Source organism: Calypte anna, chromosome 1, assembly GCF_003957555.1.
Source record: "Calypte anna isolate BGI_N300 chromosome 1, bCalAnn1_v1.p, whole genome shotgun sequence".
Classification (NCBI taxonomy): Eukaryota; Metazoa; Chordata; class Aves; order Apodiformes; family Trochilidae; genus Calypte; species Calypte anna.
The window spans coordinates 190,645,437-190,715,840 of NC_044244.1; the positions used below are offsets into that span (position 1 = coordinate 190,645,437).

The 70,404-nt window shown below is 43.2% G+C and overlaps 3 protein-coding genes across 5 annotated transcripts in view; 2 read left to right on the forward strand and 1 right to left on the reverse strand.

The window, feature by feature from the left end:
- The window catches only part of PCF11 (PCF11 cleavage and polyadenylation factor subunit), a 20,128-nt gene extending 12,602 nt beyond the window's left edge, over positions 1-7,526 (forward strand). The window contains exons 8-16 of the mRNA XM_030469595.1: positions 1-367; positions 1,613-1,700; positions 2,382-2,501; positions 3,037-3,145; positions 3,722-3,905; positions 4,407-4,562; positions 5,570-5,662; positions 6,167-6,202; positions 6,777-7,526. The exon at positions 1-367 is cut by the window's left edge and continues 1,117 nt beyond it. Of these exons, the coding sequence (XP_030325455.1) occupies positions 1-367; positions 1,613-1,700; positions 2,382-2,501; positions 3,037-3,145; positions 3,722-3,905; positions 4,407-4,562; positions 5,570-5,662; positions 6,167-6,202; positions 6,777-6,986 (1,363 nt within the window). The 3' untranslated portion in view covers positions 6,987-7,526. The remainder of the gene's footprint in view (positions 368-1,612; positions 1,701-2,381; positions 2,502-3,036; positions 3,146-3,721; positions 3,906-4,406; positions 4,563-5,569; positions 5,663-6,166; positions 6,203-6,776) is intronic.
- Positions 7,527-9,616: 2,090 nt separating this feature from the next.
- ANKRD42 (ankyrin repeat domain 42) lies at positions 9,617-28,778 on the forward strand. 2 transcript variants are annotated; one of them, XM_030455985.1, is made up of 13 exons: positions 9,617-9,772; positions 11,345-11,500; positions 12,519-12,682; positions 14,153-14,260; positions 14,732-14,851; positions 15,415-15,550; positions 18,683-18,883; positions 20,320-20,445; positions 21,926-22,031; positions 22,664-22,839; positions 23,242-23,368; positions 26,070-26,208; positions 28,073-28,778. In XM_030455985.1, exons 2-13 carry the CDS (start codon positions 11,482-11,484, stop codon positions 28,166-28,168), a joined length of 1,518 nt encoding a protein of 505 aa, XP_030311845.1. In that variant the 5' UTR covers positions 9,617-9,772; positions 11,345-11,481; the 3' UTR covers positions 28,169-28,778. The 2 variants fall into 2 exon arrangements, with proteins under 2 accessions (XP_030311845.1, XP_030311837.1); XM_030455977.1 differs by lacking the exons at positions 9,617-9,772; positions 11,345-11,500 and having other exon boundaries at positions 12,494-12,682.
- A 901-nt stretch (positions 28,779-29,679) lies between these two features.
- On the reverse strand, positions 29,680-42,224 carry CCDC90B (coiled-coil domain containing 90B). Of its 2 annotated transcripts, none has more exons than XR_003988970.1 (9): positions 38,940-39,053; positions 36,190-36,293; positions 34,008-34,109; positions 33,328-33,369; positions 33,177-33,248; positions 33,037-33,090; positions 32,174-32,288; positions 30,908-31,051; positions 29,680-30,667 (listed from the first exon to the last, which is right to left on the reverse strand). XR_003988970.1 is itself a non-coding variant. In XM_008500546.2 (9 exons), exons 1-9 carry the CDS (start codon positions 42,182-42,184, stop codon positions 30,996-30,998), a joined length of 792 nt encoding a protein of 263 aa, XP_008498768.2. In that variant the 5' UTR covers positions 42,185-42,224; the 3' UTR covers positions 29,680-30,995. The 2 variants fall into 2 exon arrangements, 1 of the variants encoding a protein (XP_008498768.2); XM_008500546.2 differs by adding an exon at positions 42,058-42,224 and having other exon boundaries at positions 29,680-31,051; positions 38,940-39,059.
- Positions 42,225-70,404: the final 28,180 nt, after the last annotated feature.

Consider the following 70,404-nt stretch of genomic DNA (forward strand, 5'->3'; position numbering starts at 1 on the left):
AGCCATACCTCAAAGATTTGATGGACCTCACCAGCCTGCTTCTAGGTTTGATTTGCCTCTTGGCCTTCAGAGTGCACGTTTTGAAAATGTAGCAAATCATCCTGCCTCAAGACTAGAAATGTCACCGTATGGACAGGGAGGTCCGTTTGTTGAACATCCTGGCCAGGGCTACAATGGACCATCTCATGGGTTGCAGTTCCAGAGGCCTGATTTATTTGATGGGTCACCCGGACCAAATTTCAATGGGCCAGCAGGCCCAGGAGCACAGAATTTCCCATTGAGAGCAGGTGGACATTACTTTGATGAGAAAAATCTTCAGGGTCCTCAATATGGGAACTTCAATAATATGCCAATGGGAAGTAATCAGGTAAGGATTGGATGTGTTGAAGGGTTTGCTCAAAGAAGTATTTTTTGTGTAGAGAATTGGCAGGCTTTCCTCATCTAAACAATAAAAGCTTTTTCTGAGTAACTGGCAGAGTAGAAGCCATTTTCAAGCTAAAAAAGTCATCCTTCTTCAGTAGTCTAGATAACTTAAGGACACATTATTTTTCTAAGAATGCATTTTTAGAAATTAAAACAGTCTTCGATCAAGCTGAGACCATGAGACTGAAATGAATGTTTTTAACCTCTAGACAAAACTAGGTAATTGGGAGCTTGTGGTCTTTTCACTGAAGTTACATATAAGTAGATTCTACATAAAGGAAATGTAAGTGAATATGGATGATGAATTTTTCTAAGAGGTGTAGAACTGGAATGTACCAAAGTAATTCTGGTGTCTTTCCAGCTGTTACAACTGGCAACAAGTCAGTTTTAAAGAGAGATCCCTTGCTTGGAGAAATTAGGAAAGGGATTTGCTGAACTGCAGCCTTTTAAGCTTATCTTGGCACGAGCATGCTTTATGAGTTCAGTTTTCTTTGCTGTTTTCCTTCTCTCCAAAAGGGGAAAGTGTTATTGTACATCAGAGAAAATTTTTTTTCAATAGGTTAGAGATTTTAAAGGGCATTTTTGGGGGGATAATAATTGACCATGAAAAGTTAACTGGTTGCATGAAAGCAGATAGTATGTTCTGCTAACTTCTCATGAGATAAAATCTTAACTGAAATTTTTTCTTGTAAATACAGAAAGTAATCAAAAGAGAAAAACCAAAACCAAACAAGCCCACCTTTTTTTTGTTTTTTACAAGTGTGTTACAAAAAAGATTTCTGACTGAAGCTGATCTGCTGAAAAATTTTTACTCTCAGGATGTCTTTATGAATGCTAATTTCAGTTCTAAGATAAGAGTTAATTGTGACATTTGTTCATGGACGTTCACTGGTTTCTCTACTTCCTGTCTTACGAGCTCTGTTTTGGTGAACAGGAGCAATTTAAAAGGAAGTGATTGAAGGCTGGATGGGTAGAAGAAAAGTTGTTTGTTTTTTAAATTTAAATGTTGTGCAAAATGATTATGTGCTTTGAAATTTTTCTAGGAGGAAGTAAAACTGAAAGAGGCTGTGTAGTCATTTGTGGACCTCAATGCCAAACTGACATGGTTCACTTCTGGAAAGAGCTTAATACATACAATTATTGAAAACTGTCTAGAAGTTAATGATAACTTAAGTATCTACTTTTACAGGTTTCTCTCATGTCTGCTCAACCAGGGCATTATGGCCAAGGCCAACAGTATTTGCCAAATCCTGGAAGTTTTGTTCAGAACCCTGCAGGTGTGTAATGAAATATTTTAACATCCTTTTATTTCTTTTAGGTTGTACTGTTTGTTAGTGGCCACAAAAAATATTTTGTGAGTGTACTAAATATAGGTGGGCTATTGCTAGCATCCTCAGTCAGGTGGCTATAGATGTGGTCTCCGTGGTGCCTTTTGGGGTTTCCCTCAAATAGTGAAGGCTTTCATTATTTTCATTGACCATGGGGTTTTGGTATGTATTTGTGCTGAAAAAAACCCTACAACTGTGGTCTGCATTTCTAGAACCTATAGGTGTGATTTGTGTTTGTCAGTGTGTGTAAATGTTCCCAGTATGCAAATGGTTAGTAATAAAAAGCTTCTAAAAAGTAAAAAATTACTTAAAGTAGGTGATTAAGTAGATTGGTCCTTGCAAAATACTCAAGCATAAAATGACAAGAATACTACATTTTCATAAACAGTATCCAGTAGAACTGTGTATGGGCAGCCAGCTTAGCACTTCAGAGGACCTTATGAAGGAAGCTGTTGCAATGCAGGAAATTACCCAAGGACTAGACCTAAAACAAGAGGGCTGATCAAGTGAAATAAAAAGTGGAGGAAACGTGAAGCAGAAGGAAAAGTGTGTTGTGAAATACACTGGTAAAAGTGGAGTTAATTTCTGGGGCTGACTTTTGTCTCTCTGAATGCTGGTGTTTTTCCCTAGGAGCCGTTCCACATCCATATCCTGATAATCACCTGGGGCAGCTTGATGTCAATGAATTGTTTGCTAAACTGCTGTCAACAGGGATCCTCAAACTGTCCAAAACGGATTCTGCTTCAGCACGTATGTGGATCCATTTTGTTCTAACTACTACTTATCCACAGCTGAAGTGCAAAGCTAAGGATAAGAACTGTTGTCAACTCCTGCATATTTTTTGTATTTTTTTTAAACTGACTTTTGTTTTTGAGGAGGAATTTAAGTGCATGTGATTGAGTAAATGCTTAGTGTCTTTTTTTTTAATGTGTACTTTTCAGCTATCCAGAGCAGTCATGTCTTTGGTGCTGTGCCTCTGCAAATTGTTTTGGTTATGGTCACATTCTTGTCATTTTCTGAAATACTTCTGTGTCTTTGAAGACTGAGTTTTAATGCCAAAGACTGAGACAAAATACTGTGTTCCTAAATGGAAATTCTTAGTAACTTACAGTATCCTGTATGATATTTTAAATACTAGATTACTGACTTAATGTGCACTTGTAGTTTAGTCAGTAGTTTAATCAGTTTCTATTTATCAACACTTGAATAATTAACTTTTAGGAGCATGTGGTTTCATTCTGATGGTGTACTGAAATTTTGATAAAGTAGTATTTTTGTTTTCTAGAAGCAAATGAAGCATCAGCCCAACCAGGTGCTGAAGAGGAAGATGATGACCAGAATGAAGATCAAAATGTTCCAGACCTCACAAACTTCGTGGTTGAAGAGCTTAGACAGTGAGTATAGAAGATTAAGTTTAAAGTGCAGTAAAAATAATGAGATGGCAGTATCTAGATAGTTAATCAAAGACAACTGGCAGCTTTGTGTGCTGCTGTGTGACTAAGAGGACCTTGATGCTAACCTTGAAGTTGAGAGAGGAAAAAGAAGGAAAAGTTAACATGAGAAAACAATCTTTACACAAGTTGCCTGTTGTTACTTGAGGAGCATAGTTGTGATATGTATTGCAGTCAGTGTTTCTTCATTTGTTACTGCTAATTTTACCACCTTTCTGGTAGTTTGGAAAGCTGAGTCAAATGAAAGTATCACTGTTTTATGCACTATTAGATGATGAAACTTGTAGGCATGAAACACAGCATGTTTCTTGTGAATGGTTAATACGGCCGTGTGGTTTGTTCTTTGAGTGTTTCAGTTGATTATGTTGTGAAAATCAAAGAATTTAGCTATGTTGCTTTAACTTTGCAGTAGATTAATGTGTTTTTATCTCTACTCTGTGGGCATATGGAGAATCTTACTGAGAAATTTCTTACCTGCTACTTTTAAAACAAATCTAAACTTTTTTTCCTCTTTTGTAGGCGCTATGACAGTGTTATTAATCGACTGTACACTGGAATTCAGTGTTACTCATGTGGAATGAGGTTTACTACTTCACAGACAGATGTTTATGCAGATCATTTAGACTGGCATTATCGTCAGAACCGGACAGAGAAAGATGTTAGCAGAAAAATCACACACAGAAGATGGTACTACAGTCTAACAGTAAGTAGTACAGTATGTGCCTTGATAAATAACAAGGTGGATTCTGTGTGTTATTTCTGTACCTCCTGCAGGATTGCAGTTGGTATTTACATCACTGCAGCAGGAGGTGGCCTTTGGTAAACAGTGATGTCTTAGAACCTTAAAGTAGTTTTCATCAATGTATGTCAAGACACAAAGAGCAGTTACATGATGAACAGTAAGGGGTTTGAAGCTTTTGGTACTGTTTTGATTGCACTGAGAATGGAAATTAAATGTACTGTGTTTTTTCCTGGAAAAAGCTTTTTAGAAGTGTAGCATTGTGTGTAAGCAGCATGCACTTTGCTAATGCTGCATGCAAGGAGTATTTAAGTTCTCACAAAGAAAGATTTATTATATATGATTCTTCTGGGATATCTTTGGGTATTTTTTTTCCTGTGATGTGTTTTTTGAAAACCTTTCTGGCTGTTTCATAGAATCATATTGATTGGTGTTTGTGAATGTGAATGAAAACTTTTTACTTAGGACTGGATTGAATTTGAGGAAATAGCTGATCTAGAGGAGCGTGCAAAAAGCCAGTTTTTTGAAAAAGCTCATGAAGAGGTGGTGTTGAAGACACAAGAAGCTGCAAAAGAAAAGGAGTTTCAGAGTGTTCCTGCTGGGCCAGCTGGAGCAGTTGAGGTCAGTTTCAGCTTTTCTTTATTAGTCTAAATCCTGAGAATGGTCTAATACTTTGAAGAGGTTCAGGGCACACAGTGGGCATATGTAGGCTGAAGTCTTGTTCTTGGACCTGTGTGGCCACTTCACTGGTGCTGTATTTGTGTGTATCAGTTTGTTTTCTAGAGGCATATAGTGTAAATCACCTGTAGTTAAAAAATCACCCATAGTGATCACACATTTGCATTCCATCATTTTAGCAAAATTGAAATAGGCAAAGTGTCAGTTTTCTGATTGCTCCCATATAAAGAATAATTAGAGCAAGTGCATTGGAAATAGTCTTTTGTCATTCAAATAGTGATTGCTTTTATTGGAGTTTTGGTACTTTGACACAGAAGTTTTTTTTCAGTAGAAGATAGGCATTAGGCCAAAGAAATATCTCAAAGTAACCATAGATCTGTATTTTAGTAGATGGTGCAGTAATCAGGGACAAATGTTGGTAGAATTACAATTTAGTTTAACATGGTTTATTTGTTTGTTTGTTTTGTACTCCAAAGCATAGAATAACTACCACAGAAGTACTAAAAATGTTGATATTTCATCTAAGTATTCTGCCTGTTTGAAACTCCAGATTAAATGAAAGAGTGATGATAGTACCATAAATAAAATCAATTAAATCCCTGTGCTGGATTGTTTTAAGTGACAGAAAAACAGCATTTGATTGTTACAAAGTGTTTCGCAGAGACTTTCTAACTGCTAAAAGGGCAAGGATAAATTTTCCCAAATGGCAACAATTTTCAAGGCCATTATCATCCTTCAGGGATGTTTATTGTTCAGTCTGCAAACTGTATTCCTGTAATTTTTAAGAAAAGTTTTCTGAAGCTCTTTTTAAAGTATGAAGGAACGATCATGTTGTGCTCTTATTTATCTTAAAGACCCTTGTTAGACTGTTACTAAGTTCTTGAAGTTCATGCATTCAGTAAATTGTTGCAATTACCTCATTTATCTGTGTTACTCCAATAACTTTTCAGAGCTGTGAAATTTGCCAAGAGCAATTTGAACAGTATTGGGATGAGGAAGAGGAAGAGTGGCACCTGAAGAATGCTATCAGAGTAGATGAAAAGGTAATCTGATCTTACATGTGATACTTACTCATAGTTAAAAACTCAAAGAATCAGAAAAAAAAAATGGGAGGACCTAGTGTTTCTCTTCTGCAGGGTTCCCATGGTCGTTACCCTGACTTCCAAGTACGTAAATAGCTTGACCTTTGGAAGTGCATGAAGTCCTGAAATCATCAGTGCAGGCTCACTAGCCTTCACCTTACACTGCAACACTAAAAGAAAATGAAGGTCTCTGTATGTGTGTGCAGTTCTGCACAGTCAATTTCTAACACTTAATGGGATCCTCTTATTCCCAGCATTTACCAAGCTTCTGTATGATAACTTTTCCTAAAAAAACATACACAAAATTATTTCACAGTTACCTTTGACACTATACTTCACCTGCTCCATACTGTTGTTTTTCTGGACAGATTATGTGGTACGTGTAATGACATAGTTGTGTTCATAACCTGTAATCCAGCTGTGATTTATTTTTATGTCTATAAATGTGTAACAATTCTTTTTCAGATTTACCATCCATCTTGCTACGAGGATTACCAAAATGTGAGTTTTTTTCTTGCAGTTTTTGAAACATTTTCAGTTTTTTTGCTTGATCTCTTGACTTTGCAGGGGGCAGATGTGTTCAGAACATGCTGCCCATTCTCTTGCCTATGACTAGACAAAGACTGGAAGGCCTTGGGTGTGGCAAGTTCATAATATGGAATTGGTTAAGATTTGTTTCTTGTTGTGATGTAATGTGACAGCTGGTGTGTCATATGCATCTAAAGCCAAAACCATGGTTTGAAAACACATCATCATGCATTTATTGTTGCAGAGTCTCAGCAATATGCAAAAATGGGTTTGGGAGGTAAGAGTTCCCATAGGGACAGCAGGGAATAGTTGATAACGATGTGTTAAGCTTTTCATCACTGCATATACGGTACCTTTTCAAAGTAAGTGTGAAAAAGTAATGCTGTTAACAAATACATTTGTTTCCTTAGGATCTTGATAAAGTAGAAGTTTGGATTTTGAATGCTTGGCTATCAATATGTTTACATTTTGAAAAAGAGTAAAAGGGATAAGAAGCTAAAAGTGGTTATTTTAATGTGTGTTAATGCCACACTGACTTGCTTTGCAGACATCATCATTTGATTGCACACCATCTCCCAGCAAGACTCCTGTAGAAAATCCACTAAATATAATGTTGAACATTGTTAAACAAGAAACACCAGAGTCCTGTGACTCACCTAAAGTCAAAGAAGAACCTGATGACACCCCTACTGCCTGTGCAGAAGAGAGCATACCTGCATCTGCAGACATTAAAACAGAACCTGATGATTCTGTTTAAATGAACTGAGGTATGAAATTTTTTTACAGAAGAGCTGCTGTGCTAACTCTGGAAGGCAAATACTTTTTATAGGAAATAAAAATGTTCGACTGAGGCAGGGCCTCAAGCTACTGTTTGTTTAATAAATACATTTTTGTATTTGAATTTCTTATTGCCTGCACAGTTTCAGGTGTCATTGTGTGAAAGTTCTGTAGATGCGTGAAAATTTAATGGAATGAAATAGTATATGTAAAAATGTACAATTTTCACTTGTGGAAATGTAAATTATAAATAAAAGATATTTTTGCTATATATGGAGTGTAATGTTTATGCACACCATCAAATGAAGACAGTGTTTCTGTACTTTTTTGAGTTTAAATGGAATTTAAAAGAACTTTTGCTCAGTAGGATTCAGAAAAATAAAAGCAGTTAACTTCCTTCAGCTAGCCCATAGGTGGGTTATCAGGGGAAGCAGTGCAGGCAGACAACCCTAGATTTTATTATTAAACTTATTTGAACAAACTTACATATCCAGATAGTAAAAAAAAAAACCAAACAAAAAAACCAACAAAACCACAAAAAAACCCACAAAAAGCCCAAACCAAACAAAAACCACACACAAAAAAAAAAATCCCCAATGAAGAAAAAAACCAACCCGAAGGACAGTTCTGGGTAGAAGCAGAAAATTAACAAACCAACTGGAGTGCTTGATTGTGAACACAAGTGCCAACAAACAATTAACAAGCCAGGATGCCTGGTAGTTAAGACATTTTTAATGATTTTTAATGATTTCTTTTTCCATTAGTCAGACACGTAAGAGTTTAATACAGCTGAACAAACTTTTCTTTACGTTACAGGGGGGGAATGAATGTAAGAATGCTCATTTGAAACATGGCTAACTTTTTTTTTTTTTTTGTTGCTTATGACTGGACTTAGATGGTAAACCAGATATCATGAGATGTTAATATTTCTTAAATGTAATAAAATAAAATTAAGCATATATGTTTCATTGTGAGTCTCTTCCTTTCAGTAATATGGGCCTGTGTGGTTGGCATGTTTGTGGGAGTGGAAATAAATAACACAGTTGTGTGTCTTAGGACAACATGCATTTAACATTTTATTCACTCTGATGTGTTATAGTGGGTATTTTTAAAGCTGCTGGGAGTGATGCAGGAGCACTGCATGTCCAAGAGAATGTCACAGTTGTGTATTGTGGGGAGGCTGCTTGGGAGAGAGTTGTAGAGAGTGATGAGGGGGTTGGTCTCTTTTCCCAGGCAGCTCAGCAAGACAAGAGGGCACGGTCTCAAGTTGTGCCGGGGGAGGTTTAGGTTGGAGATTAGAAAGAATTTCTTTACCAAGAGGGTGACCAGGCATTGGAATGGGCTGCCCAGGGAAGTAGTGGATTCTCCATCCCTGGAGATATTTCAAAAGAGACTGGATGTGGCACTCAGTGCCATGGGCTGGGAACTGCAACGGTAGTGGATCAAGGGTTGGACCTGATGATCTCTGAGGTCCCTTCCAACCCAGCCGATTCTATGATTCTATGATCAGAATTTACCCTTAAGTGAAGGTGATTCTGTGTTTGCTCCACCACTTATTCCCATTTTCACAAGGCTTCTGGTGTTTAAGATGCAAATAAATGCTAGACTCTTGTACTGAGGTAGTTACAGCTGTAGGTGTGCCCTGTTCCAGATGTCAACCTTAAAAATACTCTTTAATTAGAGAAAGTTTACAGGAACAAAGATAATTCTGAGGTGTATCCAGTTCTAAGCCAGCCCCTGTGTGCAGCTGCTGGCGGTGCTGCGGGGTGACTCCTGTGTTACTTGTTGAAATTTTTTTCCAGAACATGGGAGTAGGATTCCAGTGCACAGGAGTGTCCTGGAGCACCGTTAACTTCTAGATCAGACAAAATGAAATTCAAAGAAAGCTGAGCAGAGATGCGATGTCCTTAAGTATGCAGAAGGCTGTTATTAAAGGGAACAAATTACTCTGTGTACTAGGAATAGAACACACCTGTAAATTGCAGCAAGAGAATTTATGGCAACTTGCTAAGGACCTTACTTGATCCAGGTAATTATCAGTGCACAGCTGCAAATGCGATTGGGAAGGGTTCATCCTGCCTGGAAGATGGACTCTGGAAACACTGCCTTCTCTCCAGGGCATCAGCTGGATTTGGATAACGGGGCTGAGGAGCAGGGCTGAAACTGCCGGGTGAAAACCATCCCCCTTGTACCCTACGAACACGGGGTAGAGAGGAAGAGGGTTAAAGGATGCTGGAGTCAGGACTGGAATCGAAAGAGAAACAGATTAAAAACCTGCTCTGGTCAGTACATCATTGATGGTTTCAGAGGTGAGAATGAACAGTTCTCCAGGGGAATGCCATGCAGACAGACTCCAGCTCAGGGCTGCCAACTGGTGCCAAAACCCAATGAGAGTTCGCTCACGCCATCCTCCCCCCTCTTGCGCTACAGCCGTGCAGGCGCAGCCCACGATCAACCTCCCCTTCCCCGCCGGGACCAGACCCCGCCGCCCCTGCTTGCTCCTCTCCCCTCCCCCGCCAGGCGCCGTGCCCGCTTCTCCCCCTCGTCCCCGCCGGGTCCACGCCGCCTATTCCCGGCCCGCCCACTCTTCTCCGCCCGCCGCCACCTCCCCGTGGGGCCGGAGGGCCCGGGGGAAGGGCACACGGTGCCCATAGCAACCCCTCTGCGGCGTGGAGCGGAGTGCGGAGAGCCAGGCGGATCCCGGCCGCTCCTCTGAGAGCCTGCGGCCCTGACTACGGCTGCCACCGCCGCCTCCCCCTCTGGCCGGTGAGACGGGCTCGCCCCCGCTCTTTCTTACCCCCTGAGCTTCCCTGAGGGCTGCGGGCAGCCCCGGCAGCACCCCCGAGCCCCGCTGTGAGCTCTGCCCAGCGGTGCCTCCCTCGCCTGGGCCGAGAGGGGAAACCCTGCGGGGCGGCGAAGCCACGGAGCGGGGCCCGGCCGAGGCCGCGCTCTCTCAGCTCCATCTCCCCTGGATGATTTTGCCTGAAATCCTCAGTGTGTGCTCCAGGGCTCCTCCTCCGGAACCTCCATAAAATACTGAGATTGCTCAATATTCGCCAAACATACGGGGGGGAAAGGCGGAGCTCACCGCCAGCCTTGCCCGGCCGGGTCTGCGCTATACCAAGGGACTTGTTCGGGGCTGACGGCCCTGGGGCTGCTGCCGATCGTTGGGATGTTTTTGCGTTTCAGAAATATTGGAAACCTAAAACTGTCTATTTCTCCCATTCTGAGTTGTATTCCTCTTAATTTCTGTAGTGAATTTTGGGTAGGTACTCATCTCAGAATGCTCGGTTCCTTCTGCAGAGGAACTTTCCTCATACAATGTCCAATGTGCCCTTGATAACAGTTTTGATTAAAAAAAATACAGGAAAATTATGGAAACGGTCAGAGTCAGCGTATTTTGCACAAAATTCATGCAAACAGCTGTTTACTGAACTTTATTCCCTGGGAATCTGCCTTAGGCGTGTTCATGGGGTCCTGTGCCAAGAAGCCACGCAGCAGCATTTGGCATCCATCTCCTGTACAGCTGAAGGTCTGCAGAGAGAGAAGAGAGACAAAATTCAGTCTGCTGGTGCAACTCGTTATTCCCATTTCTGCTGGATAAAAAAGATATATGGCTTACCTTACTGCACTGGAACATTGTGTTAAATGCATGAGTACTCTGGCAAGTGGTATAATTGGCCAGATTTTCCTCTGATGTAACTCTGTAATTGTGCTGAGGTCTGTGACCCTCATCTGACACAGTGAGAAATGGCTCCCTTCTGGGAAAATTACGTGCTGGTGATAATGTTTCTTTAAAAAACCCAAACAACTCTAATCACAAAACACACTTAAATATTATTTGAAGCATGAACTGGATTATCTCCTGAGATCTAGTCCAGCCTGAATTATTCTGTGTTTCTATTCTGCTGCTGGTTGTTACCAACCAATACAGTATTTTACAGAGTGGAGTCCCAGTTCCTGACTGAGGCTGCTTTGCACAGGGCAGTGGTACAGCCTGCTGAGCTGGGGGAGCTGGGAGTGGGGTGAGACACAGACACAAGATCCATTGGTGTTACAGCACAGGGTGTGTTGCTCTTGGCCTGGATTATAGAAAGAGCTTCAGCCCTCTTTCCCTCTTTGTGGCAAACCTAAATCTGGTGAGCACTGCTGTCATGCTACAGATTGCATGAAAATAGGCACTGGTAAGCTGCAAAGGTTGTTTTTAATGGTGTGTGGTGCTTTTTTACATGTATCACAAGCATATTAACACAATATGTCATTTATGTTCTTTAATATTTTTTAATCTCAAATTGTATATCGATTTCAACAACTACTTCTACCATTTCTTCTCCACAGATAGAGGAGCTGAGGCACTAATACCTTAAGACCAACATTTTCATGCTTGCTTGACTTCCTAAACAACAGCCCAGTTCTTCAAGAATTCTAACAGTGTGAAATCTTATGAAACAGTGTGAGTTGACTTTGGTACTGGAATGATGACTACTCTAGAAGGTGATTACAAATTGTTCTACATTTCTTTTATGCTTGGCTATCTGAAGGTCGCCCCCTCAGCTGTTACATCTACTTACATATTTCTGTTTACAAGTTCTGGCAAGGTATCAAGATGTTGCAAGGAAGTTTGGATGTGTAACACCCATTGTTTCCAGTCACCATAGCTCCTTGGTGGGAAGGCCTGAGGGAGAACACAGCTTATTGGATTCTATGGCCTAGTGATGGATTTTTTTTTATTATTTTTTTTTTTTTTACCCCACTGCTTCTTCTGTTACTGACTATGGTGGGAGCAAAATATCAGGCTTCTAAGAGTGAGGTGTGACAGAGCACTGCCATTGTTCTAGGAAGAGAGAAGTGCAGGATTAATAATGTGATGTGCAAAGCACTGTTTTTCTACATCAGTTTTAATTTTGACATCATCTTTTCCTGGAGCTGATCCATGTAGCTCAGTCAAGAGCAATTGCGTGGTACAGTCTTGGGGAAGGCTCTGGTGCCCTCTGTTGTGCTCTGCAGTGCTGTGCCAAGTCCTTATGTGGCAGCAGCAGAAGCCTGGACTCATGGAGCACCTGGGGAGCAATGGCTGAGAGCTCGCTTGTGCAAGAGCAAAGACTCTTCGGTGTCCTACTTGAAAATGAGATTAATGAAAGAGTTTGTGATGCCTGCAGTTTCAGAAGAGAGCCAGTGTTGGGGTGGACCTGCTCCAGTGTTTGCATTAATAGATGGAGCAGGCGTCCTGCTGTGCTTCTTGACAATTTTCTTCTGGATCTTACTCTTTTGGGCCTCTTTCTGGGGCTGGAGGGGGCCTAGATTTTCAGGGTTTTGCACAGTGTTCCATTTCTGACCCATAGAAGTGATTCAGGATTCCTGCTGGTACTAGTCTTAATCTCACAGATTACTCCCCACGTTTTGGTTGGTTCCTTTTGAAGCTGTCACTCTGGTGTTTCTTTGATTCATCGCTTATTTCATATCTCTTAAATGCTGTGGAAATGACTTATGCCCTTTTGTTGTTCCTCACTAGCTGTCAAGAAGGATCAAAATTACACAAGTGTACATGAGGCAGTGAAAGCTGGTGACGTAGAGCAGCTTGCAGCCATGATAAGAAGTGGAGCTGGTATTAATGAGGTGGATTTAGTCCACAAATTCACACCATTGCACTGGGCTGCACACTCTGGAAGTCTGGAGGTAAATTTAACATTGTGTTAGTGTTCATACACAGAAAGGTTGTTACAGGTTAATGTTTTCTTTCTTTGGAAGAGGCTGGACTCAAAACTGTTAGCTTTGGTCAAGGTAAATCAGTAATCTCTGTTTGTTTTTTTCTCACCAAATATACTAAGAGCAGAAGTACAGGATTTTAGGTATTTATTTTGCCTTTCCGAAGCCTCTGGTAGTTTATGTAGTCAGTGTTGCCAGAGTTTACAAAATCAGTGGTTTTTTACTCTGAGAAAAGTGTCACACTTCCAGACTTAGGACATTCTTTTGACCCTATTGGGTTTTCCCCGTGTCTTGGGACAACTAGAAAATCCTTTAAAATGTGTAAAATATTCTGCAGGTGACTGAAACAGGTGAGAGGTGACACGAAAACATGTTAATTCTGTTTACCATACCCCAGTCTCCAGAGAAATAGTCCTAATACATTTTATCCTAATAAATAAAACCATTGAATATTGATGAAAAAATCAGCAGATCCTTGCATGAACATTTTGACCTTTCAGGAGGACTGAGCTGCTGCATTCAGCACAACATTCACCTCCTTGTTGCAGCCTCCACATACAATCTTCAGAGTGATGTAACCTTGAAGCAGCAAGGCCATGAATAACTGTATAAAAATTCATGTGCCAAAGGAGAGAACGTAAAGTTTTTGCTAAACTCAAGAGATAATAAGTGCAGTGCTGAGACTGGAATGTACGGAAACTATCAAGAAAATGCTGAATGTTGTCGGCCGTGGAAGCAGATTACTTACCCACCCTTTTCAGCCTCTATAAATTCTGTCATTTTTCATTTGACTCTCCTGCTTTGCTGTCCATGTATTAGACCTCACTAAATTATCTGTCACGTATTTGTTGCTAAGCTCCTTGGTGGAAACGGAGGAACCAAAACTGCAGACTGGCCTAAAATAAGATAGTAAAACATAATAATATATAATAAAAAGTTTTTAACTTGTCCCCTAGCTGGTTTTGGATAAGCAAAGCTAAGCTGTGGAAGGATGAGAAGAGAGATGAGGCTGTGTACAGCTAAGGAGCCTAATCAATTAAAGGAGGCTTTTAAATTTGGTTCATGGTGTTTTTCCTGCCAGTAGTTTTAGCTGGAGTTGAAATGACCATATTTGCTTTGTTTTTTTCCAGTGCTTTTACCTCATGCCTAATTCTCAAATTACATTTTAAACCTGGAAGAGTGAAATTAAGAAGCTATACCATAAAATCAATGCCAGGGTCTGAACCAGTAGGTTGTTTGCACACTTTTTGCCCTTGAGTGAAACCTGGAAAATGTAGCTTATCTGTAAATTGCTGATGGACAACTACCTAGCTAAGGCATGCTCTGGGGTGCCATATTTCCATGATGAAGTGTTACTGTTCCAAAATGCAACACTGACTGATAGATTATAGCTAAAATGTGCCTCAGGTATGGTATAAGACTTTGGTTTTGGTTGAGCAGTGCCTTCACTGGTTGCTCTGGCATGGAGCTGATACAACAGAGGTCACTGTCAGAGGCTGGACTGCAGCTCACCTTGCAGCCATCCGAGGTCAGGATGCTTGCCTGCAGGTAGGTATAAATATTCACTTCAAGTCCAAGTAAGTAGAACAGACCTTCCATTGAGAGAGGTTCATTATGAAGATCAGCTGACAGAGCTCCTAATGGGGCTATGTGTATCTCATCTTCATGTCCTTGTGTCTGGAATCAAGTCACTCCTTTGGAAAACAGCCCACTCGTTTGCCCTATCAGTGCACAGATTAATTTTGTGTACTGCTGATCCTGCTGTGATCCTGCTGATCACCCCAAGTCATTCTGCTTGTGGGTGACAGAGCACTGGCACAGGCTGCCCAGTGAGGCTGTGGAGTCTCCTCTGGGACATTCAAACCCCACCTGGATGCATTCCTTTGTTACCTACACTAGGTGATCCTGCTCTGGCAGTGAGGTTGGACTCAGCAATCTTTTGAGATCCCTTCCAACCCCCAGCATTCCGTGATTCTTTTTCAGATTGAAATCTGAACTTTTGCTTTGCATTTCTTCTAGGCCTTGTTAAGAAATGGAGCAAATGCAGAAGCTCAAGATGACCGTGGGTGCACAGCATCACACTTGGCTGCAGCACACGGGCAGTCCTACACCTTGCAAAACATACTGCGAAGTGGAGTGGTGAGAGGCTTTTACCCCTAGATTAAACTGAGATTTAGGGTAGTAGATTAGTTGCTCTTGGTATGTCTGAATGTCTTGGTATGTCTTGGTACTGCTGAATTTAATTTTATTTTTTTAATCATAAATCATTAGGGAAATGATCCAAAAATCTGTAAAGAATCAATAATGTGAGTAAACCACATTCTACTGAGGATATAATTAAATTATGATCTGGCACTTTGTTGGCTATGATTTTTTTGCAGTTGTATGAATCTTCTACAGTAAAATAGAGCTTTTATTAAAAATAAAATTAATCTGGGTGCGAATTTGAGGAATAATGCCCAATGCAGTGATAAAAGTATTTCTAAAGATGAACCTTCTATATGTGTATTATTTAAATAAAACCAAGAACTTTTGAAAAGTACCTTTCTTGGAGTGGGAACTGCCTACCTGGCATGAGCTTTGAAAAAAATTTGATTTGATTTCATTAATTTAATACAATGAACAACTGATTCCTCTTTATAAAATTTGTTTTGTGTCTACCATTCATAAGTGAATGAGTTAACCTACTGCTTTCATTTTAGAATGTAAATGTTTCAGACAGGAATGACTGGAAGCCTGTTCATTATGCTGCTTTCCATGGTCGCTTGGGGTGTTTGCAGCTCCTGGTTAGATGGGGAGCGTGTGTGGATGATGTGGATAACAATGGAAACCTTCCAGGTATACCAGGAGAAATAATACATTTTTAACTCTTTAGTTTACAGTTGTTGTGTGATATCATAACTGTAGCAAATTTTAAGTGCTGTGCACCCCAGCATTTGGTATTTAATTCCATGCAGTCAACATAGCCATTCCATTTTTGGAACAATGAGAGAATTTATAAAATCCAAAGTATTTATCTGTCAGCAATAGTACCCTCTTCACCTCCTGCTTCTGGCAAGGATCAGAATTTACAGATGCTGGAATAAGGAGCAGGCTGAGCCTTCCTGAGAGCACTGTGTAGGTGGGCAGCCTCTCCTCTGCATGGAGTGCAAGTGCCAGGTGAGGTCACCAGAGAGGAAGGGTAGGTGGAGCAGGAGGCAGTTTGGGCTGCTACATGCTCCTTTTTTGAGTTTGTGCCCAGCTTCAATGGCTGTGCCAGTAGGATAAGATTCTGGCATGCTCACATGCAGGTTTTTGAATCCCACTATTTCTCAACTGATCTGGTAAAATGCTTGTTTGCATTTATCTGTGATTTCCTCATCTTGATTTCTGGAATACTGGTATTCTTTATTATCTGTAATCTTTAGTCTTTCCATAATCATGAGTGTAGTCACTTTAGCCCAAAAAAAGGGCAGTGTTTATTCCCTGCTCTTCAGCTTCTCCAGTGTCCCTCTGCTTACCATACCACTGCCTCAGTATTCTCTGTGCATTGTTGTTCATACCTCATGTTTTCTTTGTACCCTTTCCCTTTTAGCATATATAGATTTATAAATTCATAGAATGGTTTGGGTTGGAAGGGACCTGGAAGATCATCAAGATCCAATCTTCCTGCATGGGCAGGGACACCTCCCACCAGCCCAGGTTTCTCCAAGCCCCATCCTTTCACATTACTCCAAATAGCATATTTCTTTCCTCTATAACTTGTACAGAGTTATCTTTTTAAATCCCTTCTTAATTTCTACCCTCTGTTAAAGTACCACTTACCTAGTAAACTGATGTCTATGTTCTGTTTTGCAACCCTGGGTCTTGTTAAAAGATGGAAGGTTCTTGCATCCCAGCAGGATATCTGCTGTATTAGCAATAAAGGGTCATGGTGTTAAGCACCCTGGTGGCAGCATAGAAAGAAGCTTTATTTTCATTTGGGAACATTTCCCCAGCAGAAGACATTTTTGAAGAGGTGGCAAATGGCAGCACAATTCTACATAAATGGTCTGTGTGTACTGGTTTGTAGAAAATTTGTTTTGTTGCTGTTTTGACATCTACAGAAGCTTGATCCTCCAGCCTTTGTTCTGTTTCATTTGATCACAGTAGCATTCAAAGGAAAGAAAATACTTGGAACATTACTAAGTAAGAGATTAATAGAAGTGCTGTGCTGTACAGAGCAGCTTTACCTCAGCTTGTGAAGCAGCAAAGTGAATTTAAATCATGTTCTCATGCTTTAGCTTCAAGATTAGCTAGACAGTACTATAATTTTTCATAAGAATATACTGATAGGAATTTACTGAGAGTACAGTGCTGTAGAGAAACAAGATAAACCAGGTGCCTCGAGTTGCCAAGGAGTGGGTGTGAGTCCACCTGTGCCTGGTTAGGGCGGGCCCCCTATTACCAGGGGGCCAATAAAGGTGGAACACACACCCACAGAGGAAGCTCACTCTGGTGCGAGGCATGGAGAGGTCAGCAGCTTGTCGAGCCTCTGGAGCAAGAAAGGCTCTTCCTGCTACACTTCTACCTTGGAAGCGCTGTGTGGTGGCTGGAGTCCTGGAAGAGACCAGCAGCTCGTCGAGCTTCAGGAGCAAGAATGGCTCCTCCCGCTACACAGTGCCATACCTAAAACTTAAGGATTTTGTGCACCTTTTATATGTGTGTGTTGTAGGAGAGACTTTATTTACTTATAACATGCTAACTTTTAGCTTCATTATGTGTTTTCCCCAGCATCCCACTGAAACTGTGCAAAAAGAGATGGACAGAATGCAACTCTTAAATGTATTTCCCCCTTGCCTCTTTGCAGAAAACTGTGAGCTTTTCTGACCGTTTTCTGCACAGGACAGGCATCTCATTAAAAAAAAGCAAACAGTTTCATCCCCAAAGATGAAGTTTTATTCCAGAGATTTTAGGTATCTGGAAGTGGAATCAAAGGGGTTTAGTCAGTTTTCCACCAGCTGGATGGTTTGCAATGGAAATCTTGCATTTGTCAAAAATTAACTTAAGTGACATGTGTGGGTTTTTTTGGTCCTGGGTACATTGTTTATTAACTTTGAAGAAAATGAGATTCTTACATGGAGACAAACTAATCCTTTTGCCTGTATAACTTCAGCCAACTTAGAGCATTTTCTTGGAGTGGTAACACATAACAAACATTCATTTTGCAACTTCTTCCCATTAATGATAGATACTAGAGAATGCTACTCATTTAAAAATAATGTATTTGGTACCTCTTATTTTGCTATAGGCCGAGCTGCTCTAGTGGCATTAAAAAACTAAACCTCAGCATAGTCTGGGACAGGGAAGGAAAGAAATACTTGATCCCCACAGGGCAGCAGTCACTGCCATGGTGAGATGGAGTAGCTCCTTCACACAGCAACAGCTGAAGGAAAAAGAATGTGTAATAGAATTACTGTGACTAGAAGCCTCTGGCATGGGATGTACCTTCAAATACTTCACCCAGTAAAGTGAATGTCACTGTCCTCATTTTATAGGTGGGGTAACTGAGGGTGTGATGCAACTTGTCCCTGGTGGCTCAAAAGCAGAAATGGCCCTACCTGCTAATCGAGGACACCCTGTGCTGGCCCTCTAGAATGAGTATTCCTGGGACAGCACAGTCGGACAGCTGCTGAGAAGTGAGATTCGTGTATTTGGGGAAGTGGTGCACACTCCTCGTCAGTGCTCAATGGTCCCTTGGCAGTGTTACCTGCCAGAGAATCTTCCTTGCAGATCCTATTCTGGACTCCTTTACCTCTTTTGCAAAAAGCTGGTCTCTGTCCTGGAGAGGAGCTGAGCATCCCCTATCCAAACAAGGCTGCTCCCACTTGTACTGTGTTGGATGGATCAAGTGCTGGTAGAGGAGGCAGATTTAACTAGTTTTAACTAACCACTTTCTTGGTGGGCAGCAGTGCTCTGCTCTAACATACTTTGTTTCCACTTGTTCTGTAGCTCATCTGGCAGCAATGGAAGGACACTTGCATTGCTTTAAATTCTTGGTCAGTAAAATGGCCAGTGTCATCCACACACTGAAAGCCAGGAATGATCAGGGAGAGACTCCAAGGGACTTGGCTGAACGGTTCTATAAAGATAATATTCTGCAGTATATTGATAGTCTGGAAAAAGAGAGGGAGCATCCAGAGTCACAGGAAGGTGAGTATGGATCAAGATACTGTTAAAATAAGCATTGTAATTGATAGAAATGCTTGATTCTGAAAACTTGTATGAGCATTTAAATTACCAATATAAGGAAGAGCTTCTCCTTCTCCTTTCTGTACTTGCTATACTTACTGATAGTTAAAGACTGGAATATTCAGTGTGAAATATCTTAGGTTGAACCATTATTTAAAAAAAACCTGTCACACTATATTGCACTATGAATAACAAGCTACCCATGTTCTTATTAGACTCCAGTAGACATCCAAAAGAGATATATATTTTTTTAAAGTTTTTAGATTTGCCTGCTCAATATCTCTCACTTGAGCTGAATAGGAGCTTAGGCTGGGAATGTCCCACTGAAATTCATATTACTTGCTAACCAGTAATACTACTGCAATCCAAACAGCTGAAGGATCCAAGTGGTAGGGTCTGTAAGGAGAACCTTCAGCAGAGCAAAGATGTGAGAGCTGCACTTTCACCTCTGTGCTTTTTCCAGGCACTCACTTTTCTTATCTGTTGGTCTTCTATCATTATATATCATAGAATCATAGAATTGGCTGGGTTGGAAGGGACCTCTGAGACCATCAAGTCCAACCCTTGATCCACTACCGCTACAGTTACCAGACCATGGCACTGAGTGCCACATCCAGTCTCTTTTTAAATATCTCCAGGGACGGAGAATCCACTACTTCCCTGGGCAGCCCATTCCAATGCCTGATCACTCTCTCTGTAAATAAATTCTTTCTAATATCTAACCTAAACTTCCCCTGACACAACTTAAGACCATGCCCTCTTGTCTTGTTGAAAGTCATCTGGGAAAAGAGCCCAACCCCCACCTGGCTACAACCTCCTTTCAGGGAGTTGTAGAGAGCAATGAGGTCTCCCCTGAGCCGCCTCTTCTTTAGGCTGAACACCCCCAGCTCCCTCAGCCTCTCCTCATAGGGTCTGTGCTCAAGAAATATATGTATATATATATGTATATATATATATGTAAATATATATGTCAGTATTCCTCAACTATAAAAAATAACTAGAAAAAATTTTGTCCGTATGGGTGGTTTTTAAGCAAGAAGTAAAACAGTCTATATGTTTGATTAGAGTATGAAATTCAAAATAGGCAGATGATTCCGGTTACCACCAGTAATATGACATCAACCATAAAACAAAGGTATACTTGTTACTTCAAGTTTATGAAAATCTAACTGTATAAGATGTCTGTAGCCATAACCAAGACATGTTTAGTCAAGTCTATGATGAACAGTGCTAGTTATGCAGCTGCATTTTAATTGATTAAGGGGGCATTAACCTTTCTAACTACAGGTATGAACTTACATCTCTGTGTAAGTTGTTACGAAAGAGGCAAGCAGTGAGAGATAATGTTTAGTGGAATTACTGGCATCTCTTTGGTGACTTGTGCATTTCTTTTTCAGTTTTAGCTTTCCCAGCCCATAGTGCTGCTTTCAAAGGGGACTTATTAGTGCTTAGAAGTTTAGTGCAAAGTGGAGTAATTAACATTAATGAGCGGGATGATAAGGGATCTACTCTCATGCACAAAGGTCAGTAATTATGATCTGTGTTTCAGCTTGTTGCTGTTTGTTGTTGACTTTTTAACTTAGTTTTCCAAGTGGCTGCTCATCAGATAAACTTGATGAAAAGCAGCATCTCATTTTCAGAGGGCAAAGGGCTACCCTGAAAAGCACATTTTAATGATGGATGTCTGCATAGGTGTCACTTTAAAAACAAAATAACCAAGCAGAAGTGAAGAAAGAAAAGTCTGTGTTAAAGAGAAAACAACATCTAAATTGAAAACTAAGTGGGGTTTTTTATCAGCTGAGATGTGGCTTTTAGAACCATTGGCCAGCTAGGAAATAACGTAGCTTGTGGGCTGGGCCTTTATTGAAATTACCAGTACTATGGAGATGTGTTGTGAAGCCACAACAAAGTCATTTGGTAGAATGCTGTTTAGGAGGGTAAACTTCTGGTAACACCTTGATAGGTAGTGGAGCACCAGTGCTTCAGAAAAATGGTCCTCTTGTCTTTGAGGGTTTCATAGTAGTGCCTGAAAGAAGAAAGAGGAGAGGAAAGAAAGAGGAAGGTGTTATTCTAATATGCTTTTAACACTATTTCCCAGATTTTTAAAAATAGAAATAAATGGTAGAATATTAAAAAACATAATTAAAGTTCTCAATGTAAAAATGTAAGTGTTGATTTAAAAAGTGTTTTCTGCATTCTTTCCCACCCACGTTTCTTGGAATGGTTCTAGCCTACAATTTTTTCAGCCCCAGTCTTTATGTGCAGTGTTAGGGGGAAATAGTGGTGCTGATTGTGATATCCTTGTCTCAGTAAGAAAACAGATATGACAAGTATCCAGAGGGGGTGCTGTAAAGAAGTGGATTTATTCTTTCTTGAGAAAAATGGCTTACAGGTTTCAGCTAGACATGCCAAGTACCTTTTTCCATATGTGAGGCATCATTCTTGGCACCACCTGATGTGAGGAGAAGCCATGCCAGATCATGACGAGGCAAAGCTGTTGTGTTAGGCTGGAGCTGAGAACCATTGCCTTGAGTGCCAAGCTCAAAAAATTATTTATCTATAGCTCCAGAACAAAGCCCTGGCTTCTTTCCTCCATGAGACAGCACCACAAAGCATGGACTGGGGCAACCAGCTGTGTCTGGTATCTGGGAGCTCTCAGCCAGAGGGAAATGACAGCACTTTGCTGCAAATCCATGACATAGAGGCCTTACTGCAAGAGAGTGTGAGGCAGAATTTGTGTGTCTCATACTTTGTACATGAGGCTGGGCAAGTTTAGTCTAACTCGTGTTCAGAAGAGTTGCCATTAAATTTCTAGAACTAGAGGGAGTCACAAAACCACATTGCATGATCTTCCCCAAAACTACAGATACTCATGGGACTTGAGGATCTTTGAAGAGAGGCTTATCTTGAAATGGTATCTCTGACAGTGACAAAATGATGACATTTTAGGTTTGAAACACTTCAGTGTGTATAAGTGACTTGGGTACACCTTCCTTCCCTTAGCTGCTGGACAGGGCCATATCGATTGCTTGCAGTGGCTGATTGAAATGGGAGCTGACTGTGACATTACAAATGATGCTGGAGAGACTCCAAAGGATGTAGCCAAGAGGTAGCAGTACATATCCTGTAACTCTGCCATTTATTTACTTAGTAGCTGTATATCAGTATCGTGTACACTTTGTTGGAATTATTCCTGATTTTCACTGATGGAGCAAAAGCAGACCACGCCCTTGAATTCTATTCTGAGTGATAAGCAAAGCTGTGTTGTAGCTGTAAAAGGTTTTAATTTTCACTTTCTTTTTTTTTTCTTTTTTTGAGCAAGATCAGACATAAAAGATGAAAGCTTAGCTGATCTGCAAAAAAAAAAAAAAAAAAAAAAAAAAGCTCTGAGCCTGGATGTTTCAGCTGTACAAAGCAAATGAGGATTAGTGAATGATTTTTGCTTTAATAAAAATAATGCAATTTCTGATGAGATTCAATTAAGCAAACCTTCAAAGGAAAAGATACGTCTGATGTGGGAGTCATTGTCTTGAGATTCCAGAGCTCATGCTAGCAGAATACTACAAAAGGCAGATTAGCTGTTCACAGGCTGTGTACTAGTGCTTGCTTTCATCCTGAAACCCTACCTGATAAATAGGAACATGAGGAGTTTCAGAGAGTTTCTGTCACATGCAGGGAGCACAGCTGCTTTTTTCCAGAAGATGGGGATATTTCAGTGTAAGTTACCTGTTCTCTGTGCAGATTTGCCCATCTAGAAGCTGTGGAACTTTTGAGACAAAGAACTGGAGACTGTAACTCTAGTGATGAAGAACTGGATGCAAACAACATAAAGTTTTTTGAAAGACATGGTGTGGAAGGGAGTACAGATAGCAAGGAAGATTTAAGCCTGGATAAAGCAGAGAAAAGGAATGCACGCAGTAAGCAATGTCTTCCCATTACTCCTCATCTGAAAAAGTTGTGCTCAGGACATTATTGTCCTAGTTGCAGTTTTTGCCAACTGCTGTGACTTTTTTGTTGTCAGATGAGATAGTTGATAGGTATCTGTTCCACTGAGCACTGAAACTAATTGTGGAAAATTAGAAAGCATAGCAGAATACAATCAGAACATAATTGTTATGCTGTTTTAATCCATGGTGGTGAAATCTTATTGGATTGCTGCTTGTTTTGAGATCTGTTTTCTGTGTGGGTGTCATGTGTAGCTCAGTATTTGCTGAGCAGTGTGATTCCTTCTCTGTGCTTGTGAGACTCTTTTCCAGACTATTAAATTCCAAACTGTCTTCTCCATGAATTCTACCTACCTGGAGAACTCTGTCTTACAGTAAGGGCCTATCACAAGATTCAAGAACTTCAGCAACTTCTAGAAATTGCCTACAGCAATTACAGACAGCTGGGTGGAATAACTGAAGAGGAGAAGAAGATGAAAAAAGAAAAAAAGGAAGCTGAGAAGTAAGACTGACTTGTTCTACTAATGTTTAATTCTGTGAGGTCTGTTTTAAAGCCTTCTTTAAGGCTTACTTACACTCAAGTTGCTTTGGCCAGTCTGTATTTTCCACCTACCAGCATTAGCCAGGGCAAAACAAAATGGACCTCAGCAATTTGTCTGAATTTTTAGACTTCTACCACCAGGATCAACCCCACAACACAAATGTTTGATGGCTCCACACTTCTTGTGCAAGATTATCTGTTCTGCCTTCAGATTTTCCTGCAGCATACGTGTGCAGTGGGTCTGATAAGCCCTGACTGTTTTCTTGGCATTGAGGATACCTAATACATATGTGCACTTCAACAGATCTGAAAAAAGACATTAGTCTTAACATGGCTTGGATGGAAATGCATGTACAGCAGAAATTTTTTGATGACCTGCTACATTTCTCTGTCAAGGGCAATATATTTCTATGCTCAAGAAAGCATTAGCTCATATCCAGACCACAGAAAAAAGAAATCTCATCAAACTTCACCTTGCATATGAAGCACTTTCCATAATGTCTAATTCTCAGGGTCCCCACTGAAAGAAAGAGTTGTGTTAGACTGGTCAGGTGATTTGATGGGCAGACTAAGCTTCCAAGAAAAGCCCTTCTGTCTAAAGCATAGACAACAATAGAGCATCCAAAAGACAGCCCTGTCTCCACCTCTACCTCTTAAAAGATTTGGGTACCCACTGTTCTCAGTCTTTCTAGATAGCCACATCCATTCTGTGTTTGGGCCACTCCAAACCAGAGTTGTCATTTAGTCACTGAGAGGAAACTGTATCTGGAGGGCCTGGATGCCATCAAGGAGACAGCAGACTCACCAGCCTATGTACACCTGCAGCAGGTAATAGATGTCTCAGTTTGGAATTTAGTGGTTAATTTTATAACTGTATATGAGCCAAGAAACTGAGCTCAGGACTTCTTTGGTTACAGATCACCCTTTGACTTGCTGAAAGTCCATCTTCCTAACTTGGTATGTCTGCAGTGTAGACCATCTGCATTCCAGGTAGTTACCTTGAGCTTCTTTTTAGACTCCTTGGAGAGATGTAGACTCCTACTTCAGGATGAGAGTCATCAGTTCTAGGAGTGTCTCTCCTGGCTTCAAAGTACTAGGGTGACCAGCTCAGATGTTGATGCCTGTGTTGGAAACATAGGAAATCTGTTCGCAATGTCACTGGTGACTCATAGCAGAAATTAAGAGTACAGATTGGATAGAGCAGCTACTTAAAAGCTAGCAGTGCCTACTAGAGGGCTCTGACAAGGCTCTTTAAGGGATGCTTTCTAAGCTATATGCAGCTGAATCAAAAAAATTGTGAGGATCTCCAAAAGGTCTGTCTTGTCTGTGGAGGCTACAGAGCATCCCTAACCACTCAGGCTTTTTGAAATGGAAGTACTGCTTCTCAGTGTACATACCTACCCCTGGATAAACTCCAAGATGCTTTTATCATATGCCAAAACACCTTATTATTTGAAAATATTTAATAAAAACACCATTTCACTTGATGAAAAGTAGGAGCCTCTTGGGAAGGTCACTGTAGCACACTTTGAAGATACCTGCTTTAGTCCAGGTTTTTCTAGCTGCAGTGATTAGGCTGCAGTGCACGGCAAAAAAATTGCCATGACATGTGTGCCACAGAGTTTTGGAGCTGTGTCTCATTAATCTGAAGAGTGCAAGAAGTCAGACTGTCCCCCTGAGCACTGATTTCCCTGCATAAGCACAGGGTGTTCTGACTGTCAGCAAGGCTGATGCAGCCTGGTGCTTTGGGCTGTGTGAGTCAGGAATGCTTCACGTCTGAGAAATGCGGTGGCTCTTGCCAAGAGCTTCCTCCTGTGCTGTGTGGATCCACAGGGCAGATGAAGGGCAGTCTCCCTTTCCCTTTTACCAATCTTCCAGCTTTGTAGCTGTGCTAATTCATCCTGGTACAGAGGAGAGACAGCTCAACTCCAGATGTCTCAGTCACTGAGGTCAGTTGCTGCTATAGTAAGAATACATGTGATTAATGTCTCATCTAATCAGCTCCAGAAATCTCAATTAATTTAGGAGGTGTTGTGTGACTGCGGAGGGCTTGTGCTCTCCTCAGTGCCATACAGGCTCTCCTTTGAGTATTCCTTATCTGTGGCCAAGCCAACAATAGGAAGATCCAGACATAAACAAAAAAGCCACCCCTTGCCCCTCCGGAATCCATTTAATGCTTTTTTTGTACTGACCTTTTTTACTCCTTGAGCATTTCTCCCTCTTCCACAGCTGGACACGGACCTGGGTGACAGCCTAGCCAGGGTTCTAGTCCTTGGCTCATCAGTGTGTGGGAAGACGTCTCCATCTCGTGGTCAGATTGCGCTGAGCACAGCTGGCAGCGAAGAGGGAAAACCAGGTGGAAGTGAAGGGGGAAAATCAGGTGGCAGTGAAGAGGGAAAATCAGGTGGAAGTGAAGGGGTAAAACCAGGTGGCAGTGAAGAGGGAAAATCAGGTGGCAGTGAAGGGGGAAAACCAGGTGGCTAGAGCTGTCACAGAAGGGTTTGGGCCAGGAGCGCACCATAGGTCACAGCAGCACAGTTGGTGTGAGGAGCATGGCACTGCTTTCTGACCTGTTCCTTGGCAAAGGCAGTGGGCCACGTGGAGTAGCTAGGGCAGGTTTGGATGCATTTAGTGCTCTGCTTGTCTCCTTTGCTTTTGGCAGGACTGTGAAGGAGCTGGAGGCCCAGCTGGAATATGAGCGAGTCAGGCGGGAGAAGCTGGAGCGCGAGCTGGATGAGCAGCGTGTGGAGCTGAGGCACCTCAGAGAGAGCCTGGGGAAACTCCCCCCTGCACTGCCCCTGGTGAGTGCCACACGAATGCATGGGACTGAAGCTACTGCCTGTGCCCTGCCTGAGAAGCACTGATACTCTTCATCATCATCATTTTAAGAAAAGGGAGTGGAGTGATCCCTGAGTGCTTCCATGCTGTGTATGCAGTGACTGACCCTTCATCTGCTGGGAGCTGGTATCTGAGCTGGGACTGGTGCTTCAGGAGAGGTGCTGTCACTGCCAGAAGAGTCACCCTGCCTGCAGGGGTACAGGGATTGCAGCTTTAGGATTCTGTAATGCACAAAGGACATGGAGGCTTTTAGCCTCTAAATGGGATGGGGCCTTGAGCACCCTGATCTAGTGGGAGGTGTCCTGTGCAGGGGGGCTGGAACTAGATGATCTTTGAGGTCTCTTCCAACACAAACCATTCTAGGATTCTATAAAATTTCTCTACTTAATTATAGATTACCACAAATACTGCAAGCAAACCTATGATGAATGAAGCCAATCTGAAGATCAGATCAGGCTATCATAAAATACCCCTAGCAGCTGATAATGTAGCGTCAGTCAACAGTATCATAGCAAACAACAGTGAAGCAGCCATCAGTTATATCCTAGCAATAACCAAGGAGGTGAATACTATTACAGGTTACAACAAACAGCCTTAGGGAAGCCAACTGATGAGCAATGTAGCAGCAGATGTACTTATGATTGGTTACCTATAGGGATGTATAATTAGATAAGAAGTGAATTAGACAGATTTCAAAAGGGGGCAAACCATCTCAGAGGGGAGGACAAGCTGATGCCAGAGGGGGACCCAACTTCCCCAATAGAGGGGAAGAGAAACTGAACCCCAAAAGTGGCCCCACGGAGGTATGAGGAAAACAACAAAAATCTCACTTCAAAATTATGTGTTAAGAGTTTGGAGTCAGCCAGACATCCCTAGTGAGAGACCAAGATCATGTAGAAAGTTTGTGCAGAGAATTCGGCCTCTTTGGGAAGGGAAAATTATGTGAAGCATGGGAAAATCTCAGAGCATCTTGGTTTTGGTGTAAAAATTAAGTCCTTTTTACATCATAGAGACATAAGAAGGTGGAGGACATCACAACTACAAGCAGCCAGTAGATGCTGATGAATTTTGAATTTTCTGCATTTCACATGCAACAGCAAATAGATGAGGAGGTTTCTATTATTTCACACCAATTTTTATTTTTCTGGACTATTGTCCACCTTTTCAGACAATAATTTGCCTTTATAGTCCCTTGTTTTGTGTGTCAGTGGTCTTTCACAGCCTTATTGCACAGTTCTTCCCATCCCCCTTCTACTCTCCTTCGCCTTTCCTTCTGCCCCCCCCCCTTACAGGATGATTTCTGCACCTTTCCTGCCCTCCTGAGCCTTTTTCTCCTTTCCTTTAACCTCTGCCAACTTTCCCTGCCACCATACACGTGCTGTGATGCTCCCTCAGGCCAGCCAGGTGCCACCACCTCTGAAAGAAAAGCTACTCTCTGCTTCCACAGCTCACTTTAAAACATTGCCCATTCTACTCCCCTGGCAGGGTTAAAAACCTAGGAACAGAGTGCCCCATTTCTAGGGTGGAAGAGTTGTGGCTGTTAAGTTTTTTTACCAGTAGCAATCTAAAGACTGCCTGGGACTGGAGACAACTTCTGTTGAGGTGGGTTTGTTTTCAAAAACTTCTCTGACTTATACAGCCAAAGGGCCCTTGACTCTTACCCTGCTGTGACAGTCACCCCCAGCCCTGGGACTATGCTCTGCCCCCAGCTGCAGTTTGAACAAAATATTCTGTGGTTACTCAAACCCATGTATTTTTAAAACTTGTCTTATGAAGTATCAGGCTTAAGTAATTGCTGTTTAATGACTGTGATGTCCTTTGTTTTAGGGAGCTGAAACCATCTCCAAGCCTTGCAAAGAGAAAAAGAAAGTAAAAAAGAAACCAGCCTGCAATCCTGGGGGAGTGTTTGTGAGACTGCGCTGAGGAAGGAGCCTCCCACCAGGGACAGGCAGGCTGAGGGGGCAGAATAGCAACATTCTGGACTCTGCAAAGCCCTGGCATACCCAGCTTCACAGGTGAACCGTGGCTCTGTTTCACTGAACTACTTCTTTTAGTTCTCTGGGACAGAAAATACTTTACAGAAGCAGCAGCATTTTTAATGAAAATATCTTCCCCAGATAATCAGACAGGACCTTCAGTGTGCAACCAGAATACAATCTCTGGGACTACTCTCAACTGCAGACAGATACCAGGCCCCTTGATTTTAATCTTCAAGTATTTCCTAAATAAGGCAGGACATGACTTCTTCATGGGGTGCCAGCCCAATGGCAGCAATGGGCATCTAACTCGGGGCTGAAGAGTTCACAAGCTTAGGGGCATGCTGTGGTTAGAGACAACAACCCTAACCTCTCCTCCACAGCCAAATAATATTCATGAAGTCACATACACTTATTTTTCTCATGTGTGAGCAGTTATGAAATTCTTTTCCATTTGGAACCCTCATTTTGTATCTTAAGACTTGATTCCAATGAGGTTAATTTGCTAGTGTTTGACTCCTGTCTGTCCTCTCCTTAGTTACCAAAGGAAATTTCATCTGAGCATTTCAAAGGGACTGAAAAAAAATCAGTTTGTTTTTGTATGAACAGGCCAAGGGAGAGGCATGCAGAGGAGCAGCACGAGCCTTGAATCAGAGCTCAAGAGGAGAAATTGTCTCTAGAGTCCACTTCAGTGCACAGGGGATGATGGTGGTGAGAAGCTGCAGTAGATGAGCTGTCATTTATTTCCTGTATCACCATAGATGCTGCATTCTCATGTAGGGACAGAGCCAAAGATAAGTCAAGATACTCCATGTCCAGAGGGGCAACAAAGCTGGTGAAGGGTCTGGAGAACAAGTCTTATGAGGAGCATCTGAGGGAACTGGGGTTATTTAGCCTGGAGGAAAGGATGCTGACAGGGACAACTTATCTCTGTACAGCTACCTGAAAGCAGGTTTTAAGGAGGTGAGGTTAATCTCTTCTTCCAAATGAGAAGTGATAGGACCAGAAGAAATGGCCTCAAATTGCACCAGTGGAGGCTTAGATTGGATATGAGAAAAACATTTCTTCACCAAAAGGGTTTTCAGCCTCTGGAACAGGCTGCCCAGGGCAGTGGTGGAGTCACCACTCCTGGAGGTCTTTGAAAGCTTTGTGGGGCTGAGGGACGTGTGGTTTACTGGAACTTGGTAGTGGTAGGTGAACAGTTGGACTTGATCTGAAAGGTCTTTTCCAACCAAAATAATTCTGTGGTTCTGTGAATCTCAGAAATGGTTGCAGCTTCTATGAAGCTGGTCTGTACACAACACAGGTACAAAAGGGAAGTGTCTGCTCAGCTCTGCTGCCAGCACCTATGCTAGTGACAAACACCCAGACAACAGAAAAAGCAGCCTCAGCTCCCACAGGCTCTGGGCCTGTCTGCAGTCTCGTAATTTGTAGTCAAGTGTCTCAGAGAGTCAGATAGCAAATATAAGAAATCAGTTTTATTTCCTTAAATGAAGATTATAAATAATTTAACGCACAGAATAAAAGAACTGGCAAATATGAGCAAGTTCAACTGTAAACACAATAAACTGCAATTCAAAAAAATTGCTGCTATCAGTACTATGTACTCTCTAGCCCCTAAAGAGTCTGCTCTTAAAAGTTCAATCCAAGAAGATTTTTTAAATATTTTTTTTTTTAATTTTGATTGAAAGAATCAGACCAAGCACATGCATTTGTACTCAGTAAGTTGTAACTGCATTGGTTTTGGAAGGCATCCCCTTGCTATGTCCCATCTCTGCAACAAGGGTTGTGAAGTCCTTGCATGGCAGGAGGGAGAGGGGTCCTCACCAGAAGTTAGGAGTCAGTGTGTCCCACAGGATTACAGAACAGTCCATAGAAGTGCGGAGATGGGAGGAGGATCACCACCACCACACTGGCACCACTGAGATGCAGAGTATTTCCATGTTACAGGTTGATTGGAAATACTCTGCACTACTTGAAGGGAGAGTTCAGAGCACTTATCTGCCCCAGGGCTGCACACAGTTGCTCAGAGTGGAAGCATTTCCCCTTGGAAAGACAAAGAGAAAAGTTCTCCCATTCTGTTGACCTCTAGGGTTACAGAAATCGCAAGAGCTATTAGAAAAAGAAATCTATGGAGACATTTTAGTTCTACATGAGATTTTCAGTTTATGTAAACCATATTTCAAGAAAAACAAGGGCTTTTTAGTACAGGCCTTGGAGTGTGTGTTTATAAATATAAAACAAAGGGCCAGGATTCAACCAGTCAGAAAAGAGAGTAACAGACTGAGGACAAAAATCCATATCCCATACTTCAGATGAACTTACTTGGATCAGAGCAGATCTGTTGGAATCTGGCATTAGTACTCCCATACTGGGAATACTGACTTGGGAACAGTATTCCCATTTCAAGGGCATATCATATTTAATATTTCCATTTCTAGAGGAGCTGAAAGTGAAAATGGTCCTTTAAGAATATTGAAATAAACCAACCCAAAATTAATTCAATAACACAGTAGGAAACATTTTCCCATTTAGCATAAGAAGTCCTTTGAATAAATACATTCTTCAATACGAGAACACGAACTATTACTATTTGACTACTTCCCCTCCATTATTTTGATCTTTAGTGTTACATATTCAGGAAACATCCTTAGTGCAGAGTAAGAATATCAAAACAAAAATATACCAAGGTTATCTACAGTGCAAACATGAACTGATGTTGTCTGGGTGGCCTTTTTCTTCATCTTTATTTGGTGCAGTCAGTCCATCTATATCTATTTCCAGAACCTGTAAAATCCCAGTGCTATTGCTAGGCAAGTGAATACTGAAGCTGTTAAAAAGAAAAAAAAGGAAATAATTAGCTGAATGCTAAATTTTATCACCTTCTGCATACAGGAAATTAAGTGCAAAAATGATAACAACTGTAGAACAGAATCTCCTCAACTTCCTGAATTGCTGCAGCTGTGATAGAGTAAATTTAGAAGCCAATAACTTGTTTTAGATGTAACATCCTGTACAACAGCACTGCCCAAGTGGTGAGATGGGAGGTCAAATTCAGCAGCCTGAGGAACTGTATTTTCAGGGACACATCTGAGTAACTTCAACAGGCTAAAGGAACTTCTACTGTTGTCACCAGTTACTATTGTGTGACAGGAGAGATGGCTGTACCAGGTCTTGCACTAGACATAAAAATAATTTCCTGCTGAACAACTACAATGAACTAAAAATGCACCTGTTTGACACAACACTATGATATCTGGGCAGCACCTCCAAAGCCTGATGGATTGTCTTTCAGATTTTTGTAAGCTGCTGTGTTAGAATAAAGCTTGTTATGTTTCCCTTTAACCTTGTTCTCACTTCCAAATGTAAAGCATTACTCTCTTTTTATCCAGCTCTAGTACAATAAAACTTCACTGGTTATGAATACATTGAGAAGACCATCTCAAATCAGACTGAAATTTGTTCTGCTTGGCAGGGGCAAGTACCAGTACTGCCATGCTGGGACTATGTGTCTGTGTTGGATCTGGTGGGAGGCAGAACTGGGCACTCACAGGAGCCCTGAATAGCAGCAAACTTTCAGGGTAACTTAAACTCAGGAGAAAGGCTGAAGCAACTCTACCACATAAATGGCTGCTCTGCAGAGAGCAGAGGCACTGTCAGATTAGACAAGGTATTTAGGCTGCTTTTTTACTCTTGAAAAAAAAAATTAAAAGATCATGTTTGTGTTCATCCTAATCTTTGTTCTGGAAACAATCCTAGTCCAACTGCAGAAGTGTTTGCATGTTACCAAGTTTTCTGTGTACACCTTTCTTTTAACTGGGGAGGGTCCCAGCTCTGCCCCCACCTACTGTTAACACAACTGCTTCTTGAATTTATTTTGAATGTATTATTAAACAAAATTCTATGCAACCAAAGTGTAATACTGGCACTCACCTCCTTGCCTATCACATACCTGCCAAGTAACGTATTGTATCGAGTTTATTCGACTCCATGAGAGTTTTTAAGGAAGCAATTTCAGTGTCAATTTTGTTACTGATTTCTGAGATAACACTGTTGGTACTTGAATCCTGAAACATTAAAAGACAACATTTACTTGACAATGATCTCGAGCCATTTCATTTTTGCAACACCAAACAAGAATACCATGCTATCAGTGACAAGAAAAAGAAGCAGATTTCCAGTGCATCACTGAAGTAAAATACATAATTGTTAGGAGACCTTAGAAGACTCAGAACAGCATTTAATACAATCCAGGAAGAATATTCAAGATGGAGATAAAAAAAGAAAACTTAGGAGTATGCACATTTTTGTCCCTGATATGCCAGTGCCTCCTAAAGGAGGGTTTCTGAAGTGCATAAATGCATCCCAAAATTTCTGCAAAACACAGATTTAAGCCTTCACAGGCAATAGCCAGAAAAGGGAGGAGATGCTGGACTGGACATGTCTTCAGAGCCTGCTTTGAGGACTTCCAGACCTTGAGATACTTTCTTGTCTGTAGGCACCTGAACCATCCCTTAGAGCACAGCTGATCAGGTTGCCTGTTAATGCTGGGAAGGGCAGCAGGACAGTGCACACCCCACCTGTAACAGCCTGCATTGAGTTACTGAGGAAGGCAGAGACAAAGCTTCTGTTCCTCCTTCTGCCTGAATGGTGCTTATTGCAAACCCCCACACCTCAGCAACAGACAGGGTGCAGCCTTTTGCTTTACTATATTAAGAAATCTATTCACTTTCAACAAAAGTTTGGGGGTTTATGTAACATGCAACACATACCTCTGCCCTGCTTGAGATACAACAAGATCTGCTCAAGACTTACCTTTTTATGGAACTCTGTAGTTGCTTCCATCAGTTTCCTCTCCTGATCTGTAAACTGTGGATAAAAGTGGACAGATTACAATTGCAGTAATGGAAAACAAGACACAGAACTGACAGGGGTGTCTCTACAGACCAACTCACCATGTCTGTCACTCTGCTCCTTTCCAGGTTTATGTCCAGCTTGCTGTCAGCTCGGATTTTACCAGTTTCATTCTTAAAAGCAAATAAAGATTATGAAAACAACTATTTACTTCCCCTAGTAGGAGTGTGTAGGTACTTGCTGTTTACTTACCATTAGCTGTTGTTTAACTTGATCTAATTCGATTTTCATTTTCTAAGTGCAGAGGAGAAAAGAAAAGGATCTTACACATTCAGAAAACTGCTGAGCAAGCTTATTAGTCATGTGTTACATGCATGCCATTATTCTTCCAGAATTTTTCTCCCAATGGGGTGATTTGTTAATGATTAAATACCCTAACTGTTGTATTCAATCTGTATAGCCATATATAATCTGCTGGCAAGTTTGCTCAAAATAAAGGGATTATTTTGTAATGATGATGACCTTGTTATTCTGAGACTAAAGACAGCAGAAAAGTACTAAAAGACTGTCAAGTAAAACCAAAGTGTGCCTCAATCATGAGTTTATTAAGCTGTTGAAAAGAAATGGCTGACTACTCTCCCTGCATTGTATGGTTAATGGTGATGAGACTCTACCAGAATCACCCTTAAATAAAACTACAAAACATGATTCTAAGATGTATAGATTTTTTTTCTTTACAGAAAAACTAAGCAAGTCTTACCATATGAAATATATTTTTATGTGATTAAAGTTGTAAACTACTAACACTTCAACTCTGATAAAAGTATCCATAAGTACTTCTACATTCACGTTTTATTCTACATGAATTTACAACAGGTATGGCCTGTTGTACATTATAATTCATCTGCTTAATTAAAAATATTTCTCAGTACCTCATTTTCTGCTCTCAAGTTTGCAAATTCACTTTTCTCCAGGATGACCATATCTTTTCGAATGGAGTCCAAATGGGCCATTATCTGCTGTAAAGTTATTTCCTCCAGAACAATAAAACGTCAATGATTAAGATGCACATCTCAAAAAGAAAGATTTTTATGTCTAAAATTATGAAATTAACTACTGAAAAGCATGAAAATGGGAGACTCTCCAACAAGAAAGTGACAGAAACACAGAATTTTACTGGTGCAATTTGAAAGACTCAGGAGGTTTGGGTCGTGGCCTTTTTTTATTGCTTTAATTAACATTGAATTTAAGCAAAAAAGCCAGAGATATTAGTCCAATATTACCTGTGAAATTAAATGGACCTTAAACTTAAGGTTAACCCTTCATTCTCTTTGATTTTTAACCAACACTCAGTAGCCAAGAAGCATTAAGTGCTGGTTCGAAACCAATTCCTAAGGAAGAACTTCCATTTCTTGCCCATCTCAAACCCAGAGTTAATATTATGAGCATCACACCGTCCTCTCAGCATTAAAGTCTGAGGAACACTAGCAAAACATTGCTGAAAAGCAAGGCAAAAAGCCTTCCTGGTGTTTGAACTAACAAATTCAGAATTTAGCATCTATTTATGAACTAGAGAATAAAAAAATATATAAGGAAATAAAGGAAGAAACGTTGTATTTTAGAAACACAAAAGCATTACTCAGCTTCTTCAGCTAGCTGAAGGAAGTTACCGTATTTAGGATGGAAAATTATGTATCTCTGTGGGATTTTGCTTTTAAAGTTGAGAGCCAGCAAAATGAAGAGCTCTCACTCAGCCCACAAGCAGACTGTATTTCTCAGAAATTTGTTAAAATACGCCCCAACTTCCACTGAAAGCCTGACTACTAAGGGTGGCTACCAAGGGGATGGAGACTCCCTTTTTACAAGGAGTCACATGGAACAGGTGAGAGTGCAAGTTACCATTGGGAAGATAACTGGGCACCAGAACAAAGTTTTTTGCTATGAGAACAGTTGGACTTTGGAATAATCTCCCCAGGGCAGTGGTGGAATCCCCAACACTGGACACTTCTAAGATTCAACTTGACAAGGTGCTGAGCCATTGCATCTGAACTGTGTTGCTACCCAGAAAAGCTGCACCAGATGATCCTTGAGGTCCTTCCCAACCTGGCATTCTGTGACCCGTACTTTATTGAAAACTTCAGTTGCATTTAAGCTAAGGAGCTGATTTGCCTCATCCTGTCCAAAACTACTCAGTCTCAACACTGACTACACTATCAATCCAGTGTTACTGCATAACAGAATTCCATATGAACTATATTTGGGATACTAACTTTCTTAACAAAAGAAATATTTCCATTTTGATGAAAAAAGATAGAGAGACAAAACAGCTTTTATTCCGAGATTTACAGAAAAAACCTTAAGATAACTTCTACACAGAATAAATGCCAGTAAGATAAAAATCTGTTTGAAGTAAGGTTCAGCAATTTAAGTAAAATAGCAATGAATGCACAACTGCATTAACTCCCTAATGACATGTAATTTCAGCTTGCACAGCCTTCCTGAGTAATTATTAAAGCCATTACTGTGCACCAGAGCTTCATTACCCAGGCCCAGATGTACTTTCACATAAATTGTGTCCAGGTCAGAGACACAGAGAGCTGACCCAGGGCAAAATCCAGCCAAGGTGCAGAACTCTGGGCTCCCATGTGGTGGGGGCTGTGCCCACCCCCTCACCATGCTTAGCCTTTACTGCAGATGTAGCTTTAGAGACTGAAATGCAGAGTAAAACAACTAAATTGTTTTAATAGTAGTCTTTAGTTTATATTTAGGGATACAGGAAAAACACAGTGTATCTCTGAACAGGGTTGACATCATTACTGAAGCTCAAATTTTATGTCTCAGAAGCTCTTCTTGAACCTCTCATCTGACCTCATCTGGTGTAAAGCACAGTCAAAAGTTCATTTTCACCTTAGCAGCAAATGATGCAATCTCTGCCACACTTGCAGAACACTCCTGTGAGATGAAAGGTCTGACATCTTATTATTCCTAATACCACCCTTAAAATTAGGAAAACCTAGCTTAGTGAAGAGTTTATAGCACTATAGACAGTTGCTCATTTGTCTTTTAAATAGGCAAATATGAACCACTGTAGTTACAGCAGAGATTACTGCTTACCTGCTGAGCCTGTGTAACCATATCCTTATAGACTGTGTCTAAGCTGACATTTGACAGGGTTATCAGTGCTGACACGATTGTCTCTGCTTGCTCCTTCCCAAAGCCTAGAAGACAGTTGAGGGATGACAAGTTGAGTTAATATCAGAAAGCTGGATGAAGAGCAAGAGGTGTGTAATAAACCAGGACATTCAGGTGCTGTACCTAACTGGCAAATGGGAAGTCACACACTTCCTGAAAAGTGACAGTGAGGAGCCAGTTGGTCTGGCTTTAAGCAGAAAAACCCCAAACTTAATGCTGCAAAGTACATTAATTTTAATGCACTGCAATAATCTACACATGCAGCTGACAGGATGACCCAGTTTCTGTACGATGTTTGACTGTCCATGCATTACAAAATTAATTCAACAAAACTTTGTAATGAACTTTCATGAATTCTGTTAAAACCAAACTTACCTGGAGCTACAGCACATGCATCCTATAGGATAATAAAATTCAAAGGTGAGTGTGCATGCATTGAAATTGTTCTGGGGACATGCAAACTATGATTTTAAAACTGTGGCATCCATTGCCTGCAGAATGAATGAAAACTGTCCATAGCTTGGTGCAAGTCTGCAATGTTAAAGATGATGTGAAGAGTGAAAAGTGAACAGTGGAAAAAACAACTCTCATTTTAGCCATATCTGATCTAGGGCCCAGAACTTTGCCCCTAAAGCTTTATTTCCAGCCATCTCACTCACATACTGCATTTAAACTGGACCATTTTATGAAGTAGGTTCAATCACATTTTATTGAAAAATGCATTCCAGCCAAACTCGTTAGAGAAACAGGCCACTGCTTCCTTCATAAATATTTCTGTCAAGCTGCACCATTGGACTGCATTACTAAAAAAGCTACACATGCTTTATGGAAGTTTCCAATCCCTAAAGAGGGATTGCTTCAGTTCCTCTAAATTTTCAGGGTTAACTTCTTTTTTTTGCCAACTCATAATTTTGTTCTTCCTCTACAGCAGGAATTGGTTCCTGTTAGATGGAAGGTTTAAAGCATCTGGAGAAATTAGTATAAGTAAGGGAATGGAGCCTGAAAACTGCTTGCAGTAAGTTTGAGAAAAACTAAATGTCTCTCTCACTTCTGTGGTATGTACAGATTTTACCTCTAGATCCTGTCACCAGTGCTGAAGTATTTGTAGAAGTTGGGTAACAAATTAAACTGAGTAACAACACAGTGCACCAGCACCTGAGTTCACACACACACACACACACACACACACACACACACACACACACACAAACACACGAGTTCTACAGGAACTTGAAGAGGAAACAGCTGCATTAGTGCTGGGGACAGGTCCCATTTCACAGCCCATCTGTTACAGGTGGACTGGAAAATGGTAAGAGCAATACCAGGATTTAAAAGCAGTTCCAGAGAGATGTTGGGAACTACAGGTTGACAAGTCTGACATATGAAAAACCAGAAACATTGTCAATGGACTACAAGGAGTCTTTTAACTCCTAATGCACATTATTATTAGACCCAAACTATGGATAAAATCCTGACCTCAGCTTAGATAAAGTTCTTACTGTTGCTTAGGAGAAAGACCTTGGGATTTCAGAAGATAGTTGCTAGTCCAATGAAGAGATCAGCTTAATGCTTAGTGGGATCAGTAACAAACCAAACCCTCTGGAAATACTAAAAGGAAAAGAGAACGAAACAGATGGAACACGATGTCACTGTTCAAGTCCACAGGACATTCAGTTGTCAGATAGTGCCAGCAGCTCTCTTCCCTCCCCTTTGAAGCACGATGTGATAGAAGAGGAAATGATTGCAAAAAGGAATCAGGACTGATCAAAAGAATGAAAAAGATACTGCTGAAGGAAAAATTCAACAAGCTATCAATGTCCTATTTGGAAAAGAATGTTGGAGGAATATGGCAGAAGTTTACATAATCATGAGTAACATGAGATCACATGTTCATTCCCTCTTCCCACTGGAACAGAGTGGGCATCAAATTAATTTTGTAGAAGCCAGGTTCTGCACAGACAAGAGGAGTGGACATCTGCAGTTCCATGAGAAAGGATGTTCTGGGTATGAATGAGGTTGTATGGGTTCAGGGACAGAATAAGCTTGTGAAAACAGTTCTGCTGCAGGTCACTAAAACTCACACCTGATCCAAAATACCTCCAGGGTGAAAACAGCTGGAGGCTTACAAAGCACAAGGGGATGTGTCACACTCTGCTGCAGGCACTGGAGTCAGAGCTGCTGAGAGCAGACAGAAGCCAGGGATAGGTGGACCTCTCATCTTACTTCAGACAGCCACACCCACCAAGTATCAATGCAGGTATTAAGAACCTATCGGTGCACAACACTGCTGCAAATATTTTTGGTTAGAAAAAACCCGAATTTAGTTACTTTTAGTAGGATAGTAGAAAAAATTTCCAGTAAAATTGCTTTTTTGCTAGTAGACAGTTCTTTAACTGTTGTTACTTTCAATTTGTCACATGCATTGTGTTCCTTGCCTGGAAAACACTATATTGCTTACAGATACAGATAAAGTGAATGTAATGTAATAGTTTTATTTCTCTGGTCACAGAGGCATCAAACAGTGTTAGATGCTTTTCCTTCATCTCCCTGGAGAGGCTACCAAAACATTTTACACCACCAAATACTGGCACCTTGGCAGAACTGATAGCACTCAAAGCTCCAGTATTTAAACTCAGTGTGTTCATTTAAATTATTTACAAGACACCACTTACCATGGGCTTCTAGATCCTGCACTAGAGCATGAGTATCAAAAGTCACCTTTCTCTGCTCCAGAGGAGTGATTTCAACTCTTCTGACATCATATGAGTTCCTAATGAGTGTGGCAGCAAAACCTGAAATCATAACATATGACTTAACTTGATTGGCTTATCATGCAATACAGTGATTTTAATTTCCTCATAGCAAAGCTGCATGGAAGTTGCAATAAAGCTGGGCCCTTTTGATCACTTGGTTACAGCACATGTCAAAAGCCATCAATCTCTCTTCCACAGGAAATCTGTATCGAGGACTCATACATCATTCTTAGGTACGTTTGTAAAAGCAGCTGTGTAGCCTGATACACTAAATATAAAACCACAGTTAACTGGTTTGTAATACTTGAGAAGCACCATTTCAGTCACGTTCCTACTTTTAAAAAAATCAGTTCTAATGCACAGCCACTTTCTGCTGGTTAGAGCTAACATAATTAATTTGGTTCTTCACAGAATCCCTCAACCACATCTCTTTTTTCTATCGCTGCCCTTCCTAGCAAGGAGGGTGCTGTGTGCAAGTTTTATTTTTGAAAGTTATGATTTTGAAAGATAGATTGGCATAACCACAGAATCATAGAATGGTTTGGGTTGGGTTTAAAGATCACCTGTTCCAACCCCACTGCATGGGTGGGGACACCTCCCACTACACCAGGTTGCTCAAGGCCCCATCCAGCCTGACCTTGGACACTTCCAGAGGGGGCAGCCACAACTTTCTTGGGCAATCTTCTCCAGTGTCTCACCACCCTTAAAGAATTCCATCCTAATGTCTAACCTATATCTCCCCTCTTTGAATTTTAAGCCACTTCCCCTTGTCCTCTCACTGCACACCCATGTAAAAAGCCCTACCCCAGCTTTCTTGCAGGCCCCCTTCAGATACTGGAAGGTTGCTATAAGGTCACCTCAGAGCCTCTTCTGCAGGCTGAACAACCCCAACTTCCTCAGCCTGTCTTCACAGGGGAGGTGCTCCAGCCCTCTGGTCATTTTAGTGTCTCATCTCTGGACATGCTCCAGGAGCTCCATGTCCTTCTTATGTTGGGGACTCCAGAACTGGACACAGTACTCCAGGTGTTGTCTCACAAAATCAGAGTAGAGGGCGAGAATCACCTCCTTGAATGCTGTCTGTGCTTCTTTTGATGCAGCCCAGGACACAGTTGTCTTACTGAGCTACTGCAAGTACACACTGATGGCTCATGCTAAGCTTCTAGTTGACCCCTCACCCCAAGTCCTCCTCAGGGCTGTCTACAATGTTTCCTCCTCCCAACCTGTATTCATGCATGGGATTGACTAAACCCAGGTGCAGAACCTTGCACTTGGCCATGTTGAATGTCATGCAGTTTGCACAAGTCCACTTCTCAAGCCTGTCAAGGTCCCTCTGGATGCCATCCCTTCCCTCCAGTGTGTTGACTTCACCACAGTTTGGTGTTGTCAGCAAACTTGCTGAGGGTTCACTCAATTCCACTGTCCATGTCTCTGACAAAGCTGTTAAACAGCACTGGGCTGAGTACTAACCCTTGAGGAACACCACTCCTCACACATCTCCATTTGGACACTGAGCCACTGATCACAACTCTTTGGGTGTGACCATCCAGCCAGTTCCTTATCCCATGAGTGCTCCTTCCATCAAATCTGAATCATTCCAGTTTAGAGATCAGAATATCCTGTAGGACAGTGTTGAGTGCTTTGCACAGGTCCAGGTAGATGACATCTGTTGTTCTGCTTTTGTCCATCGAGGCTGTGACCCCATCATAAAAGGCCACCAAATCAGTCAGGCAGAACTTGCCCTTAGTGCAGCTGTGTTGGCTGTCACCAATCACCTCTTTGTTATCTGCTTGCCTTAGCAGAGTCTTCAGGAGGATCTGCTCCATGATCTTGCCAGGCACAGAGGTGACACTGGCTGGCCTGGAGTTCCCTGGGTCTTCTTTTTTTTCCCATTTTTGAAGCTGGGGGCTATGTTTCCCCTTTTCCAGTCAGTGGGAACTTCACCAGACTGCCATGACTTTTCATATATGATGGACAGTGTCTTTGCAACTTCATCTGCAAGTTCTCACAGGAGCTGTGGGTGACTCCCATCAGATCCCATGGACTTGTTCACCTTCAGGTTCTTAGGTGGTCTTGAACCTGCACTTCAGGTCTTTGTTATCTAAAAAGCCCTGTTAATTCTAAGTCCAGCTTATCCAAACCCTCTCACTGCTGGCTCTCTACCTTAACCAAAACATTGTTTTTTATCTTATCTAGAACTTTACTTAAAAGCATTATATCCATTACGCAACAGGGAAGCCACACTGTGCCACTGTGAGTTAAAACAAGGGATGTGCTACCTTATAACAACTCTAAAAAGTGGCTAAAACAGAACCAGCTGTAGTAACCCGAGGTCTGTATAAGATTTAAGAGACAAAGGGAAGTTTGTATTTATATGGGTTAAGCAATGATGACTATGTCCAAACGATTAAAAATTATTCTAAAATTTACTATGGGCCAAAATGTTTTTTCCACAGAGCAGCAATGGCTTTTCATCACACAGCACAGCTGCTGGTCCTCTAAATGCACAGGTGGGTATTTTCAATGGCTCAAACACATGCCTCACAGAGCCCTTCTCTCAGAAAAGCTGACATTACAATGTGACAGCTTCATTTGCACGTCACGCTGCTTTGTTCTATCGCTTCACTCCCACGTTCCTGTCCAACTCCACGGCTCTCAGCACTCAGAACTCGATGTTTCCACAGATCGCACCTGAGATCCCATTTTGTGATGCCTTTCTGCACCTCTTGGATAACTCCCCTCGCTCCTCAGACCTTCTCTTCCAATCCCCTCAAACCACTCTTGCCCCAGAGCCGGGGTTTGGACCTCCCTCACACACGGCACCGGGGACAGGCCGCCACCATCTCCCTGAGGCAACGAGCCCAGCCCGCCAAACGCCCTGCGCACCCTCCAGTGCCACCCAACAGGCCCCAAGGCCGAGGTTACCGCCTCACACAGCGGGCGGCCCGGTGCCCCTCCTGTCGCTTCTCCTCCCGCACAGCCCTGCGGAGGGGCGGCGGGTGACTCGCAGGCTCCCAACGGGCCCTCCGGCGCCTCTCACCTCTCAGCGGAGGCAGCGAGGCGTGGATGGGGAGCGGTGTCCGGAGCGGGGCCCGGATGGGGAGCAGTCCCGCCTGGCTGTCGCCGCCCCGGCCCAGCAGGGCCGCTCGGCACCCGCTGCCCCTCATCGCAGCACGAGCCCGCCGCTTCCGGCCCGCCCCGCCGGACACCGCCCCGGTAGCGACGGCGATGAGCACGCTTCCGGTCAGGCCCCGCGGGGCATGCTGGGTACTGTAGTTCCGGGCGGCAAACCCGAGTAGCGGCTGCAGGGCCGGAGCGCAGCGCCACCAGGCGGAAGGGAGGAGCAAGAGGCACTTCTGCAAGTGCGCAGGCAGCGACCTCTGCCGGGGCTGCGGCCGCCATCTTGTCTGTCCTGTAGCGGGCTCTGCTCCCGCCTCGCTGTCTCCGCAGCCCCAGTCGCTGCCAGCCACCTGGCTGCGTTTCCTATTGTTGGGCGAAAGCTCGGTGATGCACAAGAGACTGATAGGTGACAGATCAGTCTGGGTTGGCAGGGATTTTGGGACACTGATGTCAGTGAACGGTCTGGTCTCCAGTGCCAGAACTGTTGCTGCCTTGTGACAGCCAGGATGATCAGGCAGAGTTCCACACAACATAGGAGCCCCTCACTCGACCCAATGGCTTTGCTCCTCCTGCATATATTTGTATAAATTTGCATTTTTCTTCTTTATCACATGTTACCTCCGAGCACGGTCTGAGGGTCTGCGTCACCATCCGGGCCTTCCCAAAACGATCACGTCTGCAGAGTCATTGGGTGTCCCTCCTCTCTGTCTGCCAAGGGAGAAGCTGGCAAGGGAGGAGACAGCAGATATCAGACCCTGGGTCAGGGCTGCCATGGGGTGCCGGCCAGTTGTGTGGTGTTCTCTGCAGGATCACTCACTCCTCTGCTGCTCTGGATGGGCTCTTCTCTTGCTCTTCTGTCTGACGTCTTCCATGATTTCTGCGGAATGCCATGTTGCTCGGTGAGATGGCAGCAATTCCTGGCCCTGTCCCACTGCCACTTCCCCTCCCATGCCACTGCACTGCAGCCCACCCTGCCCCAGCGCACCCAAGTCCGTGCCACGGGACAGCGCATTGCGGTGCAGCGTGGTCAGCTGCAGTGTCACCTACCCTGAGCTGTCACAGTTTGAGCAACAGGAACTGAAGCAGGAGGGCTTTCAGACTTTGTGAGAAGAGCGGAACACAGAGGGGTCTATTCCCCATGCTCGAGATTACGATCAGCCAGCCCGGCAGCCCTACCTCTTTTGCTTCCTCCTTGCTTCACTGCTGTTTCGCTGCCCTCCTTTACCCTCAGCTCCCCCTGTGCTTTACAGAATCCACATCCATCGGGTGCTGGGAGGAGCCGTGGGACCCTCTCCTGAGTCAGCCCTGCTCCAAGGGCCCTCAGGCACCTATCCCTGCCAGCATCAAGACCGGGTTGTGTATATAATAGTAGATATTTGTATTTTTGTTCTTTATCCCATGTGACTTTAGCTCTTTGCTGCAATTCAGAAGGCTCTTGCTGGCCCTTTTCTCCAGTCTGCCCAGCTACCCAGATGGCAGCAAATGCACTGGCGCACCAGGTACCCCAGGGATTTTTGTGGGTGCCAGCAGTGCCTGGTGACAGCCTGTACCCTCTGGGTTTGGAAACTGAGAATGGTGTACCCCCAGGTACTGGATGGATGGATGGATGGATGGATGGATGGACGGATGATCCAAGGGACCAGCGACAAAGCAAATATTTGATTTTTTACTTTAATTTTAAAATTTTTAATCACATGAGCCCAGGGGATGTCTTGGTGGGGATCCCAGTCCTGGAAATCATCTGCTGCCTTAAAGCTGGGTGAATGGTTGCTCCTATGGGATCACTGCTTCCAATCTGAGGACGGGCAGAAGCAGCAGTAATGTTTGCAGCAGGACTTAAGGCAGTCCCACAGGTGGGCACAGCCCTTTTGCAGGCACTGTCCTGCCCTGCAGAGCGTTGTGGCTCCATGGCCACATGCCGTGGCTGTGGGCACCTGTCTCTGGCTCCTGGTCTCCAGCGGGGTGCTCCTGTCCAGTCCTGTGGCTGTGCTGCTGCCTGGCTTGGTGGGGCTGCTTCTCTTCACTCCCTTGAGGTTTCTGCTGCCAGACTCTGCGGGGTTGCAGGGGAGGGAGGGCTGCCCAGGGAAGGTCCCATTACAGGCCGCGTCTGCCCCTTGCCCCTTGGCCGGGGGACTTCCACGGGATGCTGTCTCATCCATGGGGCCCTCCTTGGATGCCGTGGAGAATCTGTTAGTCTGCAGGGGGTGCTGGGAGGACAGGGATTCGAAATAGTCCTTGAAGTATGGCGTGGCTTGATGCTTGCTGTTTGATTCCCCTGCCAGGGAGCCCAGGGTGTCACAGGAGTTAAACCTCTCAATGCGGGGCAGGGAGAGAGGGAGCTCCTCCGAGATCTTTGGGGCCCCCGTTTCCCATTGTGAGTCCTCTGACTGGGAGCTGAGGCTTTCAGTGGAGGGAATTCTCTTAATGCAGGGCAGGATGGCAGGGAGCCCCTTGGTACCCTTTGGTGCCCATGGCTCCCAGTTTGACTCGCCTGAGTGGTAGCTTAGGCTGTCACCCAAGCTAACACTCTCAATGCGGGGCAGGGAGAGAAGGAGCTCTTCAGGGGTCTTCGGGGCCTGCAGCTCCCTATTTGACATCTGTTTTCTGGCCCTGTAGAGAAGGAGAGAGAAGTGACATCACTGGACCTTGCCCCCTCCTTTGGGACTCTCAGGCACCACCCCCTTCTTGTCTGCTGAGCAGGGCTGGCCAGCATGTGCTGGCTCAGGCCATGGTGTGATGATCTGGGTCAGCATCTGGGCCCTCCCCAAGCACTCACCAAGTCTCCAGTTTCAGCAGAGGCTCCTCCTCTCCTGCCTCTTCCTGGGCAGAAGCTGTCAAGGGGGCAGAAGCTGGCAATGAGGAGACAGATTGATTAGCTGGCAGAGCCCACATCATCCCTGGGTCAGGGCTGCCGTGGGGTGCTGTGCAGTTGTGAGGTGCTCAGTGTGGGGTCACTCACCGCTCTGCTGCTCTGGGTTGGCTTTTCTCATCTTCTTACTCTTTGACTTCTTCCATGATTTCTGCGGAATGACAAGTTGCTCGGTGAGGTGGGAGCACCTCCTGTCCCTGTCCCACTGCAACTGCCCCACCCGTGCCACTCCACTCCAGCCCACCCCACCGCAGCTCAACCCACCCAAGTCCATGCCACAAAATGGCGCATTGCGGTGCAGTGTGGTGTAGTTCAGTGTCACCTACCCTGAGCTGCTTCACATGCACAATGTCAGAGATCCTGCTGAGCTGCTTCACAAACATTGATGGTGAGAGCCCGTAATCTGGGCTGGAGGTCTTGGAGATCCCCATGGCACCAGGCCCAGTGCAGTCACAGCACTCGCAGCGACCAGCTCAGGTCCACAATGTGGATCTGCAGTTTACTTCTGGCTCCCCACTGATGGGAACCCCAACACTGTTAGTGTAGCGGAGGCTGAGCTTACAGGCTACGGAGACAGCACTAAACTGTCGTGCCCACTGCTTGCCACCTGCTACTGTGGGTGTCCAAGCCCCCTTTTATAGTCTGTCAGGAAGGCACACCCACCTTTGTGACATGGCGGGGCTATACATGCTCTTTGTGACATCAAGGGGCAGGTTGAGCAAGGGGCTGAGGAGGGGTTTGGTGTTCAATGGAAATCAGCGGTGACATCGGGGGGAAGCCCCCAGGCTGCAGCATGGGGATCCTTTTAGTGCTTTAGAGGTGAGAGAGAAAGGAGAAGGAGAAGGAGAAGGAGAAGGAGAAAGAGGAGGAGAAGGAGGAGAAGGTCCTCCATATTTGACCCTCCAGCTAGTTGCAGCACTGACCAGACCTTTTGAAACTATAGAGATTCCCTGCTGTGGTGGGCTCCAGTTTTGCCTAGACTCATCCCATGTCTCCTCAGTGCTGAGCCCAGGCTCTGGCTGCTTGAGCCCAGCCAGCAGCTGAGTCCTCCTGCCCAAGCAGGCTGGTTTCCTGCTCAGAGACAGGGGTGATCCTAACGACCCGCTTGCACCGTCCCCACTACAGCAGTTCTTGCCTCCCGTATCTGTTCACTGTCCCAGTGAGCCCAAGAACCCTCTCTGTACTGTAAGCTCCTGTCTCTGCTTCCCTAGTGCCTCTGGCTCTAACCCTCCAGCACTCTCAAAACCTCTTGTTTGTTCCCTCACAACTGGCCGTGCCACGCTTCCCACCATCTGATTGGCACCGTTGTCCACAGCCTCTGGTCCTGTCACTGGACACCCCTGGGAAGAGCCTGGCTCTGTCCTTTTGGCAGCCTCCCTGTAGTTATTGATGGATGTGGATGAGATCCTCCTGAGTCATCTCCTCTTCAAGCAGAGAAGCCCCAGCGCTCCTCCCTCCCCCCTCTTGACCTGCTGGCTTTGGTCCACCCGATGCAGACCTGGCCACCTTTTCTTGTGGCACACTTGCTGCCCACCAGGACCTTCTCTGCCCATTCAGCTTTCCAGCTGAACTTGCTTCTCCCCAGGAGCAGGAATTTGGCTCTTGATGAATTTCAGAAGGCTCTGGCTGACCCGTTTCTCCAGTCTACCCAGCTGGCCATCTGCCAGCTCAGCCACTGGTGCATCAGGCAGCCCACTGTGTTTTGTGAGTGCCAGCAGTGCCTGGTGACAGCCTCTGTCCACTGGGTTTGAGCACTGAGAATGGCGTAACCCCAGGGACCAGGTGGATAGATGGCTGGCTGGCTGGCTGGGACCTGGATTGTGAAAAAGTGTTGACCAATAATGCAGGTTATATTAGGGTATGTGAATGAAGGTCTGAGCACTCACTGCACATTCACAATCCCAAGACAAACTTTGGGTTAAGAGCCCTGAATTTCTTTCACATATGGTCTTATCATGATTTTATATTTAGACTTCGATTTTTGATGGGAGAGGAGTGTGTAGTCTATTTCTCTGAGCTGTATTTGGATGATGTTAACTGCTCCTGAATTAGCCCGATTTCCAATTTTTCTTTGCCCTGAATTTATTGTTGCATTAGTCAAGTGCCACAAGTGAAGCTCTTCATGCTTGGCTCTGCTTCTGTGCAGAAACTCTGACTTTAAATACAAAAAAGCAGTCCCCGGTCCTGTTCTTGAAAAAGAAACTCTTGAGTTTGGATCCTCGTGACCTTGGACTCTGAAGCTTTCAAATGGATTTCATTTTACTCCCTATAAGAGCAAAAGTGCAGATTTCACAGCCTCATAATATTTTTGTAGGACTGAATTATTCCTTTCCAGTCTGTATTAGTTACGGTAAAATACAGTAGACTCTCTCAGACACCTGTTTCACTGCAGAAGTTCTGAGATGCTGAAACCACATCTTTAAATAAAAGTGCAGACCAGAAGAGAAGATTGCTAGTGGTGCTTTTTACAAAAAGTTGTAACAGAAAAAGTAAAGTCTGAGAGCCATGGTATGAGATATCCATTAGTAAAAAGGTGCCATGGTAACAGATGCAGGATTCGGGAGGAACGCTTAAACAACCTCCCCTCATTTGAAGCACCAAGTTTCCAAGTCAACAACTCCTGTGTTGCCAAGATACAGACATTAGAAAAAAAAATGTTCAACAATAGCAACAAAAACCTGGCACTAAGGGAGAAGAGCCCCGGATCTGCTCCCAGTGTTCGGCACTTACAGTGTCACACAGGCTCGGGGTGGCAATTGCTCCTTGAGTAGCACACAGTCCTTTCCAGCCACAAAGGTTTCCCTCTCAGGATAGAAAGGCTGAGTGTCCCAGGGTGCTGATTTTCAACTTCAGATAGACAGTGAGCTGGAAAACTGGGTTTTTGGAAGCTGTAATTTCTGGCAGCTGGTACCAGCACCTGAACTAGGTTCGCCACAGTAATAGAGGGAGATGCTCTGGAGGAAAGCCTGGCTCTGTCCCAGCTTGCCATAGGAGGGCAGCAGCCTACAGCCAGACAGGCTCTGATAATGTGTTTGGATCAACTCACAGTTCTACATTTTTTTTATTCTTATTTGTACAAATAGGGTGGAGAGCAGCTATTCCTCTGATGTCAGCCCTGTATGCTACAGCTTTTGCATTCACACAAGTAAAACGTTTCTATGTTGTCTGTTCATCCATGTGCATGGGGCCTGCAGGAGGGGTTGCTTTGTGTTGCCATACTCCACAAAGACACTGGAGGGTTGAAGACACTCCTCTCAAACAGATGAAAATCAGGAAGGCAAGCAGATATGGATCCCTGCTGGAAAAATATTGAAACCAGTGAGGTGGTTGTAAAGAGGGAAAGCAATGAGGCTGATTTTTCAATCTTCCATCTTCTTCTTCATGTGTATGCTTTTGCATATATTTTTAAATCTTTGGCATGTATCACTGGAGCTCTCTGTTGGTGCTATCTAGTTGTTGGTACATGAGGTTGGAAAGGATCATCTAACCTTAGCAAACAATGAGCACTTTTTCTCACTTCTTTCTTGATGATCTTTCTCAGCTATGGTTGATTCTCCCATGGAATCATTAGCAAGGCCCTTTTGTCCATTTGCATAAACCAAAACTAGATATCCTCTGAACTGCATTTAGGACATAAATTGCCACTGGGTTTTCAGAGAAGATTACTACTGAATGCCCTTTGCCTGTGCTCTCTTGTCTATGAATATTTCTGAGTCTCCGACCCCTGGGCTATAGTAAACTCTGTATTGACAGTATTAGGTTCCTGGACTGAGCTCTTGCAAACCTCTTCTGGTGCCTGTGGTCAGTGTCAAACAGAGTACAAACAGCTATAGCAAAGCAATACTCTATTTAATCTCAAAAAATGGACCTAAGTATGAAGGAATGAGGAGTTTGAAATGGTGAAAGTGTCCAAGTGATTGTTTACAGGCCATAAACTGTATCTCCTTGCAAAGCCATGGGAGTAATGGTTGGGAGCCTCATGTAGATTTTATTTCCATGGATGTTCAGACATAATCTATCCCTTGTTAGTCCATTCTATTTTTGTTAGCCACTTGTTATCTTCTAGTGGTCAGATATTGGTCTCACAGCTTCTGTTTCTGTCTGGAAGCATTATGTTCTCTGCTAAAAGATAGTTCCCAAAACAGTGCCCAACCTGTTTCTCTGGAGCTGTTTCTGGTTATTTGGGTAGTTTTATAGCAGTCCTGCTGCTAAGTGAACTGGCATAGGAGGGAGTATTCAAGTAGAATATTTAAGGGCATGTAGTGATAGAACAAAGGGTAATGGCTCTAAACTAGAAGGGGGAAAATTTAGATTAGACATTAGGAAGACATTTAACCTACCAGACATCTGCTGGGAACTCCACAGCAGACGAAGCAGTCTAGAAGATTCCTGGAGTGTATAGAGGATAATTTCCTGCTCCAGCTAGTAAATGAGCCCACCAGGAATGGAGCCTCGCTTGACCTTCTTTTCACAGAGATGAGCTGGTGGGAGATGTGGTGGTCGGTGGTCGCCTGGGACTTAGTGACCATGAAATAATAAAGTTTTCAATATTCAGGGATACAAGGAGGGTCGTCAATAAGACCTCTACGCTGGACTTCCGAAGGGCAGATTTTGACCTCTTCAGAAGACTTGTTCGGAGTATACCCTGGGAAACAGACCTTGAAAACAGAGGGGTACAGGAGGGTTGGTCGTACTTCAAGGAACAAGTTCTGAAAGCACAGGAGCAGGCTGTCCCAGTATGCCGAAAAGCGAGCCGGCGGGGAAGACGACCGGCCTGGCTGAATTGGGAGACTCTGAAAGAAATTAGGGTTAAGAGGAGGGCCTACCAATTATGGAAAAAAGGGATAACTACTGAGGAGGAATTTAGGAATATTGTTAAGTCATGTCGAAAGAAAATCAGAGACACAAAAGCACAATGCGAACGGAATCTCGCCACCTCTGTGAAGGATAACAAAAAGTCCTTCTACAGATACATTAGCAGCAAAAGAAGGGGGAAGGAAAATATCCATTCTATACTAGACACGAGTGGGAATATAGTTGTTAAAGATGAAGAAAAGGCTGAGGTATTTAACACCTTCTTTACCTCAGTTTTCAGCGGAAAGACAGGTTACCCTGAAGACGGATGGCTTCTGGAGCTCATAGAAAGTGACATGAATCTAAACAGCCCCCCTGTAATCCTGAAGGACACAGTCTGTGACCTACTGCGATGCTTGGATCCCCACAAGTCTATGGGACCAGATGGGATCCACCCAAGGGTAATGAAGGAGCTGGCAGAAGAGCTCGCCAAGCCTCTCGCTATCATCTATCAACAGTCCTGGCTCACTGGGGACATCCCAGATGATTGGAAATTGGCGAATGTCACGCCAATCCACAAAAAGGGCCGGAAAGAGGACCCAGGAAACTACAGGCCCGTCAGCCTGACCTCAGTGCCTGGCAGGGTCATGGAACAGATCATCCTCAGTGCAATCACACAGCACCTGCAGGATGGGCAAGGGATCAGACCCAGCCAGCACGGTTTTAGGAAGGGCAGGTCATGCCTGACCAACCTGATCTCCTTTTATGATCAGGTGACCCGACTGGTGGATGAGGGGAGGGCTGTGGATGTGGTCTACCTAGACTTCAGCAAAGCCTTTGACACCGTCTCCCACAGCATCCTCCTGAAAAAACTGTCAGCCCGCAGCTTGGACAGGAGCACCCTGTGCTGGGTTAGGAACTGGCTGGAGGGCCGGGCCCAGAGAGTGGTGCTGAACGGGGCTGCATCCAGTTGGCGGCCGGTCACTAGTGGTGTCCCCCAGGGATCAGTGTTGGGCCCAGTTCTGTTCAACATCTTCATTGATGATTTAGATGAGGGGATTGAGTCCATCATCAGCAAATTCGCAGACGACACTAAGCTGGGGGGGAGTGTTGATCAACTAGAAGGCAGGAGGGCTCTGCAGAGGGACCTGGACAGACTGGAGAGTTGGGCTGATTCCAACGGGATGAGGTTTAACACGGCCAAGTGCCGGGTCCTGCACTTTGGCCACAACAACCCCATGCAGCGCTACAGGCTGGGCACAGAGTGGCTGGAGAGCAGCCAGGCAGAAAAGGACCTGGGAGTCTGGATCGACAAGAAGCTGAACATGAGCCAGCAGTGTGCCCAGGTGGCCAAGAAAGCCAATGGCATCCTGGCCTGTATCCGGAACAGCATTGCCAGCAGGTCCAAGGAAGTGATTCTGCCCCTGTACTCAGCCCTCGTGAGGCCACACCTTGAGTACTGTGTCCAGTTCTGGGCCCCCCAGTTCAGGAAGGATATCGAGGTCCTGGAGCAGGTCCAAAGGAGGGCAACCAGGCTGGTGAAGGGACTCGAGCATAGACCCTACGAGGAGAGGCTGAGAGAACTGGGGTTGTTCAGCCTAAAGAAGAGGCGGCTCAGGGGAGACCTCATCGCTCTCTACAACTACCTGAAAGGAGGGTGTAGCCAGGTGGGGGTTGGGCTCTTTTACCAAACGACTTTCAACAAGACAAGAGGGCATGGACTTAAGTTGTGCCAGGGGAAGTTTAGGTTAGATATTAGAAAGAATTTCTTTACGGAAAGAGTAATCCGTCATTGGAATGGGCTGCCCACTGAAGTGGTGGATTCTCCGTCCCTGGAGATATTTAAAAAAAGACTGGATGTGGCACTCAGTGCCATGGTCTAGCAACCGCAACGGTGGTTCAAGGGTTGGACTCGATGATCTCTGAGGTCCCTTCCAACCCAGCCAATTCTATGATTCTATGATTATTCACTGTGGAGGTGAGTGAGACACTGGCACATGTTACTCTGGGAAGTTGTGGCTGCCCCATCCCATTCAAGTCCATGTTGGATGGGACTTTGAGCACCCTGGTCTAGTGGGAAGTGTCCCTGCCCATACAGGGGTCTTGGAACTACATAATCTTTAAGGTCCCTTCCAGCCCAAATCAGTCTGTGATTCTATGAGACAGAGAACTTGGATGTCAGTACTAGATGAGGCTTGTATCCTTGAGCTCTTCAGGACTCCATCTTAGTCCTGAAAATTCAAAAAGTGAATCTCAAACCACCATCAAATGTTGTTACAACACCACTTAGCCTTGGGGGAAAGAGGCCCAATGTGGGCTTTCACATGCAAAAAAACCTCTGACTGGGACTCAACGTGTGAAAATTGCCATTGCACAAATTGCCCAAAAGTCTTGAGTGCAGCACAAGACTATCCATCATCCCGGCACAATGTACAGCTCCGTACCCACTCCCCCTGTCTGCCCTCTTCTACAGCTCATGGAGTAAGAGGGGGGTATTGCCAAGGGTTGTGCCACAGAAAGCAGAACTGGCTTGTATGCCTCCCTCACCGCCCTGCTGAGCCAGAACCTAAGTGCAAGCAACAGCTTGGGAGGCAAAGGTGAGTGTGATCCAAAAGCCTGGCATGGGGCAGGAGACAGCTGGTGCCTAGAAGAGACTTGCTATCAGTCATAGTATAGTCCTCTAATACAATTTCAGCACTGTTTGGGATTGTAGATATATTTAGGAACATGAGACCCCCACAGTGTGAGTCTCTTTGCCCATTAATGCTCAGGTCAAAATGTCACACTCTGCCTCTCTTTTGTGTTCCAAAGGCTGTTCCACTGCTGGCTTCTCAGTGGGCTATCGTGCTACAGCATTTTGCTAGCAAACATCTGACACAATTTCACTCTCATTTGCCAGAAGTACCTTGCTGGCTGGATGTTACCTGGCAGATCTCCAGAGTTGCTTAAACACTTTATGGAAAATGAGAAGGAAAGGGCTGGTGAATTCCACTGCATTTTGAACTGATTGGGTCTTAGGACTGTAACTTCAGAAATACATTGAGACAAAGATCAGGGACTGCGTGAATAATTTCAGTGCAGAATCATCACCACCACCACTAAAATAGATTCTATATTCCTCATATAAAGGAATTCACTGAGCTATGCTTTTTGGAATGCTTCCTTCCTTTTGCAGTACCTATGAAAGTCTGCTTTCCATCCATTTGCAGCAAATTTGATTACTTTTGAAATAAACATGCAGGGCTGGGGACAGAAGCCTGTGGTAGGAAAGGTTAATGCTCTGCATGATTAATTTAGTTATATCAGACTCAGATAAATCTTACCAAATTTAATTTAGACAGAGTATGGGCAGTAGACAGCAGACTTTGAAGCTGTGGTTGGTAATAATGATACTGTTGACTTTTGTCCTTGTCCATGTCTTGAATAACACTGTTTGAGACCCCAGTGGGGAAGGAAGAAATAGGATAGTGAAATGAAATGCCTGATCACAGATATATTCAATTAAGTCCTACCTGAGTCAAAGAGGTTGCTGTAGTCAGTAGAGCCATGCTGACTTGTATCAGCAGAAACTAGTGCTTAATACTGAGAAGCCCAAATTCTGTGTCAGATTCCAAAGGTCAATCTGTAGATTCTGCATTTGGGCAAAGACAATAAAATTCTAGTATGGAGATGAGTTAAAGAAGAATTGAGAGCTCGTTTACTTGATGATCCTCTTACCTATCTTCCTGAATTGTCTTCTCTCTGTTCTCCATAGTGCTACCATCTACCACTTGTGTGATAGCTTCAGTGCTCAGGTCCAACCCTTGATAACAAACCCATCTGTATGTTGCATCTCTAGGTGTCCTGATGTTTCATGGGCTCACCAAGCTATGAGTAGGTCACCCTTACATTCCCAGTCCAGAGATCCAGATGGGTTCTGCTCCCTTGTGCTTTGATGGCATTGGGGTACACTCTGCACCAAGTGTCCACCAAAGCCTCCCAGTCCTGTGGATCCCATGTACCAGGCCACCAAATCCACACTGGCCAGTAAATCTGGTTGTCCCTTTCCTTTGGACAGAGACAGGGACCCTCTGTTCTTGGTTGGACTATTCACTCAGTCCTGTATTTTCAGACCATAAGTGTCTTCATCAAGGCCAGAAGGAGCTCTCAAGCCCTTCTTCTGCATCTGGTGTATTTGTATCTTCCACTATCTTAGTGGTAGATGGAGTGTCAACCATCTGTGTGCCTCTTAGTGTCAGTCTTCCCTGCAGTCCAGTAGAGATGGATGCATTGTTCCACTTTTTCATATCCTTCTCCTGGTTATGCAGAAGGAAACACAGGGTGGCATGGTGTTCACCTTGCACCCTCTTGCCCTCTGTCAAGGGGAGGATGACTCTGTGGGGCACCCCTGACAGCCAAGACGTAGGCCCGTGGTGACAGGGAGGTGGGAAAGGTTCTGTTGGGATTTCTGGAACCCTTGAAACAGTCACTCCATAGTCAGCTCTTGTATCCTCACAGTCTGGCCAGTGCATTAGCACCAGGGTGTTGGCATATGACACTGATGAGTTATGCATCACCTTCTGCCACATGGACTGGGTGCATTGGATGGCAACCAGGTCCTTGGCAACATGATTGTTTCCAACATGCTCTAGACTGCCTCTGCTATTGCTGATTTCTGTAAGTGTTGGACACCTTCCTCAGTGGTGGTCCACTTGCCTGGGTAGCATACAAGATTGTTGGGGTATGATTGCCTTTCACAGTCAACAGGAACCATGTCCAAAGGCTGTGGGTTCCAGCTCCCTGTCCAATCATTTTGTCAGTCCCGGTGTCCCTAGTTAGGGATCCCAGCTGCCTGGTTTGCCTGCCATCTAACCACTGACATTGGACCCCAGTATCCCAATACTGGAGCAGGCATGCAGGAAGCTGCTCGCTGGACTTGTGCCTGTAATTTTCCCACAGATTTTGTTCTTTAAAACCTTGTAGTTTAGGGCCCAAGTGTTCTCCCTCTCCTCAGCAACTTTGTCCCTTCCTCATCCTTTGTGCTCTGATGCTGCTGGACAGACATTCAGTAGTCACAGGCCAAGCTTCCCAAAATTTGTGTCACTGGGTCTCAATGGATTAGGTAAAGACTTAGTGTGTGGTGTGCCAATTCATCAGAATTATGTGCCTGTTCAGGTATAAAATGCCAGGTTACTGGAGATCATACTGCCCTAGGCACCTGCCCAAAACCTGCCACATATCCTGCCACCACTGATTGACCACCTTGGGGTACATTCTTCGGTCACCTCACCAGCAGGCTGTTTGCTTACAGCAGGACCAAGCCAGGTTCCACACACCCAACAACCAGTGAAACAAGAAAATATGACCAAACAGCATGTAAAAGGATGTACAAGGAACTTGGTAACCCATACAGCAGAGCTGTACATGCCCAACACAGAGGAGCAGAGGAAAGTGTAATGCAGCATTCTCTCTGCATGGTAGCTCACACAGCACAGGATCACCATCAGTGATGGTGACATCTGCTAGGCCTGGCATGTGACCATTGCTGTTATCGAAATGTGTCCAGGCACAGTGTAGTGAAGTGATAAGCACTACAGCAAACAGCAAAAGCAGCCACTGATGAGCTCTGGACTCTAAAACAGTAGAGCAGGTGAGCTCTGTAACCAGTGCAGGACCCTGCCAGTCAACAACTGTGACTGCTTATAGTACACTCAAAAACCCTGTTGTAAGCCCTATGCTGTGCATGAAAAAGGACTGGTTTGGGTTGACCTTGGCTAGCAGCCAGATACCTGCCCAGTGGTTCACTCATGCCCCTCTCTCATGGGATGGGCAGAAAAAGGAAGGTGAGGAGACTTGTGTTTGAGGTAGTGACTTTTTAATAGGGAGAGCAAAAGCTGTGTGAACAAGCAAAGTGAAGAAAAAAAAGAATTTTTTCACTCCTTCCTAATGGCAGGCAGATGTTTAGACACTTCCTGCAGGGCAGGCATCAGCATTTGAAACACTTGCTTTGGAGGACAAGTGCCATAACCCAGAAGGTCTGACCTTCCTCCTCCTTGAGCTTTTACTGCTGAACATGGCCTGGTATAATTTAGGATATCCCTTTGGCCAGTTGGGGTCAGCTGTCCTGACTGGATCCTCTCCCAGCCCCTTGCCCACCCCCAGCCAGCTTGCTGGGTGAGATGGGCAGTGCAGGAAAGAGAAAAACCTTGGTGCTGTGCGAGCTCTGTTCAGCAACAGTCAAAACATTGGTGTGGTATCAATGTGGTTTCAGCCACAGATCCAAAGCATAGCTCCAAATGGGCTGTTAGGAAGAAAATTAACTCCATCACATCCTGACCCAGTGCACCTGTCTAGCAAAGAACCTGAAAGATGCTGGAGAAGCTGGCACAAGATCATAAACAAGTCCATAAAAGTCGCTGTGGTCTTATTTATAAGTTATTATGGAAAAGGGTGACAGCTCCCAGGGAGACAGTTTTTCATGGCTTCTGAAGTTGCTTGGAAATACTAGTGGAGTTCAAAATACTTATCCTTGTATTACACAGTGCACTTCTAGTGTTTTGAGACAGCATAAACATCAGTGCATTTCCAAATAGGCACAAAGAGCACCCACTTAACCACAGTGCTCTGTACCATGAGAACAGCTTGCAGACCATTGTTTACACAGATCTTCTTGCTTGAATAGATTATACCAGGACTAAGAGCTTTTCACAAAATGGTCAAGTATTTATGAGTCTGGAAAAAGAGCAAATATATTTCTTTTAATGTAAATTCGACCGGGATCTTAAAAAATTTAGCAGATAAACTTCAGAAAGATACATGGCTTTCTTCAAGACAAGTGGGGACTCAGAGACATCTCTGTTTAGAGCTCCCTCAACCTGCAGAGAGTACACAGTCACCCTTGACTGGAGAGGCTGTGTCAAGGGACACATGTCACTGTAGCAACTGCTTATTTCTAGATGCTCATTTCATCCATCTGCTGTGCAACCCATCGTGCTGTTAACTACATTTGCCTGTCAGGACATTTGTCTTCTCAGCAATGCCATAATGGTTAAATGTGCTACAGCCAACTGCAAAATGCCATAGACCTTCAGAAGTGACTGCAGCATATCATATGTGCCATTGCATAACAGAGTTGAACGAGGTCATTTTTCTTTCCTGTTTCAGGTATAGCAATTTACACAGAAGAGCTCTGTCATCTTACACAAATTAATTAAACATGAAACGTCTAAACTACCAAAATAAGAGAGCCCACGCTTGACCTGCAGTCCCCAGGAGTCAGTCTTAATCAGTAGAAAAAGGAATTATTGATCTGCTGACTTTATGATGTGAACACAAACATTAAAGGTGAATTTGGTTCTTTTATTATGGCTATAAATTAGGAGTGGATTTACTGCAGAATTATTAAACTCATTTAGTAGCAATCTCCAAAGTGCTTTATGCTGATTGAAATTCATTTGAAACCAAATCTCTGCTGAAATCATTCAAGTTCTGGTCATTTTTCCCAAAAGGAAATTTGTCTTTTTCTTGGTTACAGTGCATGAATAAAAAGTCTTTTGTTCCTGACCGAGAGCACACAAACTGTGAGCAAGGGCTTTCAGCATTGGTGACCTCCAGCTTGCTTTTCTGCAGTGAGTGTAAATGTGGGTGGATAAGCAAGTAGTATTGACTTGGTCTTTGTTCTACTAAAGGAGCAGAAGTTCCTTGCTGCAATGGTATGCTGATTTCCCAGTCCAGTTTAAGGTTATAATACGCTTATTTTGATAGTTTTACTGACTCCAGTAAATACAGAAAATGGAAGCCATCTCACTAAGCATGTTGTTCTGCAGTTTCTTACTTTAGGGGCAAAAGGTTTATGCCAACCATAGATAAGATTTATGGGAGCTAATGATAAATCTTTGTAATAACCTGGTTTGGGCTATTTCAGCTGGCTGGCCTTTCAGCTTCTCTCTCCAGGCTAAATTAGAGTGTTAGAGGCTTAAATGTACAATCATCTGCTCTTTCTGGTTCTTGGAGTTTTGTGATGTCTTTGCAATCTTGGCTCCTTCTAAAATGAAAAGGTTTTGGAGTTGCAAAGAAGAGCTTGAGGCAATGAAGCACATGGCTGCCTGAATTTGCAGAGTACATGAAGGAATTACTCTGGGAAAAGTGCACAACAAATTCCATATCAACACCACCTATGTATGTGCAGGGACACGAGGAACATATCCAGCCATGAAGAATTAGGCCTCCCAGCCACTATTACAAGACTGGAGCTGAATCAGAGTTTCAGAGCCACTTGTAATACATCCATTCCCTTTCTCAGAAATTACTGCTTCTCAGTATCAACAGGTAACATGCAAAACTCTCTCCCACCACAATAGACAATTTTAATGAAAACTTGCATAAGATGTTCAAGGCATTCATCACTGGAAGTATTAAAGGTGAGGCTGACTGGGGATTTGAGCAGCTGCATCTAGTGAAAGATGCTCCTGCCCATGGCAGGGGGGTGGGACTAGATGAGCTCTAAATGTTCCTTCCAACCAAAACCATGCTATGATTTGTTGATAATCCTCATAGGTTTGATGTGAGATAAGAATTACTTCTGAATAAAACTTAGATGGATTATAATTTCCAGACCAAGTTTTTGAGAGGGAAAATGATGCCTGAGCTGAAGAGCAAAATGATCAAATAAAGGGATGCCAGCTGACTTAGAGCTTGAGGTGGAACTCAGACAACTTTACAGAAAAAACAGGACATCATGAAGGAGAGAACAAGGCTCTGTACAACAGATGAGTTTTCTTACTAGGTGTAGATTGGAAGTGCTGCTTGCTTGTACTATTTATGGGGAAAACAACTGGGGAAGTGAAGGCTCAAGGGTCTGTAGTATCTCAGTGGCAAAGACAAGAGTAGCACTTTTGGTTCCAGGGCCAGGGTCTGATCACTTCCTGGTACAAAATCTTTGTCCTTATTAGTTAATCGTTTGGGTTGAAGTTTTCCAAACCGGAAATTCTGTCTGTGGCAGAGTTTGAAAACCTAAGGCAGAATGGTTGAGATCTTTCTGAGTAGGCATCTCTGGTACTGCCTCACCTTGTAGCAATGTGGGAATATTGACACGGCATTGTTTAGGGTCAAACCCTTTGCTTTCTTCATTAGCTCTATAATGTGTAGTGAAAAGTCTAGAAGAGGCTGCAGGTTCATCACAGTTCTACAAGTGAGGACCTAACCCACACTTTTGTGAACAACAGGTCTTAAGGAATCATAGAATGGTTTGGGATGAAAGGGATCTTAAAGGTGATCTAGTTACAACCCCCCTGCCATGGGCAGGGACACCTCTCACTAGACCAGGGTGCTCCAAGTCCCATCCAACATGGCCTTGATTGTCCAGGGATGGGGAATACACAGCTTCCCTGGGCAACCTGTGCCGGTGTCTTACCACCCTCACAGTGAATAATTTCTCATGTCGAATCTAAATGTCTCAGTTTCAAAATGTTGCCCCTTGTTTTATCATTCTATGCCCTTATAAAAATTACCTCTCCAGCTTTCCTGTATCTCCTGGAAGGCTGCTATAAGGTTATGTCAGAACCTTCTCTTCTCCAAAACAACCCCAGCTTTCTCAGCCTGTCTTCACAAGAGAGATGCTCCAACCCTCTGATCATCTCCATGGCCCTAATTGGGTGGCCTGAGCCACTCACTCTTGGCAATGTGTTTCAAGCACATTCTGTGGAGGAAAAAAAAAAAATATTAGCCTGGCCTACTTTCCAGTGAAGTCCCATTCCCATCCTTCTTAATTGTTTAGGTGCCCATAAGTGCCTTGCAGGCTGACAACCTATTGTACACAAAGCAGATTGCATGGTGCATGAGGATGTAGCCTGTAATTTACCTTGCTCTCCAGGTGTTTCTAAGGACAAAAGGAATTGTTCAACTTCTCCATCAACATCTGCTCTCTGTAGACCTAGTCTTTAACTCCTCTAGGGAGAAAGCAGAGAGAGGGGAGGGAAATAGCCCATGCACTGTCAGCTAGGTACAATTCTGATTTAGAATTCATAGTCCAAGACCTAGATTAACCTTTTCTTGAGCAGGTGTCTTGTCTAGCTACAGAGAGAGATAATTTCTGTAATTCAGCTAAATAGAAAAATGTGGTTTCGGCTGACTCATGCACACACATATCTGTTCTGTTTTTTAAAGAAGCAGTGTGCAAATAACTAAAGGTATTTCAAAGGCATTTGAAATAAATAAAAGGGATTTGCCTTGCTTAAAAGCAGATTTATAGACTGGCAGCTTGAAATCCTTGGAAGTGTAGGGCTTCTTCTCAGCTTTGTAAATGTGAGTGACTCCCATGAGCATTCAGACTATGCTTTGCTCCAACCCCTCTTTTAAATCACAATCTCTTTGTTCAGAGACAATGAGAGAAGAAGGCCATCTTCTTAACTGAGGGGTGATCTATAAAAGTAAACTTGCAACAGTTTTTTGTTCTTTTCAACTTTTTTTCATGCAAAATTACATGACTCTGCAAAGAAGATAGGAGTCATTAAACCATTGAGATGGAGAAGATGCATTAGATTTAATCCTTTCCCACATTGTATTTCTGTGCTGTATATTTCCTAAGTAATTCAATGTCAGGAGATGACCTTTACTTGTCAGGTTATTTGAGTCTCATCATCAGGAAATTTGTAATAGAATTTTCATTCTGCATTCCTTAGCTTAATCCTATTACTCCTTAATTTAATCCGACTACAGCTGTAGTTGTTACTGATAGTCACGTCCACATATCATCACCAAGATGAAGAGTTACTTTAAAATGTGGAAACTAATTATTTCACTACAACTCCCAGAGCAGCACAGTTTCTATGTGCGGTCTGTTCCAGGGAGTGGTGCATCTGATGCACAAAGGGGATGGCACAATACTGCCAACTGCTAGTTTACCTATGGCAGCTAATTGGTGTTCATCAATTAGGTTTGTGTAATTAATTTTCTTGGGTATACAGAAGAGACTAGACCTGCCACAGATATCTATAATCATAGATAGAAAAATAAAGCAAAATTTCTTCTTTGCACTCCTGGATATTTCAGAAAATCCCTGTGGAATTGTCTTAGCTCTGAGGTATGATCTCTGGCTTATAGTTTTGATTAAAGCAAAGGAGGAAAAGAAAAGCAATCAGTACAGAAATAATATAACAAAACAATCCTTTGTTCAGCTTTGTTTTAGTGTTCTGTATAATTTGTTTGCAATTGCTCTTGAAACAGAGGTTGTCTGATTTTCAACAGCAAAGCTTGAAAAGATATATATATATTGTGTATATAGACACGTGTATAAATAAATATACAGTACACATAGGCTATTAAAACTGCACAAGCAAGCACACACAAGTATCATAATGCCAGATTTAAGGTTACTCATGCTCATGTTGTTCACTTTCCAAAGTGTTTCCTAGCCTAGGAGGTGTTGGTACCTTCTGGCCTCTGAGACTGGCACATCAGCAGGGCCCTGTCTGCTTGACAAACAGACTTAATGTTATTTCAGTTTCTATCAACTGAAGACCAAATACACGTATAGGAAAGCTAGGTGGATACCTAGCCTGAATCAACCCTAGACACAGAACTGTGAGAGTTGCATGATATAATATTTTCCTACCTAAAAGGAAGTTCTAGGGAGATGGGTGCTGTCCTCTTCTCTCTGGTGAATAATGATAGGACCAGAGGAAATGGCCTGAAGTAGCACCAGGGGAGGTTTAGGCTTCCTATTAGGAAGATTTTCTTTACTTAAGAGAGTTAGGCATTGGAATGGACTGCCCAGGGAGGTGGTGGAATCACCAGATCTGGAGGTATCTACAAACTGTAGATAAGGCACTTTAGGACATGCTTTAGTGGGCATGATGATATAGATATAGATATAGATATAGATATAGATATAGATATAGATATAGATACAGATATAGATACCAGCAGAAAACCAACAAAACCAATAAACCCAAACATTTTACACGTCAATTGAAACAGTTAATTGTCTTTTTTAACCATTGAAAAACTACACTTATGCCTAGAATATGTCACAAAACTTTGGGTATGCACTAGAAAATTCCAAGTGTTCCATTAAAAATGATGAGTGGAAACAGGACTTGACACCTTTAGTAGCTGAGACTATCTGCATTTATAATTTATAACAATGAAACAAACTGACCAAAACATTTCATGCCAGCCTGCTCAGGGCAGTTTGGTAGCAGAGCTGCAGGCTGGACAGGGCCATGTTTCTGTACTCCAGAGCAGACATAGTTAAATAGTTCTTCCAACCTACAGGAGAAAAAAGGAAAATGCTCATGGAAATGGAAGCTGAAGTACAAGGGAGACAGAGGCCTATAAAAGATGAATGAGCTCTGGCAGTGCAGTGATTTCCTTGTGACGCAGCTGGTCCATGCCAGAGCAGGTCTGTCCCAGGGGTGTCAGGCTTTGTCTTCATGTTTAAAAGAATCTGACATGGAAGGAGGGGCTCTTCTGGGTGTGGAGGGCTGCACGTACAGCATGTGTGGTGCTGCATGAATCCCCAGCACAGCCAGGTCATCCTCACGCAGGGACCTGCAGGCATGTGATAGCTTTTCCCTTCTAATCATCTCATTTTGGAATGTCTGAACTCAGGTGGTGGCTGTTTCAGACAGACTCTGAGGTGGGTGCTGTGCAGAGGGAACTCACACTTGATCAGATAAATGATGGAATAACAGTGTTCAGCTTTTGAAATGGGAAAGACTGGCATTTGTAGTAGGAAATATGTGCTGCACTTTTTTCCTCCCAATTCTATCAACTTGTGATAAGCACACTTTGAATGCTTAATTGGTAAGAATCAGTAATATCCATTCATAAGCAGTTCTGGTACAGGTGTTGCTATGTATGAGAAGAGAAAATATCGTACTCTTTGAACAGAGGATCTGTTTCTTTCTAATGGGACAGAAATTTTTACCAAATGAGAGCTTTACTCCACTTCAAGGAGGCTAGTACCTTAATATTTGCCCATATTGGTCTTATTTCCTGCATAGATCTGAACTGAGTAAGCTGTGCCTTTTCACATGAAAGAGTAATTTTGCACTGTTAGTATTTTGCACTAACCTTCCAGTATCTGAAGGGGGCCTGCGAGAAAGCTGGGGTAGGGCTTTTTACATGGGTAGTAGTACCATGTACTCATGGTGTAGTGAGAGGACAAGGGGAAATGGTTTAAAACCATTTATCTAGGTTAGACATTAGGAAAAAAATTCTTTCCTGTGAGGGTAGTGAGACACTGGGAGAAGTTGCCCAAGGAAGTTGTGGCTGCCCACACCCTGGAAGTGTTCAAGGTCAGGTAGGATGGAGCCTTGAGCAATCTGGTGTAGTGGAAAGTGTTTGCACATGTAGGGGGGTTGGAATTAGATGATCTTTAAGGCCCCATCTAGCCATAGCCATTCTGTGATATGATTATTCTCAGATGACTTGACCAAAGGTCAGGGTGCACGTCTCTGAGGTGCCAATGTAGGGTATGCATCAAAAAACATAGCAAGGCATCCTCGGACACCCCAAGCCCATCAGCCTATCTTCTGCAGACGACTTCCCTGTGTCCCACCATTTCCTCTTCTTTTAGCATCTTTGGAGCTCCTGGAAGCTATAGTTGATAAGAATTCTTTGTAAATTACCTGAGTGCACACCTGTTCTATAATTGTAGGATAACAAAAATGACATTTGTACATTTTCCTTGTGTGCTCTTGGAATACAGCTGAAGACTGGGCTTGCAGGCTCTCTCAGCCCCTTTGGAGCCTGTGGAGACAGTGTGGTAACATAACCCATATTTTCTGCCTGTTTCATATAGATGCAGCTTGTAGCCATCACCACTGCTAGCTGATGTGGTGTAAAACACAGCTTAAGTCTATGTATTGATTACATCAATGGCTTTCAAGGAGTAGCTCCAACATCAGCCAATATCCTCTGTTCACCCATCAATTTTCAGCAGGAGCATCTCAGCAGCCTTTGTAACCACAGGCTGGAAAGACTCTCCCTGCTTGCTGGAAGAATATAAAATAGTGTGTTATTTTCCAGTGTAAAAAGCTAGATTTTTTTTTCACATTATGAAGCTGTAAGCGAGACATGATTTAAATCAGCCTCAGAAATGTTGATTAAATGAAAATAAAGGAGAGAAGGATATAGTCTGTGCATGCCCTACATGTATATAATATGCTAATATGGTTTGTGTTGAAAATTTTAATGCCAGAGTAGCTATGGTTCATTTATCAGCCATAACTTTAACTGTGCCTGTGACTGAAGCCTTGCAAATGTGTATACTGCTTGTGAGCTGGAAGGATCTGTGCTAAAGACCATTAAAGTGAGCTACTAATCTACATACACAAAAGGCTGGAATTCCAGTTGCTGCATAATTGAAATACAGAGTTAGACATAATGAAAAGTGTGTGTTTACTGATGCACAACTTATGCCTTGGCTCTACAGAAATCCCATGGACTTGCTTGGCTAAATGGTTGATGTTGTAAAGATCAATTTGAAATTGAGGTGGAGGGAGTGGAAAAAAATATTAAAAAAGTCCAGCAGCAACCCAAAACCACAGAATACACGCTCATGTTCCCTGCATGTGTCTGAGCTGCTCCTTAACACAGAAGACTCCCATCATGGCTGGTCCTTCTCATCCTTGCTGAAGAATTTGTATCCATCCATGGCAAAAGCCCAAATGTGTGAGCATTCTCACCAAGTCTCCATTGCATAGCTCAGTGATCACATGTAGAGCTTTAGGTGCTTTGTTTGAAAGTCATTGTGATGCTTTGTGCACACAGATATCGTTATGATTTCCCGTTTTCTTTAAAAAGTATAACTACTTTTTCTCCAGGTGACTTATTCTGATATATTTGGGTCATCTTCATATTAGTTTGGGAGCCTGAGCTGAGGCTTTGGGATGTGCTGGGAACTAAAGGGTTTCATATCAGAGAGTCTTCTCAATATAAAAGGGTACAAGGAGGTTTTTATTGATTCCCTCAGACCACAAACTTTAGTAGTGGGTTTGAAAAGAAGTTATTTCAAAATGGTCATTGTTTCCATTTTTCTTTGTTGGCATCCAAAGCAAGCAAGAGAAGCTTATACATTTATCTGTTGGCTGTAGCTCAGGAGTTACTGGGGAGGCAGAATGAGACATTGATGATATAAATGACTTTCAGTGCAAGAGTTATTGCAAGGATGATCCTCAAGTAGTGATAAACATATTAGCTTACCTTGTGTATTATAGAAGCAAGACACAGAATATGAACGATTAATGGGACAAGATATTTTAGAATATTTCTTCTCATAATGAACAAAGTCTGGGCAGTATTGCAGAAGCATTGCAGTTTTCCTTCTTGACCACTTCATTAGAAACTAGTAGCTGTAGATAGATAAGCTGTAGGATAATAACTTTTTTTTTAAGAAATGGGTTTGTTCTCAGCTGTCCTATGGCAATATTGAAAAAATAGGCCCACGCACAGGAAAAAACTAGATACAGGTTTAGCATTAGCATCAAGAACTTAAGCACATTTATTGAGGAAAATCCTCTCCTTTGTTATACTCGCATTCCCAAATGACAAATATTAGAGCTCTCATCTTGGGCAATTAGTTCTCTCTTTCTAATATTTTAAGAATATTGTTTTTACTCCTAAAACATACATTTTTCTCATTTAAATTTATAGAATACAGTCAGCAGTTATATACTCCACTGGGCAGTGCAGTCTGTTCTCTGATTATCGCCTTGCAGTTGCTATTTGTACAGTTACATTCATCCTTTGTTATGAGCCCTACCACCCGTCACAAGTGCAAGTAGTTGTAAGATTTATTGTCTGGTGAGCACATCTTAATCTAAAAGACTCTTGTGATTTAGTATGGAGACATTTTAAGCCCCAGCATATTAATGTCTAGAGTAATGCTGCTCTTAACACTAATGGTCCTATTACCCAATTAAGAAAAATATATGCTTTCTCATTACACCCTTATGCTGAAGGCTTTACATTTATTTCTATTCTGCTGAAGCTTTGTAGATGTGATGCATGCCTCCACAATCTGCCATGGGAAAATAACTGATCTTGCTAAAGAAGAGCTATTGATGACCTTTCTTAGCACAGCTGAAAGGTTAATGATGTTGCCCAGGGTGTAGATCTGTGTTCAGGTTAGCCAAAGGGACTCAAGAAAGACACATGGTGAGACAGTGGTTTTCCCACCCAGACTTTTTGGGGTCTCTTACCCCCTGGGTGAATGCAATAACACAAAGCTGCTATATAAAATGTAAGTGATGGGCTGACTTTGGCCCTCTTCCCTCCTGTGTCTGAAGCATCTGCACTTGCACTTTGTGAATGGGCTGTTGGGGCAGCAGCCATGCTCAGAGAGCAAGTGCTGATCCTCTCAGGCCTCTCAGGGGTTTGTGTTCTTCTTCACCTAATTTTTGGTTCTGGCTTAAGTAGAAATCGGTGCCAAACTACTGAGAGATGGCAGAGCTATGTGCACCTGGGGAACTTCACAATCCAAACAGAGCAGATGAGCTGTGTCTCTCCTTTTCAGGTACTATAAAGTGATTTTGGGAAAGATGGCATTAATGCTGGTTGTAAACTCCTTCCCACCTTTGCAGTGGGGATAATCACTGTGCAATATTGCTCACTACTGGAAAAGGGACATTTGCAGTTGTGAAATTAGACTGGAGTAACTCTTAGCCCTTGTGTTCAGGAGCTCAGTCCTTAAGAGTGACCAGGGAACAATAGCAGGTTTATTGTCCAGTAGTTGGTGGGAAAAGGAATGTGTTGGCCCATTCTGAATATTTCTGGAGATGTGAGGAGCAATTCTGAAAAGGTAAAATGTCCTTGCAGTTGTGCTGTGTTCTAGGTGCCTGTTGACTATGTGTTACACAAAGGGTCCTACTCAGGGTGACTGATGGCAGGGAGCTCCTGAATCCAGCTCCTGAGGGTTGCCTGGTAGCACAATATACAGGGAAAAAGTATGAGTGTTGTCTTTATACATGGAACAAGTCCAGGACCCAGGGCATTGTGGTCTTTAGTGTTACCTATAGATTAGGGGAGTCTGGTATGATGGAAGAGGAGAACACTCCAAAGACATTCTTGAAACTAAAGTATCTCCTCACTGCTGTACAAAGACAATAAATCATCACAGCTTTCACCAGCTATTCATGTCCTGACAAGGTCTACTATCTTTTTAGGGAAAATGCTGTTATCTCCACAACAGCAGCACTATGGCCAGGCCTTAGCTGGGGACCAGGGGCTTCTAGCTATAATGTGTGCACCTCCTAGGTTAAAATCCAAAATGATTTAGCTTATATGAGCTGATCAAGAACTCACATAAGAACATCTTTTTGATGTCAAGGTGTAGCTGGCCATGGTCAAAAGCAAGCCAACATGTGCAGATGGTGCTATTGCATTGCCCTACGTGGTCTTCACCTATACAGAATACCTGAAGATAAGAGATTCTGTGATTCTGAGACCAAACCAGAGCCCACACAGCATACCTAATCCTGCCAGAGTAGCGAGGCTGTCAGCAGATCACAGAGGTGCTTTCATCATACCGTTTGCCTCAGCTGCAAGTTAAAATAACTCCCACTTTTGGGGTAAGGGCACCTTCTCCTTTTTGCAGCATGTGCAATGAAAGATCTTGTTGCTTCCATTGAAGGTTCTTGCTGAATCAAGCACTTCTTTGTACCCAAGAAGGTTAAAAGAGTAATACTGGTTTCCAGGTCTAATAGGAAAAGCTAGATGAAATGTTTTACAGAATTATGGGACAAGTCAGTGCAGCTACCCCATTTTCACTGAGAACAAGAACTGTGTTTACAACTTCCCATGAAAATTTTCTCCTTAAATTATAGCTGAATGTATTTTTCAGGCACTCATAGTATTTTTTAAGTAAAATGCAGGACTGTTACTTGGACAAGAGTTTACTCAATAATTAAATTTGCAATTGTTCATTTTAGTACAGTTACAGATAAGGTAACACATACCTTTGCTGACTCAACAGATCTGTCCACCTATACTGACATATTCCAAATTGGTAAATCAAGTCATGGAGCTTAATTCTGTTATTTTCCATTAGAAATTCATATATACTACAGAGAATGCATTGCAAGCTTGCAATAGTTGCCAGCAATGTTAGGTTTTATATCACAGAATCATTACTGCTTGGTGATTTACAAGTCAATAAAACCCAACCAACCTGACTTCCCAATCCTCTGCTGAATATGCTGTCAATTAGGAGTAAGATCCAAGCAATTTTTCTTGCAAATTGGACAAATTTGATGTGGAGTCATTGATCAAATACAGAGGCTCCAATTTTTATTTTTGATTTTTACTTTTTTCGTAAGAGAGGAATTATATTTGGAAGTTGATTATGGCAGTTAAGCAACTGTAACACTACCTGGATGTTTCTTGTGGAAGACAAGGTGGAAGACGTGATTTTAAGAAATGCTCAGCACATATTCTGTGCTACCCCTGGACAGCATGCAAACCACAGCTGCTTATTTTCTGTGAATAAAGCGTTTTTGTACAGACTGGACTGTGGCTTTGCTGCAAGAGCATCATCTAGAAATCTGTCTTCCAAGCTGCTGCTGGTAGCAAGCTTCAGTTTTATTCTGTGAGCTGGTAGCTTGAGAGGCTGAGCTTAGTGCAGAACAGTGACACTTAGCTGGGCTGCGGACTCCAGGGGACTCTTAACATTAAGGCTTTCATGTCTGGCAGCACAAAAGGAGTTGCATTAATGAGCTTTAAAATCACATTAAAGTGCAATAAAAATCAAGCTTCTCACAAAACATTCGGGTTTAAAAATCTTTAACCTTAAAGTTCCTCACTAATTATTTCCAATTTCCACCTACTCATCCTTGGTTCTTTAGTAGTGTTGAGCAAGAAATTAATCAGGAATGATTTCTTCAGTGTACTTTACTGGGTTTAGGAGCTGGTTGCTTAGAATTTTCTCAGTGATCATCTTCTATTTCAAATTGGTAGATGAGTAATTCCAGAATGATATTTTGTCTGTAATTAGTTGGCAAAGAGCTGATTATGTCTCATGGATGTGACGAGAGTTTAAACAAATGTGCATGGCATGTGGTTGGTTTACCCTTTTGTTGGATGTATTTAATAGGGTAATTGTGTTCTCATATATATATATATTTATATAAAAATAATTTAATTTAAAGATCATAGCAGAGTCCTCTGAATCTTAGCCACAGTGGGAAACACCCGTCAGTGAGGCTGTGTTCTACATGATTAAATTTGGCCATTCTACAAATAAATAGCTCCCTGGTTTCATTTTTTCTGTCACCTTCACTTCATGTGGGTCAAGACTTCACCATCAGTCTTAAAATCAGCTTTTTGAAGTGTTCAGCTCTAGTCTGGTAGAAGGGAAGAGGCCAATGAAAGATGAAGCCCCCAGAGAGGGTGTCAGAGCTCTGCTGTCCTTGCCTCCTGCTCAGGAGGAAAAAATCAAGAGTGGAGGTTGCTGGAAGAAGGACCTGACCTTGCCTGCATGCCTTGTAGGCACTAAGGTGTGCTGGGGGTAGCTGCAGGATAAAACTTCATTTCAGAAAGCTTTCAGAAGTTGTACTTTGAGGCTCCTGAGTTGACCTGCTCTGCTGCAGTGTGTGGTGTAAGGATGAATGGTGTAGGGGCAGAAATGGCTCCCGTGGGAATAGACAGCTTGCAGCTGCTATTTTTAGAAGTGTTGAAAATCATCAAGGAAGCAGCTCCTCCCAGCTGGTCTCTGAGTTGTTATTTTACATCCCGTAGTGCACCAAGAAGCCAGCTGTGGATTCCTCCAGTTTGGAAGTAATGAAGAATTTTTGCTTTTTAAATAATAAAGTAGGAAAGATAACACAACATTTCAGGTTTTTTGTGAGAGGCCATGATATGTACTCCCTCTTGAAGCCATTATTGGTCTTGGCAACACATCTGATGCCAGGTTGCTGACATTGCACAGAGAGTAGAGGTACTTGTCTTCCCTTGGACCTTATGTAGTTTCCCTGCGTCTCCTTCTCCCACCCGTACCCCCATCCCTCACAGAATTACAGAATGGTTTGGGTTGGGAGGCATACCTAGTTCCAGTGCTCCTGCCATGGGCACAGACATGTCCAGTCAGACGAGGTTGCTCAAAGTTCCATCCAATCTCTCAAACATTTCCAGGTAGGGAGCCTCCACAATTTCCTGGGCAACTGTTCCAGTCTCTCACTGCCCTTACACTGAAGAATATCTTACTAATGTCTGACCTAAATCTTTTCTCTTCCAGTTTATAGCCATTATACATTGTCCTATTACTGCATGCCTGTATAAGAAGTCCCTCCCCAGCTTTCCTGTAGGCCTCCTTCACCTACTGAAAGGCTGCTATAAGGTCTCCCCACACGCTCTTTGTCCATACACAGAGCAAATCCATCCCTTATACCTGACTTGCAGGCTTGGCAATTTATTCCAAATAAAAGTCATTCTCACACCAAAGCCAAGAATGACATTCTAATCTCTTAAACTGTAGTTTGAGGTTCTTGGATAAAGCATGGTTTTCATGAACTTTCTCCTATGGAACAAAGTCAGAATGACCAATAGCACAAACATATGTCACCCATCCCGTAGATTGAACTGCTGAGCTGTTGTTCAGGGTTTGTGGCAGTCCTTTTTTTCAGGTAG

Excerpts from the sequence above, each read along its gene's own strand:
- ANKRD42 (XM_030455977.1), top strand. The coding sequence starts at position 12,494 with ATGCCCTTTTGTTGTTCCTCACTAGCTGTCAAGAAGGATCAAAATTAC. Across the intron at positions 15,551-18,682 it reads TAACAATGGAAACCTTCCAG|CTCATCTGGCAGCAATGGAA; the intron begins GTATACCAGGAG and ends CTTGTTCTGTAG. Across the intron at positions 22,840-23,241 it reads AGAGAAAAGGAATGCACGCA|TAAGGGCCTATCACAAGATT; the intron begins GTAAGCAATGTC and ends TCTGTCTTACAG.
- CCDC90B (XM_008500546.2), bottom strand. The coding sequence starts at position 42,184 with ATGAGGGGCAGCGGGTGCCGAGCGGCCCTGCTGGGCCGGGGCGGCGAC. Across the intron at positions 36,294-38,939 it reads GCAGGATCTAGAAGCCCATG|GCTTTGGGAAGGAGCAAGCA; the intron begins GTAAGTGGTGTC and ends ACTGTCTTCTAG. Across the intron at positions 32,289-33,036 it reads CTACAGAGTTCCATAAAAAG|GATTCAAGTACCAACAGTGT; the intron begins GTAAGTCTTGAG and ends TTAATGTTTCAG.